The sequence below is a fragment of the Hesperophylax consimilis genome, chromosome 14 (assembly GCF_061612785.1).
Source record: "Hesperophylax consimilis isolate HC1 chromosome 14, BYU_Hcon_1.0, whole genome shotgun sequence".
NCBI lineage: Eukaryota > Metazoa > Arthropoda > Insecta > Trichoptera > Limnephilidae > Hesperophylax > Hesperophylax consimilis.
In genome coordinates, this window is record NC_142849.1 from 1,010,242 (window position 1) to 1,071,189 (window position 60,948).

Consider the following 60,948-nt stretch of genomic DNA (forward strand, 5'->3'; position numbering starts at 1 on the left):
AAATATTGCTTGTTTGGTGATAGAGAACTTAGCCAGCCGAGGAATCGAACACACTACGCCTGGGTGGTATGTCAACTCAGCCACCGATCGGTCATAATACATAAATTAATCAGATGCAGTATTTGGTGTTCGTTTATAAAATTGTCAACAGAAATATTATTGGTCCTAAGTAATAAAAAGGAATTTCAATTTATAGTATATTGGTACGCATTTTTCGCCTGTTTGTAATAATTTGTATTTATTTTAAAATTAACATAAATTTATTGAAATCAGTCTTCTGAAACAAGTCAAGATGGTGTTGTGTCTAATAAAAAAAATGTATCCCAATAATTTGTTTTTAAGTGTGTAATAATAAAACGGAATTTTTTAAACAACTTCACGTAATGTAATTATTACTAGGCGTGATATCCGTTTCGCCTTCCGAAGGCATCATTAAACTACGGTAAAGACACTTACGGAAGATCTGTTTATGAAATTTCTTTATATGAGTTTATGAAGAAAATCTTTTGACAAATTGCTCTTATTTTAATTAGGGTGTTCAGCATAGTTTTATAATGCGTTCGCAAGACAAAACAGTTATTAACTCTTAGTAATAATTATACCATTTATTTTAAATTGGATATTAACAATAACATTAAATGTTTAAAAAAAAACATTCAAATATTGAGTTACGAAATATAATGTGTTGGAAAGATTTAGGGCGATACAACATGCAATACCTCATGAATTCAAAGCACCTCACCATCGTCATCACCAGCTTACTAATCCACAGCTCGCTGGTTAATCTGCGTGGCAGGTGTGAAGTGTGAAGTGTGAAGGCGTGAAGGTAGATTGTGTCGAGGGGTGCTCAGTGCGCGTGCGCCGGGCCCACTCTCCGCGCCCGTATAAAGCCCGTCGCGGCGACTGCCGACTCCAGAGTTCTTCCCATCTCTGTGGCACTCGTGATCCACCTCTAACACCAACTCTAGCAAGCAAGCACCAACTGCAAAGACTCCCTCGCAGATCCTCAACAACTTTACACTTTCGAAGCGTTCAGCGATACAACTAAACCAAGTAAGCCTTTTCACTTTTATTTGTAAAAAATCAAACTTTTATATTTATTTATTGCATCTCACTATACATAAAACACTTTTTTTTCTCATAAAAATCAACCTCACTAGGACTGAGCCTGTATCGAGGTTAACAATTTACATTAGAGTGAAGCAAACAAAAGAGTAATCACAAACATAAACATATATTAATTAGACCAACAACACTTCATATATAAAAAATCTTTTATCGACTTAAAAATATTGGCGGAGTGGAATCTTACATTTTGTTTTTATTTTTTTATTTTGAAAAATTACATAAGTTCTTATCGAGTTCAAAGGTTTTGCTTAATGTCATATTGCAAGTTTTTTGGTATAATATTAGTAATTTTTAACAAATTTTTGAAAGACATTCCGCTCTATTTTTCCGGGCAAGTCCAACGAGGCATGTTGCAAGGCGAAATAGGTTAGGTCTAAAAAATAAGTGCATCATATTTTTAAAGGTTTTTAAAAGCGTTCGTTTATATACTCAGAAAAAATCACACTCTAATGACTTAGGACGGGTTGTTTCGGAGAACTTGAACAATTCTTCAAATTTCAAAGTTATTTTCAAGTTCTGTGAAAGATATTTTTAAGTTCTGTTTTTATTTCAGTTCTGTCAAGCAACTAGCCTATAATGATATAATAACATAATTTGAATAGGACTTTCACAGAACCCGTAAATGAACGTTGACGTGATGAATTGTTCAAATTCTCCGAAAAAACCCGTTCTTAATGTTAATACATAACAGATTTAATTGTTTAAAATTTGTTTTGTTAAAAATTGTCGGAAATATAAAATGCCAATATTCTGAAGTAAAGCTGTTTATAATAAATTATTGTGTTATTATAAAAATGAAAATTCAATCCACAAAGTAAATCCCTTTTCGAATAGAAACTAATTATTACATTCCTCCGACATTGATTTTAATTTAAAAAAAATCAAAATTATAAATGAAATCCACCGTAGTTCAAATGAAAAATAAAATTATGCAATTTTTTTAAAACGATAATTATTTTTTTCTGCACGGTATATAAAATAATTTTACAAAAGTAAAAGTAAAGAAAAAAATTGTTGAGTCAATTTAATTAGTATTATTATAAAACGGTAGAAAATGTTATCGCACCCGTGAAAGGGACATAACAAGATGGAAGCATTGAGGATTATACTAAATTATATATTGATATATCAGTGAAATCCTTGTAATTTTTCACAAGCTGTGGTAAATAATAATTGGTAATTCCACTTTGCCACAGAGAAAGTTTGGTAGCATTTTTATTCTCAAAGCGTTAAAGTATTGATATAATATTACCACAATGGTCAAAAAGTGTTCGAAGCCTCCCAGATATTTATATTTTAAATTGACTCTGGAATTTTCACCTCTCTGTTCAATGTTTTTTTTTGGTAATTTATTCATAGTATTCATGATAAGCCTTTGACAAAATTCTTCGTAATAAAAAGCTAATTATCCTATCGAAAACCATATTAACCTTTGATTCTCCGTCGGCGCGTTAAATTCTTTGGATATTAAGGGTAGGAAAATATTTTGGTAAAAATAAATTCTTTCAGGGAAAACATGTTCAATGTTTTTTTTATTCACGAATAATCAAAACTCGAAATTGCTACCTTTGTTAATCGAATTATATACTATATTTGTATACAAATTATGTGACTATTTTTGAGAATTCCTAATTTCAATAAACCAGGAAACGATTAACATTTTTTATATTATTTTCAAAACCTAACAAATTAGTGTATTGTTTGAAGTTGGAAAATGTTGAATTTCATTTCGACTTATTTTTAATGTAATTGAAGTACCATTCTTAATACATACTATGAATTCTAAAGGTGAGCTTTATGTTACATCTTAAGTTGTAAGTATATGTATCCATCAATACGGGAGCTTATGATTAAATTGATAATAATGTTGGGTAAGGAGAATTACTTATCCCTTACGAGTTTGATGCAAATTATCAATATCCTTAAATAATATAGTGAACCTTTTAAAGTTTTAATATTCAATCTGTTATGTTTTAATTTTATCAATAAGCTTCGGCCTATTTATTTTATCGTACGAAATAATTACTTTGTGGTTCGACATTATATTTAAAATAAAATCAAACACTTTGTTTTTAAGTACGACGTTTTATTATTTTCCACATCGACCGGTTTCGCTAAGATCAAGCTTCATCGGAGTATAAATAATGACGTTATAAAAGTTGATTCTTTCTTGTAATGAAATAAAAAAATAATTCCAGGAAATTAGATTTATAATTGAATTTCCTCTTTTTTTTTTTTTTTAAAGAAAGACAAACATTTCCGGGTTACGAATAACCTGACAATATTTGAAAATCTTCTACTACCACCACAGTAAGCTGAAAATTCTCTTTCTCTTTCTCCTACTCTTTTTTTTACATTTTGTGATGGGAGAGATGATGTTTGTCAAAGATTTCTATATTTTTATTTTTCATTTGGTGTTATTTTGCTTAGATTATTTTCTTTCGTAATGTTATAACTTGCATCATAGAAATATAATGATTGTAGTTTTTTGAATAATTAAAAAAAAAAGAATTTCAGATGAGTATGTGAAATTTACGTAGAAATGTTTTTTATTATTGTGTGCGTGTGTGTTCTAATAATTTTACCTATCCTATAATGCCATATTGTATTATAGATTGGCAGAAGTCAAAATACCAAATTCTTAATAGTTAATTTATTAGCGATTTACTAATAATTATTATTTAAACCTTTCATGTCAATTTATAAACAGTTTGGTAAAATTAATCATTACGTACTAACTAGTGAAATTATCAAAATACGATCAACATACTTAAGTTTAATCGATTAACAGTAATAAACGCAATACATTTAGTTATGAGTGTTCCTCGTTTCATTACATTACAAACCCATTATTTTTTTAATTATTGAAGACAATATTAGCGATTTATAAACGAAAATCTGAAACAGAAAAATCAGAAAAGGATACGGTCACATCTAGGACACGAACCCAGGACCCTTGTCTTTCCGGGACACGCTCTACCAACTGAGCTAATGGGACCCTATCCCCCTCGGTCACTTTTAACTGTATCATACTTCGAATAAGAACTACCCACATACAAGGTCCTAGATGTCCTAGATTTTTTTATTTTTATTTTTATTTTTATTTTTTTTTTTTTTAACCAATATACATATAATACATAATTAAACAATATATATAATATATAATATTAGTGGTAACAATACCTCCCTAATTGAGAAATTCTCGTGTTTAGGGAGGGAGCACTATCAAATTGACAGTACTATACATACTTATCAGTTGTTACAATTTGGATGCATGATGTGTTAGATGTGTCCTAGACGGTCCTAGATGTGACCGTATCCTTTTCTGATTTTTCTGTTTCAGATTTTCGTTTATAAATCGCTAATATTGTCTTCAATAATTAAAAATATTACAATTTGAGGTTTCACTCAATAAAGTTATTCCGAAAAATAAACCATTATTTTTTATTAAATTTTATAATAAAACGTGGTAAGAAGTCTTGTCAATATAGATTATCTCAATTCTAAATTATGTAAAATAAATAACGCAAACATTCATCAACACATCACGGAGAAAGCGGAATAGAACATTATTAAAAACACGTAGATATATATTTTCCCAACTGCTCCCAACCGTCTGGAACCAGTGAATCTATGGCATTCCTATTTGGGTTATGTTCTAAGATTTAAGGGAGTGGGAGGGGAAGGAGATGCTGAGAAAGAAGGTGGGAAAATACTTGGCTATTCAGATATGATCCCCAAACAAAGCCAAAGCCATTTAAAGCGACGTTTCAATTCTTAATGGTGGTGTTAGACCAGGGCGATATTGGGAGTATCTTCCACTCTGAAACCCGCCGTAAATATGCAACGTATTATTTTAAAGGAATACAAATTAATAAAATATAATTACTTACGAAATATTCAATACCTTTGCCTCTTCAGGAATCTAAAAGGTTAAAACGGGGATTAGTCCGTTAGTAAAAAATTAAAGAGCATATTAAAATTTTGTGAAAAAATGAATTATTGAAAATCCCTCGTTAAACGCCCGAAAATCCACTTGAATTATTTATGGATTAACTCTAAATACCCCGATTTTATCTGTACTCATCTACACAATACACAAACACGAACCTACAATCTTATAGTAATATTGTGTTACATCTGTACCTACTCGCCTACACAATACACTAACAACTATACACAACCTACAGTATAATACATTATAGTATTATTGTGTTTTATCTGTACTCGTCTACACAATACACCAACACACAACCGAAATATAGTAAGTAGTATTCTCGTATTATTATGAGGCGATCCTATTTTAGTATGAAATCGTGCCTTAATTTTCAAGTTGGCGGAATTTAACCGAAACAGACAATTTAAATTTGACCAATCAGAGGGCCTACACCGTCCAGACGCTGGAGTATTAATAATATCAGATAATATTTCAATACTTCTTCTTCTGTCGACATAAATAAATCTGAAAAAGATTTTTAAAGTTTATTAAAGCTTTTAATCGTAGTGACCTCCAGCTTGCTAGTCGAGAGTCTTACCCCTCGCATGAAAATGTTAAATCTTATTTTTTATGACGTTACATCATCAACTCGTGATGTCAATTCCCTTAATAATAATGAAACTTTGATATATTTATCTCCAAATTAAATTTTTATTTAACTTTAAAAAATTAACCGGTAGCCAGACGGTTTGTTGCATATTATTTATTTGTTTAACAAGAAGATCCAATAAATGAGGTTGAAAGTGGGCAGTAATTACTTGTTTATATGTGAGAGAGAGACTAAACATTTAAATAATTATTCAGTAAGCCATGTTAATAATTAAATTTCCGGACCTTAAATTTAATTTGTATTCGCAAAACAATCAAAGTTGTTGAAGAAAGCCCATAACTTTTGGACAAACAAAATGGCGGACTATCTCTAATTATTAAATCTACACTTGGTACTAAGGTCGTATTTTGCATTATACCAAAAAAATAAAATGGTTTCTTTAGGTTATTTTTGGTCTATCAGGACAGAAGTGAAACAGGAAACCATCAGTTATTCTAATTATTTCGCTCCTTTTATTATAATTATATAATCATTATTAAATGAAAACATTGAGATAATTTGTCTTCAATCGAAACCTACAAAAGGTCCTGACGTTAGATTTAACAGATTAGGTTTCAGGTTTTTGTAATATTTTTTAATCCTAAATCCATTCATGAGGTCCTCAGGTAAATAATTTTCCTCAGAGTGCTGTGTGGAGGGACTTTTTGAGGAAGAAGCTAACTTGTTGGGTTGTAGGAGAAAGGAAAAACTCCGAAAATAGATTCCACAGCTGACCTGTTGAACTCAAGAACCAGTCGTAGAAGCGATCCGTTCTCATGTGACAAATGTCAACCGTTTAAATAAGTTGGACGCGCGATGGGATACTCTGAATTGGCAGAAATAATACGTCTGCAGTTCTTAATCACACATTGAGTTTAGAATCCGAACGAGGGTAGTGCCAACGCAATGAATTGAATATACCCACGACGCCGTTATTTATTTATTTCTTCATGTTTTCCATAAAATGGTTATATACCTACATATTACGGAAAACATTTCAAACTTGAGGTATATCTCAGTATGAAAAGGTCATGGGCGCACTTTTACCATTTTGTGTACGCGACAAAAGACAGATGCAGAATCAAAGCAGTTGAGTCGCTCTGTTATTGGCGGGTTCAGGGGGTCTAGTACAGTGAAATCGATAACTTTACAATATCAATTACGATTTTATATCAATTTCCCGAGCACGGTCACATTGTTTCATTGTAATTTAACTTGCTGCTTTTAAGTAATGTTAGACATACTTTTTGAAACTTTAGAGCTTCTATTCTGGAAGGTGTTAAAATGGAATAAATAGATGTAAGGATTCGGCTCAGACAGCGTGATGTGCTTTCTGATGTCCGCCTAGATAGAAAGGTGAAATGTGCCTTGAGTTCTACATCCAGTGGCGATTTGAATAGATTTGTAATAATTTATTCATAAAACCTGTGGCCCTTAGCGGACAAAACATGAAACGGTATCTTCTTTGCATTGAAGGATCACGGCGAGTCTAAAACTTGCCGTTATTAATCAGTGGTTAGTTAACTCACTAGATTAACGGCAGATCCTTGCGTTAAAATCCCGTGTAGTATAGACAAGGGATGCAAAGTTCCAATTTCTAATAAATAATTAATGTTATTATAAATAACTTATTAAATCTACTTAACTCAATTTTATTTAACTTTACGGTAAAGAGTATTGAGGGTGTTAAGGGACGTGGGTACCTGACTTAGAGCTCATTCTTAGTCAACTTTTCACTATGCTAGTCTCACCACAGGGCCAGCGCATAGTGCTCATGTCAAACATAGGCTATGTTTATTAATCAGATCTGATAATTCAGGTACTTTTTTGTTAATTTTGCCTTCACCTTCCCTTGTCGCACTTGCTTCACTTATATTGTTGTATGAAAACAACATTTCGCAGAATTTGACAGCATTCTTCTCTTTTAAAACTTTAATGCAGCGGTCGGGGAACTTTTTTAACCATTACCCCAAAATATTTTTGCGTAAGTCGATATTACCCCTTCCCGCCATTTTGAAAAGAAGACAATCGATGTATATTTAAATAAACATTATTTATTGAATTAATTTACACGGAAAAAAAGTTACATGAAAATTGTAAGTATGTAATAGACAAACAAAATAAAATTCTCAAATTGGATCAAACAAAAATTCAAATTTTCAGGTTTCCCTTTCAGTTTTTGGAGAAATGATGTTGCTTCATGTTTGATACAATTACTTCAAAATTTGGACTTTTTGATGTAAGAGCAATTTGAATACAGTCTTCGGCGTTTAATCGATTTCTGTTCTTCGTTTTTATGTTCATTAGAGTGGAAAAGCCTTGTTCATAAAGATAGGTTGTTGCAAATGGCAGCAACTTTTTTACCCCCTCCTCATGTGCAATTTTGAAAGCCTTCGTAGCTTTTGACATCCAAAAAGACGACAGATTGGCTTTGCTCTCAAATTGAATACGTGCTTCAGTATTAGATCGAAGTTCAAGTATTGTTTCTGCCAAACCCGGAGGTTCTTCTGGTATGTTAGCAATTTCACATTTAAAAGCATCTACAACCCAATTGAAAGTATGTATATCAAGATCTGGAAGTAGTCAGAGAACCGCTTTCTGTTTGGCAAGATGTTTTATAACTGTATCCTTGATGTCATCAAAAGTAATATTTTCACAGTCTTCCAAAATAACAAACTAGAAAAATTTCCTTATTACCCCAAAAAAACATTTTTCCCCATTTGGGGTAATTTACCCCGGTTCCCCGATCGCTGCTTTAATGCGTTGCTACTAACCTGATTCCATGAAAACTTTCCGCTAAAATGAAACAGAAATTTATACTTTCCCGATAGAATGTAGAAAAAATCGCCCTGTGGAGAAAAGAAAAAAAGACATTTCTAAAACTATTTTTTATAATCTCTCATCTATATCTAACTTTCTGTCCATCAGGTAGGACCTACGCTATATATTTACTGTACGGAGCAGGAACAGAATGGCTGATCCTGAAGTGTTTAGAAGATATCCATGTTGTTCTCTTTCCTTAGGAGGAATACAAAAATCCTGTAAAACATTGCATTGCTAAGCTATATCAATCTTCACGCAAAAATTAATAAAAGAGGAGCGACTTTTCGGCCAAAACGTAAAGTTGAATTTGAGGCCGAAATTATCAACAAAACTGAAAAAATTTAACACAAGACAAATGTGAATATTAAAATAAACAGTAAATATTCAAACGATAACTAAATATTTTTGCCCAAAAATGCCATTCATTATAAACCCAATAAAAGGTTTGGCAAGATGTTCTAGTTCTATTTACGATAAAATTCCAAAGTCGACTCTAAAATCGCGAAAAATATAATAATTGAACGGTCTATCCTTTATAATTTGAAACTAAAATTTAAAGTTCTATAATTTATAAATAAAATGTCTAATATCTGTGTTCTTAAAATTATTAAGGTTATTTGAGTATTTTTGCCTCAAATCCAAAATAAAGTTTTGTAAGTACCGTTTTTATTGTACACTGGTGCCAAAGAGGTAGGTTATAGGCTAGTTGCCTGACATAACTGAAATAATAACAGAACTTGAAAAAATCTTTCACACAACTTGAAAATAAACTTTGAAATTTTAATAATTTTTCAATTTCTCTTATTATTTCAGTTCTGTCAAGCAACTAGCCTATAATTATAAAATAACAGAACTTCAATAGGATTTTCAAAAAACCCAAAAATGAACGTTGAAATTTTATGAATTGTTCAAATTCTGCGAAACAACCCATCCTTTGTATGTTTCGTGAATACATAATATTATTTTAGTTCTGTTTTCACATCATTACGTAAGTATAAAAACATTTTTTTCCCAGCATGAAAATTGAATTAAGTCAGTTTCCTAAGGAAACAAGTTATTGACGCTCAATTCAGTTAAATAATGTTGAACTTTTCAAGTTTTCTATTTGTTACAAATTTGTCCAATACCTACGTGAGACACATTGATCATTTTTGACGTTCGGTTTCAATACCATCAACAGGAAAATAGTACTAGCAGAACGCTTCTACATTTTTCATTTGTGTAATGCTCCATAATTCGATATAAATTAATGAAATATTTATCAGCGATCTTCAAATACAGACATTTAATACATAAATCATGTTGGTGTGATTACGTCAAATACTATACAAAAGCACGTTGCCACATAAAAAAAAAAATAAGTCCTTCAAAATACGACAAAAAAAATCGCTAAGGAGGAGAAGAATTGTTACACAACAAGAATGCGTTAATGTAAAAACGCCGCGTAATGTACTGATAGGTTTCGTGTAATCATCTTGTGGGCATTATCATCACCGCGTTTTGAAATATATTTATTTTAAGTGATTACCGCGAAGTGATTACCGTGTCCCAACTGCTCGCAACCGTTTAGATAAATTGATGCTATAGCATCCCATTAGGAGAATGTTGTGAGGCTAAAGGTTGTGGGCACGGGAAAGAGATAGGAGATAAAGGTGGGGAAGTAATAATAATAATAATAATAACATGGAATTTATATAGCGCAGTTTAGTGTCATTTCACTTCAAGTGCGCTTAACTACTCGTTTAACAAACTTTAAAAAAAATGGTAATTCAGTATTAAAATGGTTCTTAAAATTATTCCTACAGTGTGCCTTACCCAATACAGATCTAATATTATAACACTAAATACACTGTTTATACAAAGTGATGACAAAACTTAGAATAACAATAACAGTAGGACAGGACAAAACACGAATATTAAAACTAAAACATAACATAAAACAGGAGGCAGTTTGTGCTCAGAAATGAGAATTTTCTGAGCAGACAGAAGTACCTGGCTATTCAGATCTGGTCACTAAACACTGTTAAAGCCTTTCAAGAAACGTTGCGAATCTAGAATGTGCATGCGAATGTTACATGTTGGTGATTTTCCTCTACTTGCTACTATAGTTTGGACGGTGTTATAGCAAGTAGTAATTAAATTTGTATAAGATAAAGATAAGATTGTAATAAAATTAATCATACGTTTATATAAAAATAAATCTACTATAAAGAGAATACATCTAAAAATTCCGAATGGTGATATTTCACCTGGTTATCCAGCACGGTCGATCGATAAAGGTAATAAGTGTTAGATAGTGTCAGTAAATGTTTGTACGTTCGCGAGCACCACTGCAGATCGCTAACTTACAAACAACAGTTCGCGTCGAATAAATTAAGAACACTTAATCGTTGTGAACTGTTTTTTGTTCGTTGAAGATCTGCAGTCATGCTTGGGAACGATAACAAGTTACCGATATAAGCGATAAAACGATTTAACGATTGACCGTGCTCGATATCCAGTACGATACTCTGGAAACTGTTGTAAATGTGCTTTAAAAATATTGAATAAAAATTAATAAATATGAATAAAATGAATAATTAATGGTGTCGTAAACCATTTGACTACGCCAATCAAATAAAGCAATCATCATTGTCATGCATGATGGCCCGACAGGAGACGGGAGACGGTCAAATACCTTCCATAAACGGCTGCTTGAATACATTTTTGTATTTAAAATTGTTCACTTCTTTTCCGCATTTTTTATTTATTTATTTGTCTTTGGTTTTCTGTTTTTATGTTATATCTTGTTATTTTTTCTAATTTGTTTTTTTTTTATAATTTGTCTAATTTCTTTTTCTTATATTTCAAAATATATAATGTATTGAATTGCGCTATCCCTGCATACATTCAGGAATAAACTATAATTATTATTTAATCAAAAATGATCGACATGTTTCAAAACCAATGGTTTCTTCCTCAGTATAAACGTATAATGAAAATTAACAAATTTATGAAAAAATATAGAGTATAGCATATAAGTATCATATAGAAAAATAAGTACCAAGTAGACAAAAATATTCAAATGAGCAGTAATAAATTAGTTGTCATTACAACAAACCGTCATTTAAAAAAATATATGGTGGAATATTTAATTTTTAAAAAATGAATTAATAAATTGTGAAATAAAACAAAATTTTCAAATAAAATTTACTTACTATCTCCGGATTCGTAGCCAAAGATCGTAAATATTCAATCACAGAATCTTTACAAACGTTCTATGCCATCTCGTGTCCTTTGCCTAAAGATATTGTAGGTGGTCAACTTGGCAACACCACATAGCAGCTTTTTTCGTGACGCAATAGCTTCTATAATCGGCTGTTATTCTTTCGCTTAAAAATTGTCCAAAAATCTTACTCAGAATTTATTAATGAAAGAAATCAATCAAATAGTTATCTCAGAACTTAACAATATATATCATCTATTGCGGGTTGTTACAGCACATCGTATAAAACACAATACAGATATAGCATTACGCATGATACTTGACATCGAGGGTAGAATAAATAAACTGAAAGTTAATATTATGGCTTCGAGCATGTTGGCACTTTTGTCGGTTATTTCTTACCAAATGATTTGATTTAGAAGAAAGTACAGAACACGCGGATCAATCGAAATCAGTGTGTCTTAATTTAATATTGCGTCGTCTTTTGAATTGCGCCTCAAAAGAACAATGCGACTTCTGTGTGGGTTCGTCTGACGTCACAAATCTTTCAATGCCAATGAATATTTTTCTTATCACATAAAATGCAATTAAATTTATGGATTTTTATTTTTCACCGTTTTCCATTTACAAGTTTGTGTAAAAAGTATGTGGTTGCTAACAAACACAACAACCTCAGCCTTGTAAATATGAAACAATCATTCAAATAATAGACGAAATTTTAGTTTGCATAATTAATTAATACGTAATAACTGCATATTCCGTTTTGGTTTGTTCTCCGGGATAATTTAAATTCACTATCGGCGTATGAAAAGTTTGTCCTTGACACAAAAATCTGCAAAAGTTTGGAAAAATCAATTAGAGATGAAGTGATTTATAACCTTTTTGTGACGTATTTTAGATTCGAACAATAAAAACAGAGTGACGTCAAAGAGGTGGTACATCTTTCAGTGCCGCCTTTTTTTGGGAGGATGGAAAAAATAAACGTCATTTTGTCTAGAAGTTGCAATTTGGGCCAAATAAATTGGCCATCGGATCAAACATGGGTCACATAGCCAAGTTATCATAAATAAAATGGATTTTTTGGGTGTATAAATAGTTCTGTGAACAATAAACTAAAAGGTATGTTTCTAATTTTCTCTTATGTAATAAATCAAAACCTAAATTTTCTATGAAATTTTAAAAATTGTAAGTAGGTACTTAATTAATAAACACGACGATTCTACAATCAATCACGTTTGAAAAATGAATAATAATTAGTGAACCCTTCAAACTGCAAAAACAGGTCAAAATCCATTGGGGGTTGAGTCGAACTATGGATAAACAATTTGAGAACTCAATTGAAATACCTAAATAGAGCGATTTGAGTTATCGATGAGACTAATACAGGTAATCTAGGCAAGGTAGGTACTATATTGAGGCCCTTAAGAATGTGAAGCTTTTGGTGGTATATATAACTGAAAGACGAATGAAAACTTCTTATTTTAACCAACAAAAATTCACTGAAAATAGATTTTGGAGAGAACTTATTAATAAAAAGGTAAACATGTCAAATTCCGCTACATGGGAAGGTTCTTTAAAAAAGTCAGGGGTTTAAGTTGGGTTTTTAATGTTTAGTTTGGGTTGTTTTAATAATTTGTGCTTATTTCCTTCCTAACCTTCAAACTTAAAAATGCCTGAGAAAAAATAGTACTTTAATGAATCTCCCACCACATAAACAGTTATTTATTGTAGTAATTACGTTGAAACCAAGTGCTGTTTATAATGTTTTGCAATTTAAGCGTGCAGCGGAATTCGACAAGATTTATAAAAAATGTCGACGGCTCTTTCTGTGTAAGTTCTTCAGCATTTTTATGAATACAAAAGATATCAAGAGTAGTATTGTTACGTCATGATTGAGTTTTATTGGTTTTCGGGAACATTAGGTTAATTAGGGGTTTGATCTATTACAGTTGTTATCAGCATTGTTTAGAAGTCCCTATAGTCCTCTTTGATTGATAATTGTTTAGGTCGAGTTCATTCAGAAGTTTTGTATTTGAGGGCAATCGGAAAGTCATTCCGTTAGTTTGGGGTACAGTTCATGAAAAAAGTAGTGATATTCCAGTAGAAATGATGGAAATGTCTACTGTACTCACCGTGGTTCTGTGTTCGATTTCCAAATCCAGGCCGCTCGCTATCGCCGTCGGGAGTACATAAATTAGTCGAAATTATTAATCTTGAGTCATGTCGAAGATTCACACTTACCTACGCCACAAGTCAAAAGTCATTCTACTCGAACCGCTCGTTGCTTTCGATTGGAATGACTTCATCCTTCATTGTGAATCGAGGCCCTGGAAGAGATTCTACTCTTCAAACCACCATTCGAAAAATGCCCACTCGGTCCATTCGAAAAATGCTCAATAAAAAAAGGACGATGTTCTGATGCGTCTTTTTGCTTCAACTAATGGATCAGTTGTGACGGTTATCTTTTTATTTTCGGTGTCTTATTCTATTTTCGTTGAGAGTTGCTGTCATTGTTGTCGTTGTTTCAATGGATAAATATTACAATGAGGCGAACTTCATAAGTTAATTCATTTAATTTTTCGGTTTTGGTTAACTCTAATAATTAAATAAAATTAATTTGCGCATGGTGGGATTCGAACCCGGAACCTCCGGAATCACAGTCGTGAACATTTCCTTATGATTATTACGTAGAATACTGAGGGGGTATTTCAATCCAAATTTAATGTGGTTTTTGTCAAAATGACCGCAAACGAAATTAATTTACTTATGAGTTGAAACATCATGAGGACGGATTATAATATTTACATAAGAGTTGAAACACTAAGAGGACGGATTATAATATTTATCTTTTTACGTTTCAAAACTTTGTCTTGTCAAAAGTACCTACAGAATTGACTATAGGTTAAAACACATTGTTTATAGAGACGTTGGTTTAACAGAACCTTTAACCTGTTTGACTGAAGAAGAATTTGTTGTTTAAAAGACATTTCACGCGTTATAAGTGCGATGCCAATTATTTTGGATTTATCTGGATAGCGTTGGAAATGTTGACCAAGAAGATCTAAGCTGAAATACTAACAGTCATTTTAATCGGACGTAAATATTGTGAGAGATAAAAAATTGTGGAAAATCCGGCTGCCGAACCAAATCCACTGAATTATTTCACTTATAGATAGCTTTTGAAACTATCGTAGCGTATAAAACTAGAAAATTAAACTATCATAATATCTAAATTATGTATTATTACTCGGATTAAATTATAGAAAAAATAATCAAGAAACCTCGCTAAAGTTGAAGATTCTTGAGTTCACGGATTAAATATTCCATTGAAAACATTACCTATGCCACAACATGTAAAATTTCAGAACATGAAAACTTTTTAGAGAGGTAAGAACTAAAATCATTTCATTTATGCGGCAGCATAATATGTGAATTTATGAAGGGCTTCACTGTATTGAAAAAGGAAAGTTAAATGTTTTAACGAAAAAGTATTGTTTGCAATATTAACAGGAATCTGAAATTTCAGAGCACATTTTGAAATAAAACTTTGATATAAATGTTGGAACGGTAGAGTTACATAGGCAAGATTTTCGATCAAGAATCCTGCAATAAACATAATTTCCAAAATTTTAGATATCATATTCAGTTTTTATTTCTTTAAGATATGATTAACGCAACAAACATCAGCAACAGTACAAAATCTATGTTCGAATGTACCTGCCCAGTTATAGAAAAATCACAAGCATAAAATATCTCGGAGTAGTAATTGATGAAAATCTTAGGTGGGACCTACGTCCTACATATCAAAGGCATCACAAACTCACAAGCCTTATAAATTTATTTAAAAATCTATGAAATGTCGTAAATATAAAGGACAAAAAATGTCTGTTACGCTTTATGTGATTCTCGAATTTCATATGGAATTATAGGATGGGGATGTGGATCTGCTGTATCTAAGTATATACGTAACCTGAATACAATTCAACAAGGAATCACCAAGACCACAGTGAAAGTACCCATGAGAAACATTACACAATTTGAAAATTTACTTTGAAATTTGATGAATTGTTAAAATTCTGTAAAACCATTAAATTTTCATTTATGGTCGATTACAATTCGTGAGCTTCGTGTACTTGATTTAAAAAATTTTCTCCGCATAAATATTTCTTGGCAAAATTTTTCTCTTCATTTATCCACAATATATTTCGTATTTAATATATTTTGTTTTTATTACTCATACCCAACTCATTAATAAGTATTGAGAACAATAATTTTCACCCAAGACAAAATTACCAAACCATTTTAAGGACAACCATAAAAGGTACATTAAGTACGCATAATATAATATGTAGTACCTTTCAACTTTTAAAAATTAAAAAATAAATATATTATTAAATAATTTTTTTTTAAGTTAACGGTTTTAGAAAGAGAGACTATCAAGCTATTCCTTTGCACTAAACAAAGTTTACCATATGCTAACATACGTTAAATGCAAAGAAAAGATAAAATACACGTTGAAATTGAATGTCAACTGGAAATATTTCAAAATAAACTTACAATCTGGTTGATTTTGAAACTAACATGGTGTTTTATTGTCTAAATACGATGGGTTATATTTTAGGCTGAAGTAAAATAAGTAAGCTAACGGAATCAAGAAACTAGGGAATGCAGATTGCCACAATGGGACGGAAAATGTTTAGAAAAATACACATAGGGCCGGCCCTGAACCAAACGGCGCCTGGCGCTAGAAAAATTTTGGCGCCACTTGTCAAAACCAGTAGATGCCTAGGTAGGTGGTCACTCTAATCAATAATATTCAAATGATTTGTATTTTTGTGTATCGCCGTTTTCATGAAAAATAATCTCGAGGTCGATGTGTTAGGACGTTTAGGAGTTAGATCTCATCAGCGCTTTGGCAATTCGGTGCCTGGAGCGGACTGCTCCAATTGCGCCCGCATAGGGCCGGCCCTGAATACACATACGAAATCCGATAATAGTTTTGAAAGTATTATGAATGTTCTAAATCGGATAGAACATTCAAGTATTTATAACTTTTGGAGACATTAATAAACCGGCGACTTTTTACTGTGTAAGCGATCAATATAATAAGTCCTTATTACGGGCCGCTGTCGTTCTTAGGGATTATCTCCTGTCCAATATCTATCAAGCGGCCATAAATCTACTCAATTATGGTCAACACTCGGGAAACTTCACTTCAAGGCGTATTACGGATACAGCTTCCTAACAGATTCTTATTTTTCTCCCCATTAAGAAATAATGGCCGGCGTATTCACATTGTTCATATCGTATTTTTCAAGACATAAATCAGAGGGGTTTTGCCAATTCATATTATTTGTTCAGAATGGTGTTAAAGAGCTTTGAGATTTAAATTGGAAGCTGACATTTTTATATAGACATAACGGTTAAAATCTTCTGTAATTTCATCATAGCATTCATCAGAAACCACACCGACATTGGTATCGTCAAATTATCAGGATGGTAGTTCTGGGTTTACAGTTATCAACCAAAAATACACATTTGGTAGTCTGTAAAGACAAATCAAAGCAATTGCAGGTGCATGAACATGTGTTAGATATTAGGAATGGTCTAAAACTTTATCAGGAAACGGGCCTGAAATCCTTTCAGTCCTTTTTAAACGGATTGCTAATAATAAAAGAGATTTTTAATAAATTAGTAATACTCATTTTTCTCCGAGCACACTGGCTCCACCGCTTACCCCTCCCCCCTGGTATAAGTAACAGATGGTTACTCCTTCACGGCTCTCACGAAGACACTACTTTTTTTGTTAAACGACTCTACATTTATTATAAAAATAATCTAGACCCCCTTGTCCCTGCACAGTTACACTCATTTAAAATTGTGTTAAAACTCGGTTGAAGACAGGAGTAATAGCAACTTTTATAATAAATCTTTTGGATTGATTTTTATATTGCCTGTTCGGCACTCCTTATTTAATGCCCACCGAGCGACTAAGAAACACATCATTATAGTGCTAGCACGTTTTCTGGCACCTTTTAAAATGAACGAAGTGAAATATGTACTCGAACCCATTCTTCAAATGATGTGTATTGAATTTTTATTTCTTTCCCCTCGTTTTTAAAATCGATCCTTTCTGCCCATGTTCGATACAAGTAGGGTTAAGATGAAAAGTGTAAAATTAATTATTGATTTTCAAACAAGATATAAAGCACTACAAGTGTTTGAAAATGCCTGATCATCAGCAATCCCCTTGAGGGGTTCCTATCAATGAACCACAAAGAGAAATCATCTTTAGGGTAATTATCTTGATGATTTTTAATATTTTTAGACAGAGTTCAAGAATGCATTTAGTAAGAATTTCAAAGGGGCGGGTATTTTAAGAATTAAATTTGATTTGAATAGAGTGGTTTGGCCTAAAAATATTATAAACATTTGTAAAAAATTATTTAAAAAATCATCCGTTTTTCGGAAAAACTTATTTTCGACACCATGTCAAAGTTTTTCTGATTGAAAGATTAAAAATATATATATATTTTTTTTTTTTTTAGTTTTTTTTATTAGTAAAAAAAGATACACGAATTACATAATATAATTACACATATATATAGTAGGTTATTAATTACATAATATAAGTATTCGATGTACCCCCATAAATAAGCAGGGCTTGTGTGTATGGGGGTGTTGTTATATTTGTTTATATTTGGTACGATTCAGTTCAACTGTTCGGAATACTTTTTAAGGTGGCTTTTGAATTCGTTTATATTTGCATTCATGTTTCTAATTTTTTCTGGTAATGAGTTAAAAAATTTAACTCCGAGATATTCATGGTTGAACTGTCCTATTGCTTTTTTACATTTAGGAGTAGGAAGTATTGACGTTTGTCTAAGATTTCTGTTATTTTTAAAGGGTGCAATTTTATTTTGAATATAGTTTTTATAAATTTGTAATGTTGCATGGTAGAAGTATAATGCACTTAATTTTCTGACCTTAAATTGTTTGAATAAAAGTTCGGACGAATATGAATAGGGTTTTTTTAATATGGTTTTTATTATTAGTTTTTGTGATATGTAAATTGTTTGAGTTTGATTTTTATATGTACCGCCCCAGCCTATAATGCCGTATTGTATAATTGATTGACAGAAAGCGAAGTATGTGGTTCTAAGTAATTTTTCGTTTAAAATATCTCTTAAACATCTAAATATATATGTTAGTTTCCTTATTCTGTTGTTCAGAATATTTATATGTGGGGACCATTTTAAACGCTGGTCTATTGTTATGCCTAGGTACTTAATATCGGTCTTGCTTTCTATGTTTGTGCATAACATATTGCATTTGTGGTTTTCTGTATTTTTCACAGAGTGGATAATTATGTTTATTTCTTTAGGTGTTTCTTGTTTTTTAATGAAAAATGGTAAATAATAAGTTTTTTTAGAGTTTAAAGTCAACAGGTTTTCATCAAACCATAATTTTAGTTCATTGATATCTGTATTTGCCATGTTATTTAGTTCTGACCAGGTGTTTGCTTTTAGTAGTAGGACTGTATCGTCAGCGTAAGAGACAATGTCTCCATATTTGGAAATATTGAATATATCATTGACATATATAATAAATAACAATGGTCCCAAAACCGTGCCTTGGGGTATTGAAAAGTCGCTATATTTTGAATCGCTGACTTGATTGAGTAATTTTACTTGTTGAGGTCTTTTATATAAATAACTAGTTATCCATGCTAAGACTTTTCCACTAATCCCTACTGATTTTAATTTACTTACTAATTTTTTATGTGATATGCTGTCGAAAGCTTTTTTGAGGTCTATAAATATTCCAAGACATTTTTTATCGGAATCTAGGGCCGTATATAAATAGTTGGTTATTTTTGCTATCGCGTCGTGAGTACTTGTATTTTTTTTTAATCCGAATTGGTTATAATTAATTATTTTATTTTCTTCTAAGAATGTCCAAATTTGTTTTTTTACAATTTTTTCATATATTTTTGATATATTCGAGAGAAGTGAAATCGGGCGATAATTTTGTGGATCTTTACGACAGTCTGTTTTATAAATGGGGGTTATAATTGCTCTTTTATAGTTATTGGGAAATTCGCCATTTGCTAGACTTAGGTTTATTATATGTGTTATGGGGTGAATTAAGTATTTTTTCATCGATTTTATTGTTTTAGTATCTATGTTATCAAAGCCGGGGGCAGAATCTCCTTTTAGTTTCGAAATAGTTCTGTCAATGTCGATTTCTGTGACTGGGTGAAATTTATTAATTTGACATTGTGTTATTTGTTGTGGATTAGATATATTGGTCTTATTTATGGATTTTGCTAGGTTTTTTCCCACGTTATTAAAATAGTTATTTAAAATATTACAACATTTTTTTGTGTCATTTTGTACGTTATATATTATTTCCCCATCTGAGATTTCTGATATGTGCTTATATTTTTTCTTTTTATTTATTATTTCATTTATTGTTGACCATATTTTTTTATTATTGTCTTTAGCTTCTGTTATAATTTTTGAGTAGTAGTCGTTTTTCGTTTTCCTTATTAGTGTAGTTAGTATATTTTTATACTTTTTATAGTATAATACAATTTTATTGTTAACTAGTGGCCTTTGTGTTATTTTATAAAGTTTATTTTTTTTCCTAGTGGCTTTTATTAATCCTAGAGTAATCCAAGGTTTAATTTTTCTTGTTTTTGAGTTGGGGACGATTTGTTTTTTTTTTGTTGATTCTAAAACGTGATTATTTAAAGTGTTTTCAAACATATATTGCAAATAATACGTTTTCTTGACTTGTTTCCGACATTTGGAAGTTTCAAACCTAATTGATCACAAGCTCATGATGGCAATGTCTTGGCCATTATTAAAATGCCTTTAAAAGAATTAAATAATCTGATGGAAAAAATAATTTGGAATATTCTTAGATAAAAATATCGTAAAATACTCGAAACATTTCAGTTTTCTAGGCTGAAACCTTATTTGTTTTGAAAAAAAATGTTCCGAATTCAATATCTTCCTTCGAAAAGTGAAAGAAATGTTAATAATTAGACATATTATTTGTTCTTTGTATTTAAAAAAAAAACAATACCAATCAATTTCTTTAATATCATGGTGGATTGTACACACTCATTTACGAATTAAATCCTATATATTATTTTATTTAATATTTTATATGTACTGACGGTACGTTTTCATACGAAGCTATTAAAAAACTTGTAAAAAAACGCTTTTCATGAAATTTAAAATACTGTAGTACGAGTACTATACAAAAAAACTATCGTGTTTTAAGCAAAATGTTTTATTATAACCGGTTCTGCTTATCAATGTACTAAAATCATTAACTTTTTTAATTTAAAATATTACAACAGAATTCCTTCAGTAATTGAAATTATCAAAAATAAATGCATTGCGATTATGGAATTATTACATGCAGAGCAAAAATAGCTCTACGGATATAAATAAGTAATTCTTGATTAATTAATTTTCACATGAATTCGTATTGCACAAATGTTTATGCTGCATCAAAATAGAAATGTACTTGACGGGTACATTTTTATTTTCAATAATTACGTTGCATAAATCTAATATGACGAACTTCGTAGCGCCCTGTTCTATCAGTTGCGGTAGGATTATACGGGTATTGCGGGTTCGTATCCCGGACTGTGCAGTGTGCAAATTACAGTCAATTGACTTTTATTGAACCTTCCTAAATACCACAGTAAATACTTGTATGTTGTAACCGCACAAGAGTTCAACTGATCCTAACGGTCGGGAGCCAGTGAGACTATGGCATCCCCAATTGGGGTATGTTATGAGGCTGAAGGTAGTGGGGCGAGGAAGAATATGGGGAAGAGGAAGGTGGGGAAGTACCTGGCCATTTAAATCTGATCAGCAAATACGACCAAAGCCATTTCAAGCAACGTTTCAATTCTGAATGGTGGTCTCCCACCAGGGCGATACTGAGAGTATCTTACATTCTGGAATCTACGAATCAGTTCTACGAATCATTCACAATAACAATAAATAGTAATAATATTGGGATGATTTGTACAGCGTCGTTTTTGAAGAAGAATTTTTTCGAAGGTTCTATCTAATAATATTAGCTATAGATATTTAATAACTTGGTCGATGGTCAAAAATTTAATAAAAACAAAAAAACTTATGGCCTATAGATTGCGTCCACCAGTAGGTACATCAATAATACAAAACTATAAGTGTGCAATATTTACCTGCAAAGCATTATGTATTATGTCATTAGTCAGGATAAATAAAAATGATAATTTTTGTCATATTTTGATATTCGTTTGTAGTCCATATAATACTCCATAGCCAAAATTGTAATCACTGGAATATGACAAATGGTAGGTTCCAAAGAAAAGCACAATTGAAGTAAGAATGCGAATAGGTGAACCAGCTATTGCCATTCCGATTTAGCCCAAAGATCACGCAAACATCACGACCCAACACTTCAACACTAAAGCGTTTTACCATGTCGCCGTACAAAGACCACCCTTAAAGCTCTTAAACTCTACGAATCGAACAACAGGTGGTGAAGAAATCAGCACAAATAAAATATGAAACCACATTATTTTTTTGATTTTCAACCCCCCCACATTTAATAAATAAAAGTGGCGTTTGCAATGAAGAAAGCCTTTAAAATAATATTACGACTTACAAAGATTCCACAGGAGTGGATACTCTCAGTATCGCCCTGGTGTAAGACCACCATTAAGGAATTGAAACGTTGCTTGAAGTGGCTTTCAGACCTTTTGACCAGACCTGAGTAGCCAAGTACTTCCCCATTTTCCACTCCCCCATCTCCTTCCCCTCGCAGCTACGTTTAGCCTAACACATGTACCAGTTGAGGAAGTCATAGAATCATTGATTTCAGATGGTTGGGAGCATTTGGGAGTCTAGTGCGGTATTCAAATAAAAAAATAAACATTAATTTCAACCCGCTCCAGATATTTTGCCTTGTTTAATGTTAGGAGTAATGCCAAAAATTCAAAATCTTTTCTCATAAACCGTAACCAAACCAAAAATACTATCTATTCGCCACTCTAATACAACGATTTTATTAGTAAATCAGGATCCAATATATGTACATACAAAATTCAAATTGGGTAGGTATGTACATTGGAGAGATGTTAATTACATTATTATAACTTCTCGTCAATATTAATAATAACAAAAAACAATCGAATCCCTTTGTAGCTAATCAGAAAAAATCATTCGGTATTTGGTGCTTATAATTTATAACTGATGCCTAAAAACAAAAAAAAAACATCTTTTCTTAAACGTCAGTGGCTTCATTCTCATTTTGATAATGCCTTCCGAAGGCTAAACTGTTGCCAACGGTAGAAAAAAAATACAACTTGCGAAAGTCGTTCTTGATTTTTATAGTAATACTTAAGTTTATAGTACACCTTCACCTAAAAATCACAAACGAGAAAACAAATAATTCGATGGCGAGAAAGGTTTCCCAGCAATAACATTGACTTATCAAAAGTTGATGTTTTTGCTTTTATTTCTAAAACCAAAATCGTTTTCTGTGCGTAAAAACGTGCGTGTGTTTTTTTGAAGATGTTTCTCCTCTTTGGTTAACCACGATCCCTTTCTCTTCGCTGAATTAAAAAATGTTTATGCAGAGAAAATAAGGACGCTTTGATAATTGATAATAATGAGAAGTATTTCAGTTTCAGGAAAAGGAAAATAATGCATTTTAGTAGCTATTTGTAAAAAGCGGATAACTTCATGTCTTTTTTTTCACGCCGTGTTTTCATATAGTAATAAAATAGTTATTTTAATCAATTTAAAAAAAATCTTTTTTTAATTTAACCCAAACTTAGAACATATTTTATGATCGGTAAGTATTTTGGGTTAAATAAGAAAAAAATATAAACTAACCTTAAAACTTACACATCTGTAAAAGTGGCCGCTAAGTGATTTGACAATTGATTTCAATTTTAATGAAATAACTATTAACATATTATTTTCCATTTCTGGAAACTAAAATACTTACTTGTCATTAAAATCTTACTACTACGAAGTGTTTTCTTTGAAGTGCGTACTAAGCGTTTATATATATTTACCTTTATGCCCTTTCTTGTCATAACTGTATTTTTTGTTCTTACTGAAAATACAAGAAACGGAGTTCGTTTCGAAGGTTCTTCTCGGTCACGGAACACTGATTCAAAGGTCGCTAAATGCATTTGCGAAACTAAGTAACAACAATAATGTTAAACTTGTGTACGTAATTATAAGTGTAACTTTACGACAGCGTTGAATGGACAACGGTTGGTAGTTAAACCGGATGTCGGACTTCCGTATCCGGCGTGTGATGCAGTTTCCAGTGCATATGCCACCCCAACATTGGTAGATTCATCTTCGCGTTTAAATATTATACTCATATGGGAAAACTTAAGGCACGTGTCATTCTATTATATTTAGATAATATATAAAAGCTTGCCCAATCCTTAATTAGTTGAAATTTTATTATCATTTTTCTGTATTTCTTCAATTTAAAATTCAAATACAAAAAAAATTTAAAATTATTATTTTTTTAATACAAAATAAATATTTTTCGTAATACACGAGAACGCCACGGTTTAGTTTTAATACTGAACGTTCAACTAAGAACTATCCAACAAGCCAACTAGCTAACTCAAAACTCCAACAGAGATACTAGGGCTTATGAAAAGTTTTCAATTTCAACGACAAATTAATGTACGCATATAAACATAGGTTTAGAAAAAATAGACTATTAAACGAAACAATTTTATATTATGAAATTTGTAGTGTTTTTCATTCTTCTTACACATGAAGGCAATACAAAACAGGCAGTTGGATTGATTTTTAGTATATAAAAAAATTAAATTAACGATTTTATTTTTCGTGGAACTACGCATTATTAATAGAATCAAAATTTTGTTGCTTGATTTAACATTATGATAAGCTCCGCTAATGAATATCCTGTAAAATTATTGTACAGACTTGTGCAGATTATTAGACTCAAATGATTTTATTTTAGTTTTCAAACTTTATTGATATCTACTGTTAGGTGAAAATTTCTTTGTTCTTAAGAAATAATTTAATTCTTGCTAGCATGCGTTTTTTTAATGTATTGGTTGTGATGTCAACTTGAATGAGTTCTTCGATGAGTGGCATTGAAGTTCAATGATGAGTGGTTATCTTTTGTTATTTAATTTTTTCACAATCGAAAATAGTTTTTTTTATATATCGGGACTATTTCCAGGCCACAGGAGCGTTGTAATTCGCCCTATCTTGAAGATATTTTTGTGCACAACTTTGGCACTGTGGCAGGGATAATGGTCGAGGGGTAAGGCTCTCGACAAGCAAGCTGGTGGTCGCGGGTTAAAATCTGGGCGTGCGCAAGCAAATTTTATGTGATTAATTTGTGTTTGTCACAAATTGCTCATTTAAAAATAATACATATTATATTTGCGTCACGTTTCAGAATGTAAGATACCCTCAGTATCGCCGTGGTGGAAGACAACCATTCAGAATTGAAACTTTGCTTGAAATGGCCTTTGTCGTATTTGGTGATCAGATCTGAATGGCAAGGTACTTTCCCACCTTTCTCTTCCCCATATTCTTCCTCTTCCCACTACCTTTAGCCTCATAACATACCCCGATTGGGGATGCCATAGTCTCACTGGCTCCCGACCGTTAGGAGCAGTTGAGACTCTTGTGCGGTTTTGCATAAAAAAGGAGCTTTGCCGTGCATGAATGTTCCATCACCATTTGGATATCATTGTTGGCATATAAAAAAACCAGTACAAAGTTTAAGACCTCAGCACGGGTAAAGTACCCAGTGAGGCGTACATTAGCAAATCATATTAGATTTATGAATAATAAAAAATAAAAAAAAAGAACATAACAATTTGTTCTTGCGTCTAATAATCTGCACACCTCTGTACCTAAAATTGATGAGTGGGAAGGATTTCACACCATTATAAAGTAAAGCATTCAGTTTCAGCAGAAACCTTAAAACCTGAAAATAACTGATAATATTGATTGGTAAATAGGATGTAAGAAAATAATTGTATGGTATTTTTGAACCCATTATTACATTACACAAGTTTGTTTGTTGTTTTCGATAGAACATGTTACCTACATAATAATAATAATTCAAATTATGTGTGTTCAACACATATTAATCCTACAAACGATACCCTAAATATACATTAAAGGTATGTATGGTACGTTTGAAAATATTATGTTGATGTTTTGTTAGGAAATATAATCAATACAATTGAAAACACGTTTATTAGTAATAAAGTAAAAGTTTTACGAATAAAGGTCAAATACATACTCCTTAAAAATCTCTAATCCTTGGGAAAATCGTAGCATAGTATAAATTATGCAAAAAATGTAAGTAAATTGAAACTAAAATAATTTTAGTGTTTGTGTTCACGCACGAATCTTTGTGTTTTTGTTTCTGGAACATGATTATTTTTATAAAATTTTACTTATTAATATTTGCCAATGTTTCTTCTTGGTGCATGCCACACGATAATAAATAATAGACTGTCAGATTCTTCGGAGAAGGTTAACTTCATGATTAATGTGAGGTTTGCCTAAAATCAATCGTTATGATTTCCCCAGAGTATCCATTAATACAAGCATTATTGTATTAGTGCATGATACTAAAGGTAGCTATATAAAAGTCTTATGTAAAATGTTGCGGTAAAATATTTCTTAATACAAGATATCATACTAATAATTAAACAGCGGGCATTTTTATTCGACTTGTAAAAATGTATGAATTGTGAATAATAATATTTTTTTGAGAATTTCAATTATTTAAAAAGAATAATATAATTAAAACAACACTTTTCTAATTGATAATTAATATAATACCTGATTGCATCATGGAAACAAACGAACAGAGTGCACCGAGCAACTTTGTTTACATTTGCGTGCATCAAAATTCATTATAGTATAAGGACGTCGCGATACCAGGGTGACTTTTTATGAATTTTTATGTAATTTGATATAGTTGTCAATTGTCGCTATAACTGTCATAACATAACTGTCGTTATAAAATATATGTGTTAAAAATTAGTAAATGACATTAGTTATTACTTTGGAATAATTCAGTATTTTCTATGTTTATCTCTGTTTTTTCTCTACCTTTTATTTACATACGATATTTACATTTCACTGTCGTGTTTGTCCAAGGAAAACAAAATAGATACTTGTTTATTGGTTTATAAATAAAATGCTTATATTATGAATGATACCTTTTACTGACATATTTATCCTTTGCCCCCAGCTTAGCGCCATGTCTCCCCGCAACCTCCTTCTGGCCCTGGGGCTGGTGCTCCTGGTGACGTCCTTGGCGCTGGTCTCTGCGGACTCCGACGACGCTAACATGGCTGACGCCCTAAAGATCCTGCAGCAACTGGACCGCTACTATTCCCAGGTCGCCAGACCGAGGTCAGTCGTCCATCCCTACCCACTACACCATCTGTTCAATTGGCCTGTTCATTCTAAGTATTACGGTGGATTAGGTATCACTTATTTTTCAGCTCCATAAAATAACGTTCATTATTCATTTAGGATGACCTTTTTCTACCCCATTTCGAAAAGGGTTTGGGGAACTTTCCCCTTCGATAAGAAAATTTACAATAATTTACGGAAATAATTGACTCGCTTTTTCATATTAAATAAAAGTCTTCATGGTCCTAACTTAACGTTATAAAATCTTATTTACTTTATTATATTAATGGACATGCTAATGGTTGTCTGTGTAATAATACTACATCTTATTTAAAAAATGATGCTTCTCAATCTCATAAATAAATCAAGGATTTCAAATCACACGTGCCTTTACGTGTAATTCTTAGAAACATATCGCATTATTAGTGTTCATAAAATAAAATACAAACGGCTTTGGCTTTGTTTGCGTTATTATATAAAAACATTATTAAAGAATTACTTTTCAATATGGATAATAAGTTGATATTTTAAAGAATACCAAATTCATTGTAATATGAACGAAAAAAATGTCTGATGTTTTGATTACTTTAGTGTTTGTGAGTGAGGAGTTTAAATAACTGTAAAGAATCAGATATTATTAATTTAAGTTGATTTAAACATTTATTATCACCACATATTTTTGGATTTTACATTGGTTTGAGGCATATTTGGAACTTTATAAGTTAATTTGTAGAGCACAGAGCACATTTGCTTGTTGACGCCTGTTTAATGATAATATATATTTAGTTTGGCTGAGGTTATATACAGTAGTTACACATAAGTTAATGGTATGCATTGAATGTGAACGCGATGCTTTCTGACTTAGATAAAACTGTGGCATGCAATGATAGTTTTTACTTGTTAGTAGGTAGGTAAATTTGTATGTTTTGTATGTACAAAAACGGTTTACATTTTAAATATTTCTAATACTACACCAATTTCATCGTCGCAAAAACATATTGACTATATTTGAAATAAGTTTATTTAGTTCTCGCCTTACCCTTTTGTAATGTTAATTATTATATTTAAACTCCCCAAAATTCAATATCAGATATGGTTTGTAAATTTTCCACAGTTTTGGAAGTGCTTCGACAAGTTCGTTTTCCAATAGTTTGAATGGATGCCACCGCCAAGGGTCCCGAAATATGCACTACGTCTCGTTAATTATTTATTCAGCTCCTGCATTGTAGGTATTTAATATGGTTGAATTATAGTAAAACTATTTATGTATATGGTTCGTTTTCTGGAAAACACACGCTGCAGATTTATATGATTAATATATTGCTATTATAACATCACTTTAGCTGGATTTGGCAGTTTTGTGAGGCGGGTTAAGGTAGGATCTGTGTAGGAAGAGATATATTAATACTGATCTTGAAGAGACTCAGATATTATATGAAGAAGGAAAAACAGATACCCTGTACGAGTCAAAGAAACGACCCGTTCTCACGAAGCCTACACTAACCGTCCCACTCGTGTCCGTAGAGTGTTTCGCACCAGTCCACCCGATATAAAAAAACTCATAAATTTAAACGTAATTTTCAATATCAACCACACAGCTTTCAAACATCCATTTATCGAAAAGGGGACTTATTCTACCAAAATAAATCATAAAATTTTAATAGCCTTATTGAAAATTGTTAAGAAAATTACTTATTTATGGTTCGAGATGTATTATATTTGCAAATAGCCATACGGCCGTTAAATATATAAATTTAAATAACATTCAAGCTGTGAAAATTATTTTTTAGTTAGTTTTAACTAGAGAATATTATTTTAATGAATTTTTTTCGGAAAGGACGATTAAAGGAAGAAAAGGAAAAGAAATTTACAATGTAATTGAAAAAAATGCGGTGTGACAGTATAAACATTGATTAACTTTCAAATCAAAATCTCAACTCCAAAAGCTTGCACATAATTATTTGTTTAAAATTATAATAATTTGGGGTCTATATATTACGGAGTCACTTCATTTGAAAAGTGGGTGTGGAGAGGACTATGATATTTTTTAAGAGGCGTTTAGTAAAGTACCTATCATTTTAAGACAGCAATACGTAGTTATTAGGTAATACCGGAAAAAAAGCATAAGGTCACATTTGTGGCAGGATTAATTTTGCCACCATGATAACTCAAAAGATTGAATTTCAAACATGTAATAATATATTTCTTACTCGTATGCGATAACTTGTTGTATGAAATATCCAATAGGTTTTTTCTCTTCATAATATGTGCGTTCCGGAATCCGCACGTATGAAATCGCGCGCCGTTCCTATTTTTTTTACTACGGAGTCTTAGTGGGCTGTTTATTTGTACAGGCAAAGATTATGAAATGGTGGCGTATTTTTCGAACTGTTGTTATATCATAATTCAGGTATAATTAAATCATATTTCATAATTCTTTTTTGCCGTATTATTTCTTTGGAAGTTCACTGCACTACCTCTAATTAGATAAAACCACCACTCACAGCAATATATCAAATTACGTATAACACCCCACAAGTTTTTGTTTAGGGTTTGGGCGAACTAGTTTGTCAGATTTTACGTACTGCATCACAAAGCTTCCGCAAGTTATCTCCTTTATTTGCACTCAAGTTTTCCTGTCAAAACTTCCCTTGAACATAGCTAAAAACTTTAAATATATTTTAGTTACTTCATAAGCTTACACACATACTAAACTCCAGGAATTTTATAAAAAAACTACGTACACATTGTACATTTTTCCAGTACCTATAAATAATACCAGTTAAGGACAATATTTTTCTAATGGTTTTTTGCAGACCACTAAATACCATTTCCGTCACTAAATCCCAGTTAGAGGACTAAAGAATTCCTCTAAACATGTCTCTGGAACAGTACTTGACTCCGTGCACCTTTTATAAAACCGGAAAAGTTAACCACACCTGCTGTTATCTCTGGCACAGCATCTGTTGTACCTAATTAAGAGATTTAAGGTTACTCGTTATTCCCATGACTACCGCCGCAAGTTATAGTTAGGGAAGGGGTTCAAAATACGCGGTATAATTTGAATCATGACATTTTGCTGTGCTCAAATAAATTACAATAATAACTCATCTCTCCATATCTCGTTTTGATGCTTTCATTAAGATGACGTGACATTGGGGTTAGTATCACAAGTTACAAGAACCCGCGCGAAAACTCACTATATTATGGATACCAACTAAACCACATAAAATACTTTTTTTTCACAAACCAATAAAGCTTACATAAAACAAAACCACGTGTAAGTACATTTAAAACGGAAAAGACAATTTTGTTTCCCTTTTCTGAACACATGAAAAATAATAATAAAAGCTAACATGATACTTTTATTGAGGTATGCTATTATAGCCTTCTTGTTACTAAATTCCGTACAGTCGAACACATCTACTATTTCGGAGAAAGTATTGCCAACTGCATGCAATCTAGGAACGAGCGATTATCTCCCTGATATTGTTGTCGCAATTAAAAATAAGTTTTACTAAAGCATTTCCAGTTAGTATTTAGGATAAGTAAATCAGGGCTGTCTATAATATCATTAAAAAAATTAGTAATTTTAATTACTCCATCAAGTGGTTTTAATTTATTGTTTCTGTAGGTAGATCGAGTTTATAGTAGTTCATATATCTTAAAAATTTATATTGAATTTTTCATTGGAATCAGAGATGATTTTAAAGTGAGTGGACCAGACGGAAGAATTATATTCGAATTATTATTGTTAGATTTCAATACATATACTTTTTCTTCTATTTTGTCCTCCAAGAGCATTCCAAACAACTTATACCATCCACTTGCATGTTATACATTCTCTTGATACTCCTTTCTCCTTACATCTGCCCTGCATACCTTAATTTCCCCCATTCCAAATAAAGTTTATCAAACGATCACCAAACATTCAATCTTTTAGGATCTATTTCGGATATATTTTTACCACACAAACCTCTTTACTGTACTAACTACGAATATTATTAAAAAAAAATAATATCAGAACCACGGCAGGTATGTTGACGATTTGTAGAGCTTTATAGAAAGTTTATCCAATTATATTTAATGACCTTACACCTTTAATTGAATTGTGGGTGTAAATTTTGAACACTTGTCGTAAATCAGCACCTTTCTAAGGACGCACAACGTGAAGGTATTATGTGCGTGAAGACATCTCCCATTATCTTACTACTGTGGGTACAAAGATAGCTGTCAGTTCCATTTAGAATTTATGAAGGAAGGGTTGAGTATTATTCACCAGACCAAAAATACTAGCAACCCTTCTCAGATGGTATCTTCTGTATCTGCGTTCTTGGAGTCATCTTGTGGATAACTGTTGACCTACGATGTAAGCTTGTTGTTACTGGCCTGAATAAGACCCTTATTCTAGTGACCGACCGTGTTTCGGTTTAAATTTCGATCAGTTTCGGCCGCGATTTCAGTTTCGGCCAAAATCGGCCGAAATTTTTACTCGGCCGAAATCTGCGTTCGTGATGTGTCGGCTTACATTTTGAGTCAACTTTATTATTTTCACTAAACATTATTTATTTTCGTTAAAGTTTATCGTTTTTTATTAACCTTTCAATTTTTAAAATATTTTTACCTGAAATGGTGAAATTTCATGGTATTTCGAGGTATCTAAAATGTGCCAAATATTGCTTATTTTTGCAGTGGTCTTAAAAAGAAATAAATTTTAGATACTGGATATAATTTTCTTTTACGTGTTTGTATTTGAAATAAACAGTGATATTTCTAAAAAAACAAAAATTAATATCAAACACGTAAAATGTTGACAAAAAAATTTACCAGGACATTTTGACTCGAATCGTCCATAATTTTGAAAGAATAGAATATTTAGAAAACAAATTCTTTTTGTGTAGGGAATTAGTAAGAAAACTTCACTTTTTATGCCGTTTATACAATAAAAAAATTAAAATAATTTTTAAATTTTAACTGTCAATGGAAATATCCCGCAAATTTGTAATCATAAATTTTGACAAAATGTTTGGATTTTATCCGGTTTTCATGTTTAAAAATATTTTTTATCTTACGACGTAGAAATCACATTTTTTTTTAAATACTTTAGTAATGTATGGATGCCCCGGTCAGATCTGTCCTCTAATGGAACACGATGTTTGTGGCTAAAATGTCCTTCCGAGGCTTGAAGAGTTAACCCATCATGCTAATTTGTTCGCTTTTGAGAACAGCTCATTCTCACACCTCAGAAGGTCTCTTATAAATCGTTGTTCTCTCTGATATGATCTAAACGGTATTAGAAAGAGAAAACACCACGCTTTATGTTCAAAACAAGAAGTTAACCACAGAAGAATTAAATTCCACCTCCATGAAACCAAATAGTCAGACCGTAATTTGAAATAAAATTGAAACTTATTTTATTTCAATATATATAAGCTAAAAAAATGTGACAACAACGTTCATAGTGCACTTGTCCAATAATTGCATTTTCCAAATATATTTATTCGTTAAAAGAAATTTTAGTTTAAGCGTAGGTATTTGGTTTTCGGATACGTTTAGAAATGTTTTCTTTAGTTGGAAGTTATTGCAAAGCGGAAATACTCCAATCTTCTGACAGAATATGTCAGAGGCCTGAGGGGAAATACTAATCAGTTATAGTATTAAATGACTATTGGTACTGATATTAATTAGTTCGGAGGTTGTTATGTATTTTTGTAATTCATTGTATAGCGTCCATTGAAGAACTGTTACATAACAACGAACAAAAAGGACCAAAAGTAAACAAATTCAATCATTAAATTTATTATAGTGATTTGTTTTTGGGGTATAATGACGTGTTGGGCTACCTCCTTCTTTATCCATCGTTTTGAACAGCATTACAGTGTCCATTATCGGGGCAGATGTGTAATCTAAATCACTATAATACTTTTGAACAAAGAAACAAAAATGTAAACAAATCACTATAATACTTTTGAACAAAGAAACAAAAATGTAAACAAATCACTAAAAATACTTTTGAACAAAGAAACAAAAATGTAAACAAATCACTAAAATACTTTTGAACAAAGAAACAAAAATGTAAACAAATCACCAAAATACTTTTGAACAAAGAAACAAAAATGTAAACAAATCACCATAATACTTTTGACCGTGAAAATCATATTAAATCTATTTCTTCAATTTCATTGAGCTTTCCATTTAACACTAATTTTTATGAATACTTCCAAATTTAATAATAAAAACGCCTACCATAAAATCTTCACCTTGCCAAATAAATCAACCTTAAAACAATAGAGCAAAAACACAAAATAAACTTCTTGAAGGCACCAAAAGCTCTCTTTTCAACATCTTCATAAAAGAAACCCCTTATCACATAACCCAAAAACAAACTAATATGGTGATTTAACGTTTACAGTACCTGGTCATTTTAATACAACTTACCGGCAATCTCTTCACAATCGCTAATAAGGAACTACAGTCCATCTTGAAATTAATAATGACATTCTAACTTGAATACTAGAATGTTTGTTCATATTTTTATAGTTAGTTTAAACAGTTAAAATAACTTTCATAGTTTTAATTTTTCACAAGACGTCACAAGAAACTTACCTTTGTATCAGCGGGGTCAACTCAGTACTTAACTGAGAGGAACCCATAATAATAGTCGTTCTATTTCCTTTCGTATTCCGGTGATATAAATGATTTATGCAGTGTTAGAAAGAGAAAATAAAAGGCTTTATATATTTCAAAAATTCAACCACCGTAAAATTTTACACGTTTGCGAAAGATTTGTCAAAGCTTTTGATTTTTTTAGTAATTATTTTTATGTGAAACGATAAATAAGAGAAGTGACAGTAACCTTTATAATAATTCTACGTAATAAAATATGTTTTTTAAAAGTTTCATAAAACAATACAAGAAAAAACAATCGACAAGCCACAAAAAAACGTAATAAAATTCTATATTTTTAAATCAGAATTTTTATATTTTTATTAGCACATGTTCGGTTGTAAGATGAAAGGTGAAAGAGTCTTTCATCCCGACCCACTCATTTAATTTCAAACCCATTTAAAAAAAGCATTGATCGAAAGCGATTTTCAATATTTTATCCCACGAATAGTTGCTTTTGTGCACCGACTAACCCGAGAGAACCTTTGACTCTGCAGCCTTTGTAAGGGGAACCCGGAAGGAAGCCAATATCCTGGACTGGGGTAGCCCAGAAAGATAACATTCATTCACTGGGCAGAGCAGATGCGATTGTATTTCTTCTGATTTTTCAGTTTCAAATTTTTGTTTAAAAATCGCTAATATTGTCTTCTGTAATTAATATTACAATTTGAGGTTTTACTCATTAAGTTATTCTAAAAAGTTTTTCTTGTTCCACTGAGTTCAAATGGAGGAAATATTTAGAACTTATATTGGTTATTACAGACACATTGCTGGGTGGTCCACAGACTTTACGATAGAGTGAATCATGTGTTTATAATACATCTTAACTATAAATCAGAAATGCTGTTTGCATTTGTGCATATTTTTCAGTCAGTTAGAAGGATATTGAAACTCTAGCGGTCGGGTTAGTGACTACTAACTTCAGGGGTTGATTCTACATGATTTTAGAAGTAGAAAAGAGATATAACTTTTATATACATACATTTTAGATACAACTTTTTAAGGCAGTTTTTAGGTAAACAATTGTTTGTACGGGAAAATAAATTTTCTTTTATGGAAAAAAAAATGGAAAAAAAAGTTATCTTTATTACTTCTACAATCATGTAGAATCACCTCTCGAAGTTAGCGCGCTTCACCCCCGGACGTATATAAAAGAATGAATATGACGGCATGACACCGACACGTAAAATTATAAAGCTAGAATTTTCGTATTCACAGAAGCATCGTTAACTCTGTAAAATATGATTTTATCAGCTACTCGAGGGATCTGAAAAGCGGAGCTTATTGCTGAAAGATGCACATAATTATACTTCCCGGCAAACTTTTAGGAAAGGTCAGCATCGTATATTCGTATAGTTGGAGATAAGTGCACAGCGCCTCGGTTACAGCTAGAACAATGTTTCTCCCTCTTCGGGTATAACAAGAGTACGAAAAATTTGCATAAATAATTAAAAACAGTATGTGTTTATAAATTTCATTTCCGGAACTGAATAATGTAGTTCCACGCCAAGTGACTGAGAATACCATTTAACCACTCCCTGTTTGGAAGCGGGATGCCGGGAACATCCCGTCCGCAGACTCCTCCAGGGAACACGGGCATAATATTACACTCTTTGTGTAATTTAAGAAATCCGCGAAGCGTCACTTCAATTATTAAAGTCATGATTCAAGTCATTACCTAATCTTGTACCAGCTGGAAGCCATATATGTTTTCCTTCAAACATCATCAAGGAATATAATTTACAACGTGTCAAATGCTTAAATATTCATTACATCCTCGTAACACTAATTTATATTCTTCGCCAACTTGTCCTACACGACTGCGAGTAATATATTCATTATACCCACGTTTAAAAACGTGCTACACCTTTAGCAACGGAAAAATTCTCCACGTGTCACCCCAAAGAAAATACATGATTTTAATTATTGTCCCTGATAAATTAAATACATAATTATTATTAGTCCTTTTCTGAGATATTTTGTTCAGTTGAAAGAATTACAAAGGCGCCCACGTTAAATATGTGCCGTAAGTCTGACATAATCATCTCGAGGTGATTTATTCCTTGCGCAGACATTAAATAACCAATGAATGATCCTTTGATATCAACCACGATGATTTACGTGAATTATTTGAGTAATAAAGGTTAGTAATATGACGTCATTACGCCGAGTTACGAGTTATCATCTTCAAATGGGTTCGTAATAACTTTTTTTAACATATTGTGTTTGGTGGTGAATGGGGACTGCGTTTAAAACCGAAAGCACGCGGCACTTGTCTTCATAATAAAATATATAATAATGTCTAATGTAGGAAATGTTTGTTGGATGGACGTTGTATTAAAGAAGCTATAGTGGAGTTATATTCCGTCTGCCGGCTGCTGTTTTATTGCAGAATTTACGAGAAGTAATAGAGTCGGATACTCTCCCGCCTGTTCTGCCATGTACAATGGTTGTCAGGAATAACATTAATCTTGCGGGATTCGGTAATATAAATGTCTAAGTATGTTTTGATTCAATGTGAAAGGTGCTTAAACATAATAATGTAGGCCTTGCAAACTCTCAAAGAATTTCACAAATTGGACTACTTAGATGGATGCTTGGTAAGAAACCTACCCCTCGGCGAAACAAAATGAAAATAGCGATATTTTCTTGGGGCTGAGATATATATAGAGAAAGAATGAATAATTTCTTTGGAAATGGGGATGAAACGAAGAAGTCACAAGTTAAATTCTGGTATCTGTTTCTGTTCGTGGTCTTTATCACAGGAGGTTTAAAAATTCGACGCAAGATATGAAAGTTATAAATATACCTATTTAATCATTTTTATTTTCAAGTATAGGTATAGTAGGTATACGTTAGATGAATAACTGCGACGAATTAATAAATGCGACTGATTTCTAGTTCACAGCCTAACCAAACTAGCGAAAGCGCAACACAATATTGCATGACTAGCGACATAAGATAAACAATACGGTGTTTGCCGAAACTTACAGTTACGCAGTTACAGAAAACAATGTTTAATTATACGAGTACATACGGTTTGTTATTGTATTTGCTTTTGGTTGAAGCTGTTACAAATAACTATCTGTATTTCTTTCATGCAAAAAAACTTTCAAAATGTTTTTTTCGGAGAAGAATTATGATGTTTTATGTGTATTTAAGCAATTAGAGCAAAAATAAATTGTGTACCTTTGTAGACTTTTGAAAACTTCTCACATTTTTTGGGGCGTTTTACGAAAGTCGTAAATTCCATTCGTTTATGTTTTAGAAAAACTTACCCCTTTTGTGCCCTAATTCTGTTTAACTTTAAGAGAGTTACTTCAATATATTTTTAGCTAATAGGTAATTTAACGAAAAGCTGATCTCGTACAGAATTTACAACTATTTAAAATTTTCTATGGTGAAAAAAATGAACCGCTTCTCGAATAAATATTTTAATGACTACAATTGTTATCTTTCATTGACACACCCGCAAGCCTAGTGGCAGTTCTCCCTTAAGGTGCGTTTGTGCAGTGAACCCCTATTATAAAGATGATAAAACAAGACAAACTTGTATCCCAATAATAATAGCACATTAAAAACAGTCCATTAAAATACCGCCTTTAAAACCAAAGCGACCGAAAAATACGATCGAAGATCAAAAAGCGCACGGAAGCTGGACTTTGGAACTAGATATTAATGTTATTTTACTTTATAATAGTTTTTAGTAAACGTAGCACGATTCCATTTTCTAGTTCCTGCATTTCTAAAATACTCTAGTAAAATCTACTTTTAAAACAATCTCAATGTGGTATGCTTTTGTTTTTGTACTAATAGCTAGCTTCATTCATTCTAGCTTCTAAGTATTCTCATTTACAAACCAAGTGTTTAGCCAAGTGCTGGCTGTGATACTGTGGCTGGTGGAACTAACTAATCAATTCTTTACAGGTGTTAAATTACAAGTCAGATTAGTGAAATAATTTCCTTCACGTACCATTTAAAGTAAGTTTGACGTTAGTTACACCTGTTCTTTACACGTTACGGTGTTTAAAAGCTTTAGATGTTTTCTCGCCTGATAAATCATGTCGTAAATCTTCATAATAGGTATTGTGTATCTCGTAATAATAGTGAAACCTTTGCAAAAGTTAATCACTATGGAAAATATTTTATTTCAGGGTTATGGTTCTTAATATATATATAATTAATAAATTCGCTTTATTAAATTCACAGTAGTTTAATTTAAAAGTTATCCGATACTCCCCACCTTACTATAAAGCTCCACTATGTACTGTACATTTATGCAAACTAATCTGGGACATTCATTTTCCGTTCTTGGTGGAAAGTCAAATGCGTAGTTAATAGCTATGAATTATACCTAATTATTTCTACAATCAGGGCAACTTAATAATTTTGCAACTAATTTTTTGTCTTTGAAAAGTATTATTAGGTAACTGTATTTGCATCGTAATTAATAAAATATCGTAATACACAAAATCAAAAATAACCAACTTTGAAACGAATCAACAAACGAATTGTAAGAATTAATTAGCTTTGACATTATTACTTTTCTTACCAGCAACTTATTGTATTAAATGCATTAAAAATAGGCTTATGTATTTATGTATTGTTTTTCCAATACAATTAAATTTAATTTGATGAAATTGTGTTATATCACAATTTATTAATTTAAAAATAATACATAGTATTCTTCATTCGTAGTAGAACATTCGAGAGTGGAAGATACTCTCAGTGTCGCCCTTTTTCAGGCCACCATTCATAATCGAAAAGTTGCTTGAAATGGGTTTAGCCTTGTACCTCAATCGGGGATGCCAAAATCTTATTGGCTGCAGACGGTTGGGAGCAGTTGGGATGAGCAGTTGTCTTTGCAAACTTTAGATGAAATATAAGCTAACATCGAACAAAAATTTACGAACCGTTTCAGCAAATATTTCTTCATTTTTATAAAGAGTTTAAAAACTAATAACGCGTTGTTCTTTCGTATAGGTAGCTTTTCATATGTTTTACTAATTTCAAAGTTGACATATAACACATGATTTTTTTTGGCCTGAACTGAACAATAAAAAAACGCTAAATCAATTCAAGTTTCAACTTACGTGTGATTCATCATAATTATCTATTAGCAAGTAAACAACGACAGTTGTAGATTTTTTTGAAGAATGTTTAGGATAGTTGCTTGAAAGAACTGAAATAATAACAGAATTTTAAAAAAAATCTTTCACAGAAATTAAAAATTAACTGAAACATCTCGTTTTTATTCTTTTTTGAAGCTGCCTCGTCGGAAGGACGACGATAATTTGAGTTGCAACATCATTTAAATACGCACGTTTATTTATAGCCGACATTAATCAATGTATTATTAAATGACGACATTATTACATCCTGTGTGGGCCGTTAAGCTTGTTTATCGAAAACTTTTGGAGCTTCATAAACTCCTTTGTTTTTACAGTAAAGAATTTGTTGCACACCAATAATAATAATAATAAAGCAGATATTGCGATTAATTTTCGAGTTATTGTGATTGCTTTGTTAGTCAACGTTTCATATATATCTGTACACAAGGCACCAATATACAGGGCAGATGTTTACATTAACTTTTTCTATTTTCAATTGTCACGAAGTGCCGAATCATTTAAATGTACTCTCTTTAAATTTGCTGTTAAAGCTCATACAAATAGAAAGGCGTCATTTGCGCCATGCAATTTTTTATCTCATGTGGATATTTAAAATTTTACCTTATTGTGGTGAAGTTTGTGTTTATGCAAGTAGAAGTGATACTGGTGTGTAATAATGGTATTGCGCGCATTAAACCTCGAAGGAACTTTTACATTACTTAAATTATTATTTCTAGGTGCCGACTGCCGGGAACTCTGGGTGTTTAAGGACGAGTTGTTTCATAGAATTTGAATAATTCATCAAATTTCAAAGTTGAAATTTAAATTCTGTGAAAGTCCTACGCAAATTTCGTTATTATTTAAGTATTGTGAAACAATCGGCCCATGGTGAAATAATAACATAACTTGGATAGAACTTTCATAGAACTTGAATTTTAACTTTTAAATTTGATGAATTGTAAAAATTGTATGAAACAACCCGTCTTATAGGTCGATCGTAGAATTCTATGAACTGTAAGTCAGACTGACGAAGACTAAAAACGACCGAGTAGCTGCAAAACCATACGTCTCTGACCTCTAAAAACCAGTACTGCTTTGTTTGGAATTTTTAGATCAACGCAACTAAATTCTATTAGCAGCTTAATTTCCATCAATATCAATTAATGGCTATTGAGTTTTGAAGCATCAATTTCTCTGTCATAAATAATAATAGTACAAGACACCATATTATTGTTTATTTCACAATACGAGGATAAAGAGTGTTGACTTCATTTAAAGATGCAATCAATTGTTTGAATTGTTAAATCTTATTAATTACTTTAATATTAAAGTAAATCAAATCCAAAAATGATTTAATATTTTCCTTTCAAAACCTTGTACGTGTTAGTACCGTTTATCTCTCGGAAATGCACCCTTTGTTTATTTAGACAAATTCTCCCAATCTCCGTTTAGCAAGGAATGCAATTAGGAAGCACAGGGCTGTACACCGTGCACGAAACTGAACCCTCGTGGAGTGAGAGTTACTTGCAATATTGTAATATGTGCCATTATCTGGTCCAATAAGTAAATTTCATACTTACGGCACTTTAATCTATTTCAATTAGAGTACAGGGATATAATATTACCTGATAACATTGACCAACCCCGTTATATTAAAGAAAATCTTTGTTAAATATTAGATCTGTTTGCTGAAAAAACCACGTAAATCTACACATGCACATATGCAGGTAATTTAATATAATTCATGAATTCTGTTCAATTTATTGTTAACTCATAAAGTTCTGGCAGTTTTTCAATTAACGCGAAATTAGTTGGTCTGCTTTTCAAATTGGACATAAAACGTTGTATTTAAAGCAGATTCCTCAGAGGTAGATTAAACCAAGTCCTTTAATGTTCATTTTTGCGATGTAACTATTGGTGCTTCCTGTAAGTTGTATAAAAAGGTTCTAGCGGCCTTCAATCCCACAGTTAAAATTAAGCAAAAGCTTGTAGAAAATGCCCTTTTTCGGACTTGACAATTCGTTTTCTTTTGCAATCTGAAACATTTAAGCAAGACCTTCAAAATTATATAATATGTACCTATCAACCCATCAACTTATTAAATCAAATCACACGCAGTGAATAATATGTTTCTTGAAAGTATTGACTTAAAACCAAAGTTTAAGTTGTGTAGTGTACATGCATTAAGAGAATTCTAAAATAAAGTATTGCTTGTTTTTTGTGGAAAACTTAAAAATTGCGAACTGTTTGCTTTGATGGAGTGTTGTAAAGCTCGCTAGGCCGCTTGTAAGTTATGAAGTTAACGAAGCTAGTATTATTCAAGTGGGTGCTCATGGAGACTTCAGACTATCCAAAAGAAAACAATTTTTTCAAGAACAAATTTAAGAGAGTCGTATTTTAAGAGTGTCAGGTGCTTCGGTAGTAAAAAGTATTATATATTAGCTCTACGTTTCAAGAACCATTTGTCACAAGAAAACATTATTTAGTACATAACATTTAATACAATTGTTTAAATTAACAAATATGATAAATGAGCTATTTTGATAGCTTTGATTAGCTTTGAAAGGAAAAATATTCGTAGCTTTGATTTAACTGAAAGATTTTTTTTTGTCAATGAAAAATTATATTTTTTCTCCATCATTGATTTTTCACGTTCATGTATGTACTTCATAAGAAGACCTTTCAATTACTGTTTTGATTGAATCAACTCCTACGTACCTACGTAATTACATGATACTAAATGGGAAACGGAAATGCAAGTCACAAGCTTTTATTTGTTTATCACGGCATTTTGTCGTGGATTTCTACGTCATTAATTTATCCAGGATGTTTTTAATATTTTGGCGACAGTAATGTACTAAACCATAAAACATTAAAAAGAGGAAAACTAAAAAAAATGCAGAAATTAAATTGGTATATTTACCTAAGGACGGGCTGTTTCACAGAATTTGAACAATTAATCAAAATTCAAAGTCGATATTCAAGTTTTTTGAAGGCTCTATCGAAGTTATGTTATTATTTTAGTTTTGTGAAGCAACTGGCCAATAATGCTATAATAATAGAACACGAATAAAACCTTCACAGAACTTCAACAAATTGACTTAGAAATTTGATAAATTGTTCAAATTTTGTGAAACAACCCGTCCTTAGTGTACATTGCACCAAGTGATAATCTGTTTATTACATAAATATGAAGGTTCACCTAATCTAATGCATGTGCAGGTTCGTTTAGTATGGAAATACATCGTTATTGTGTATTGGTGTATTTTTACACGAAGGTGTTAAGCTCTCGAATCCATAAAATAGTAAGTGCATTAGGAGAATACAGGTTGATCTCTTTAAAAATATGTTGAAATGAAATGTATATTTCCGGATATCAATACGAAAAAGCGTTTTCCCAATTTATTTAACTGATGTAATTCATTTATCAGCAAACTTATCTGCTTTCAAGTGATCCCGCATTAATCTCACATAATCAAGCCGTAAGCCGCAAAATTTGGAATCGTTTCGCTAATCCGCTCGTTGAGAGATTGTCCATTTATCGTAGATTGTACCCGAGCCGTTTATCCTGTTACCGGTTACCATATTCACTTATTGACAAGTGTGGCCCTCCTAAACCAATCAATCAGTGAAAATGGCAATTTGCAGAGTGCTCGTACAATTAGTGAACCAAGTAGATACCGTCGGATTTGCAATTGCGATCTTTCCTCGTGATAAGATAAGATTTTAATTAAATTGATCAACATTGGAACTGTTAACAAATACTTAATGCAATTCATTTTACGAACTGATATCTGTGTTGGAGAATTTAATCCACGATGGGGATTTGCTACAAAAAAATGATTTCAGAAGTCCAAGTCGTCCAAAATAGAGCCCTGCGAAATATTTTCAGTTTACCTTGGGACACACATGTCAAAGACATCTACAGAAACACCCAAATACTTCCTTTTAATACCATTCCCACTTTTGAAATAACGAAAACTATATTACAAGTAATCCAACACTCGGCACATTCCAACACTACACTCTATTACAATTACGACGTACACCAACACAACACAAGAAATCACAACAAACTACATATACCAAAAATCAAATCAACAAAATATGGACTAAGATCCCTAGAATACATAGCTCACACAAAATATAATCAACTACCCAACGAGATCAAATGTGCAAGTCAATGTAAAAAGACCCAAACTAACGTGCTCAAACTTCATCTTATTAATGACTATCTGAAATAATAATGTTGTGTATGTCCCATCATATGTCCATTTAATACATACAGCTATATGTTTCATGTAATGCGTATCATTCCCGCAATGAGTTTATTAACTCCTGGGAGTACAATGCTTTATATAATATACTATATTCTGTATTGTATACTTTTAATAAATAAAAAAAAATAACATAGTCATAATATAATAAAATGAGTATTACTTATTTATTAAGAATCTCTTCAAATTATTGGTGATCCTTTTAAAAACGGGACTTTATCGAATGAATCAACAGGTTTCGTGATAAACTTTCGAATAAATTATCACAATGTTTGTTCGAATGTTTTTTCCGTCATGTCGGTAACATATTCGCAGTTTACTAAAAGTTTAACAGGAAAACTGTTAATTCATTTGTTAAAGGCCGATTACCAATAACTTGAAGAGATTCTGAATAAATTATCAATTCTAGGTATATAACTAAAGTTCAAAAATGTTATGACGGCATCCTAGGGGAGGCCAGCGGTAGTCGAGGGGCACGAATTCAAAGTCGCGGGTTCAAATCCAGGCGAGCGCAAATAAGTATTTAATTTTTTCTCCGATATTAGGCATGATATTAATTAGATAAAATAATAAAATTTGTACCCCTCGCAATACATATAAAGAAAAATATAGGCACTCAAAATCAAGGTAAGGTTTAGGCGAGAGAAAGATAGTTTTTTAATAACGCGTGTTCCTCTATTCGAAGGTAGCACTGACTTCCATCTGAGGCCTAAACAAAGGTGCCTCCAACAGGTTATTTCCTCCCAGAGTGAGTTAGGGGTCCCTTCCTCGACGTATGAGCCCAATTTAAATCAAAATTCGATTTACATTAAATAACAATCACACAATCACTAACCCAAGCGTATCTCTTTAATTCGGCATTTATAAATATTATCAATGATGATGTTATGCGGCTGATGGCGCAGTCTGCAAATATGTCGATATTCGAGTAGACAATGGTATTTCATTTCAAAGTTTTGTTGAGTAATAGCTGTAACTACCCTCAAATACAGCAGTTTGATGAATGAGTAGAGTGTATTAGAGTCACGGGAACACTACAGTTACTCAAAAAGATAGGCAAGAACCTTTGAATTCATCAAACTGTACACATTTGAAATGATAAATTTATTTAAGAAAACAGTGTGAGGTTTATATCTATCACTCTTCGTGAACTGATGATGGAATGATTTCGGTAATGTATAACCTGATGAATGTAGTCTGTATGTTTCGTGTAAGAAAGGCACCACATCTAACAGCTTTTTCATAAATAATATTGTGATAGTTAGTGGAGTCCCCTTAGAATTGAAATTCAAAGAGAACTCTCCTCGCTGGACTCCTCTGCATTCTATTAACCTTTATTTTTGAACTAAGTCTTTATCCTTTCAGTCAAAAAGCTATTTATCAAACAGCGTTTTAATATCACACATTCTAAATGAAATTATTAACATCACATCTTTTCATGGTGACTTCACGCATATTATTAATGTTACGTATGGGGTAATGATATAATTTAATGATTCACTAATTTTTGACTTGACTGTAATGACTTGAGACAAAATTGTTATTACTAATTAATAACCTTTTCTCCTTCGAGTTACGAAAATGAACAATTTTATTAAACTTTAAAGTCTCTACCAAATGCATATTTTAATTTTACATCTCTAATTATTTTACTTTAATTTTTAAAATTTTCAATTAACACGTAATATATGGCCTATATACAGGTGCGATAATCAAGTGACAATCATTGACAAAATGGAATATTTTACTTTTTAAATGAATTCTTAAAACATTTCATATCAACAGCGTTCTTATAAAAAAAAATTAATCATTGAAAGCAATAATAGCGACTCTCAAACAAAAATTTGAAACAGGAGCATCTAGGAATTGAACCTAGGACCTCAGCCTTGCCGGGGCTTTTATCTACCACTGAGCTAATTCGACCCTATCTACTTCGGTCATCTTCAACTGAATCATACATAGACTAATAACCACCAAAATTATCTTAATTTTCTAAATGTATATTTTTATTGGCAGTGTCACGGGAGGATGACATGAAATGTTTAAAGGAAAAACTCCTTAAACACCATGCCTGTCCAGAGTATTTTATGGTAGTGAGTATTGACGGCATTGACTTGATTTACCATACCAACCTAAAGAAATTTTTAAGATAGTAAGAAAGCAAACCGTTTTCAATATCAATTTGAGACCAAGCTGAAAAAATAGTTTGTCCATTCGTATGCAGTCGATCCTAGCCAACTCAATGAATCCTCATGCATATACCTACAAATTGTAAAATCATTCATATAATTAAAATAAGTAGGTACCTATATAAACCTGTTGCGTAAAATGTTAAAACTTCAGGCTGTTGACAATCCCAAGATATATTTAGAATACCGCAGACTTTTTCAATAACTGAAATTCGCTAAAGAATTTAATTTATGACCTACTTTGATTTGTTTTTACCGAGTTTCTGTCCAAACAATCCGTTCGACTTGCGTAATTTCAACATTTTGATTAAGTATGAATTGTAGTCTGTCTTTTGATATTGCGATTTTGATATAAAAGGCACACAGCAATGATATATTATTATTTCCGAACCCGAAAAGTATTGAAATAAGTCAATAATTTGCACGATTGTACTCAAACTTTACTTTTCAAACCGTATATTTGCGAAACAAATATACATATTAATACTGCTGATACATCGGACATGTTAGTTCACGTGTCATATGTTAGTACACTAGAAGTGTGTGGCGTATCACAGAGTTAACGTGCCGCGGCAGAGCGGCCCCATATCGCAGGTTCTAATTAAATACTTGTAAAGCTATCAGAGCGGAGACGTAGCCGATTAAGGTTGAATTCCAACCAAACATGTCAACAACGTATGTGTCAATATTTTGGTTGGAGTTAAAAGCCAAACATCAAAATGAAAAACCTTACGACCCCCTCACATCAAAGTTTTACATTGCTGAAGTGAAAAATAAATAAACAAAATATAAACTTGTCACGAATACCGATAAGTAAGTTTGAACCACAAGGCAGGCCGTGGATTCGATATATTTTTTGTTGTTGTTGAACTGTTCTTACAAGCACAAACAATCTTTACTTTCTTGAGTTATATATTCTCACACTTGAACGACTTAAAAATGAGTTTAATAATGGTTTAAAAACATGGATGACATTTCTTTCCCAAGTTTTACTTCTGCTTCTCTTCTATGGTGGCTTCAAAAACTAAATCCAGAAATTGTACATTATTACTTGAAAACAATTTGCAGGTAAATACCGACTAGTTCACTGTGTAACGGACCGGTTCCTCTTTTATTACACTTAGTGTGATTCTTCTTGTAGACAATTCAGTGGATAATCCGTGTATTATAATGATGACTTTGATACACTATTTACACGTTTATTGTTGCGTTACTGTACAAGTTGCTTAGAAGGAAACTGCTGGTAAAAAGATAGGAAACAACAGAAGATATTTTTTTCATTAACTCTACATAGGAGGCAGAAACGAATAACGTAAGTAATTAAATTATACGTCAATAATTGCAAATTGTATAATGATATTTAATTCTATTAAAAATTCTAATTTAAAAATTTTAATCCTAATAGTGGTTTGAAAAAGTTATTTATTATTATTTACTTAAAATGGTACCACAAAGTGATTATAAAGATTTGAAGAATTTAACATACCTATAAACTATCGACCTAGTCTTAAACAATTTGACTTTATCTATATTTGTGACCTCACCTTACAATCCCTAACATAAATTTACCCGTGCTATCTAGAATTAGTATTTTAAGGACACGGCCCTGTGATATATATTATAATTTTCTGAAACCACGTAGAATATGAAAATGATTTTATATTATCCTTATATTCAACAGTTTTCAATAGGCACAGCTTTCAATGTGTGTTTTGTAAAGCAGATTAAAGATATATTATTTACAAATACCTCCTTCTAAAAACACACCGGAAAATTTTACAAAAAATTCTTACGTTAACAATACCTTTACGGGGAAGATTGGATTACCGGGATGAGATTTTATTTTATTTGGTTTTACGCCCAGCCAAGCTTTTACATTGATTTTAAGAACAGAATAAACCTAAAATTTTAAAGCATGATATAACAATAAACTGAAAATGAAACAATATTAGTAAAACATGTAACAGTAACATAAAATAATATAGAAACTAGAACAATGCTACACATAATACAAACCAAAAAAAATACATTACCACCGCTACCATAATTTGTGGGAATCAACAAAGTGCTGGTATAGGTAAGGCTAAATTCTATAAATGGAGTCAATACATATATCTGTACAAATGTACCCACGTAAACTGTCTGTACCAATAGTACCCACGAACTTTTTGCCCAGATCATGCATCCTATTGGTTAGTGAGTATGTCTGATGGTTGCGTATGTATTGCAGAGGAATGTTAGACTTTCTCTTGTGTTCCTAGTCGGCACATGGAATTTAATAGTGGAAACGATGGCAGGACTGTTAATTAAGTAATTAATGGGTTACACAACCGGGTATAACATAATTATCTGACAGTGTTATTAGATGCAATTGATTCATCGAACTGATATAATTAATGTATTAAATTGGAATTTCGATCTTAAAATTTGAGTACCTAAGAAATTGTGCTGAACTCTTTTTATGTTGATAGAGCAAACTTATGCAAAGGGGACCAAATAGGTGAATCGTATTCTACTTGACTTCTGACTAATGAAATATAGAGAATTACAAAGAAAATCACTCCTATATTCAAAAATGTTCTGATTGATGAACAGCATGGATTTAGATCGGCGAAATCTACAACAACTAATTTATTGTCCTTTACAAATACCATTGTTAAAGCCTTGGAAGACAACACTCAGGTTGACGTACTCTATACTGATTTCTCCAAAGCCTTTGATAAAGTAAATCACTCGATTCTCATGGCCAAACTTTATGCTATAGGCATTAGAAACCCGTTGTTATCATTCTTTCGCTCTTACTTGAGTGATAGAAAACAAAGGGTTAAAATAAACAACTTTGAATCCTTTAACATTGACGTAACGTCCGGCGTTCCCCAAGGAGCTCATTTGGCCCCGCTTCTCTTCAACCTTTTTATTAACGATATCACCAAAGTTTTTTTTCATACACGCTTCTGGCTTTTTGCGGATGATAATAAGATTCTTCAGATAATTAAATCCTACCTTGACTGCTTACATTTTCAACGTGATATTGACTCGTTTAATAATTGGTGCAAAATAAACTGCATGGAACTTAATGTTGATAAATGTAAAATTTTGTCCTTTTATAGAACCAAAAAACCTATTCAGTTTGATTATAAATTAAACAATGTTTGTTTATCTACTGTAACATCTATCAAGGATCTTGGGGTCACTCTAGACTGCAAACTTTCTTTCCGTGAGCACATTAACAACATTGTTAACAAATCACTTAAACTACTTGGCTTCGTTCATAGAATAACCTCTGACTTTAAACATATAAGTACCCTTAAAACTCTTTACTGCTCGTTAGTTCGCCCTCACCTTGAATACGCTAGTGTTATTTGGTCTCCTTTCTATGCTGTCCACATTTGTCACATAGAATCCGTACAACATCGCTTCCTACGAGGAATCGCTTGGAGGTTGGGTCTTGAAAGAGGAGAGTACTCATATGATAAAGTTGAACAAACTTTAAACATTTCTTCTTTGGAGAAACGTAGAAGGGACACTGATCTGATTTGCATATTTAAGATTATCAATGGTATTACAGACTCACCTGCTTTGTTGCAACTTATCCAATTCAACATCCCTTCCCGTAGACTCCGAAATAATGAATTGCTGTTCGTCAATCAACATTCTACCAATTATGGATACCATTCTCCTTTGTCCAGAATGTCGAGACTTGTCAACTCACTGTCAAGTCAAAGCATTGAATTTTGTGGTATATGCCTAAATGACTTTCGACAGTCAATACGCAATGTCTAATTTCTAATGCCCTTTGAACCATCTTCATGCTTTGACTTATTATTATCTCCCATTCTTACTTTTATTTTATTATTGTCATTGTTATTGTCTTCGCTCCTCATTTATATATGCTCTCCTTTCACTGTCATCTCTGTTTATAAAACTTATTCGTGTAATTAATATGTTGTTAATGGACTATTTGTCCGTAAATAAATAAATAAAATAAAATAAAAAATAAAATAAAATAGAGGGTTCTCAGATAATCTAAGCATTTAAAATCAGTTAAAGTTCTGCAAAGGAAGACGAGCGTCTTTAAAGCCTTATTAGTTACATATGTGTGCAATGAATGTCAAGTTTTCATCGAATATTACCCCCAAGTCACGAATTTGTGACACTGGTATTAATTTAATATTATTTAATATATATTCATGAAAGATATTATAATGAGTTTTGGAAAAACGAATAACTTGACATTTCTGAATGTTAAAAACTAAAGCATTTTGTTCACACCAATTTACCAATTGTCCGTTAAATTTAGCAATCGTATTATTTTTTATATATTTTTAAGTCGTCAGCAAATAGCAAAACTTCTACATCATTGAATTGGTCAACAATGTCATTGATGAATAATATGAAAAATATTATTAATTATTATGGTCGAGGTCCAATTCAATAATTTACCTTGGATGCACAACAATCGGAGTTTTTATATAAGTATGTGAGGAACCCTACTTTTGGCCTCAAATATGTAAGATTGTTCAAAATTAATCTTTACGCTAAGCATCCTATTGTTAAGATAACTAACAATCCAACTCAATAAATTTAGCTTTGATGACCAACATTTATATATAAGTATGCGATGTCGAATCTTTTCAAAAGCTTTACTAAAATCAGTGTATATACTGTCCACTTGTTGTTTGAGACCAGATGATTCAGATATGTAATTTTCATAAATCATTGAATTACTTAAGGTAGAGCGACCTGTGATGAAGCCATGTTGATTAAACAACAACATAAATTGAGAAAAATTGTAATGGAAGATGTTCACGTCCGTATTTTTTTGATTTTATACATAAATTAAAACCATCCAACTCCTAAAGAAAAATCTTTGCAACATTAAAACATTTATTATATGTCAGCTTTCGTTTTCCAATAGCTTTTAACTACCTACTCCCAAATAAATCCCAAATTATATGAAAAGCAATTTCTAACAAAAAAAATATATACATGGGCATTTGGGAAATCAAATTGAAAAGCTTATTAAAAATGCACTGGTGGAACAGAAGTGCTTTAAAGCTTTTTCGTGGTAACAGTATTATTTCCGCCTGAGTGCTAGTTACATATATGTTATTTATTAAGTCCAATTTATGTAGGTACAGGGCGTTCATCAAAAAACAAGAGATTTCTTAGAAACCTGACGGGGTAAGCGTGACGTCATACGTACCTCGGTTTCGTCCGTTAATAGTAAGGTCAATTCCTCTCGGGTCGGAATGAAATCAACAATTCGCAATTTAAACACATAATAAGATTTAAACATGAAAAAATTTTGAATTCGATTTTATACCACAGTGGTAACACGTGTGTGAGTTCACGCAGCGCAAAAAACATTTGCCCAAAATTGTCCGCATAATACAAGGGGCCGACCGACCCGTGAGGCAGCGGTATGAGATCTGTCAGAACCTACCGACCAATCACAGGGCGTTTAAATCTCTCGTTTTTAATCGTTCTTTAATTATGATTTGTTAAATCGACATGTAATATTATATATAATTAAACTTTTATAGGTATTGAGAGTCAGCGTTTGTTGACGTACATGAATATATATTTTATAAGCCACTATATTTTTCAGTCAAGTTCCAATAATAATAATTGCAAGTCCTAGTGCACTGCATAGTGGTATAGTGTTGAATACTGTGAGTGTATGTGTAATGTTGGAATGGTAGAGTAGCATGTACTCTGTAGTGCGTAAATAATAAAAACAAAGGAGATGGGCCGTGAACCATTATCATTATGAAAATGCGCGCAGGCTGCGTATCGTCAATATCAATACTACATATAATCAATTTCGAAGGCAGTTATGGGTATCATTCGCCATGGGAATCATTCATTGGATAACCAACGCCTCTGCCATAGGTCACCCCAAGCGGTTCGCTACATTTGGTGAATTAACAGGGATGCTCGTGTTCGTGAGGTGATGACGCGTCCGCCCACCTACTGCGTGGCGGGCCAGATTGTTGAGGGCGACACGTTTACCTCTCCAGCTGGACTCTCCCGACCCATCGCCTTGGACTGCAAGGGGGGGGGGATGGATTGAAATGCCTGTCACTTCTGAACACACTGACCCCTAGATTCTTACCGACCCTTCAAACCTTTATCCTTCCCAGAATCTCTTCTCTTTAATTCCCTTAAAAGACCCTTCACGCTGCATCCCTACGACTGGAAATAGTGCCACGCGTATTGTCGAATGATGACGAGCTGCACTGATGGTCCTCGTAGGCAGCGCGTGGCACTACAGCTCTTCAACACGTACACGTAGCACTATTTCCAGCTTACAGTTTCCGTGTGGAGCTTACGTAAAAAAGAAAGCCTCCGTGGAATATCTCCTTTGTTTGTATTATGTATGGTGTAGTGTATAGCGAATAGCATGGTGTAGTGTGTTGACGGGGCTGATGGGCTGATGGTGGGTGATGTGTGCTAGGCCTGCGCGCAGCGAGGTAGCGGTGGGGGCGGGGGGCGCGGAAGGGGGCGACGGGGGCCCACAGCCCCAGGCCCTGACGCAGGCGCAAGCTCCCAACCTGGCGCGCGCCGTCAGACTCCTGCAACTCCACTCCCTCGACAAGTTTTACTCCCTTCACACGAGGCCAAGGTAGAACCCAACCAACTTATTAAGTCCCCATATCATTTCTTCATCAAACGTAATCAACCTCTATTGATACTCTTACTAAGCCTTATATTTTAAAACTTATTTTTTCAAGCAATACTATCTCATTTTGGTTTTTTTGGGGTGAATCCGTGTTGCCCTTCCTTTTTCTTCTTGTGCCACAATTTTTTAACAGTCTTGCAGCTTTCACGATCAGGATAGGTGCCACATAATACCACAGGTACCATAAGAAGAACCAGAAGAACTCTAGAAATGTGGTGTTGGCGTGTTTCATAATCAAAAAATTGCTTAAAATCCAATTACAGAAATTCGTTTCTTCATCCTAATGATTTTTTTATTCCGATGAAACAAAATGGTGATATACGATGTCAAGCAATGTAAGAGTGACAGAGCGCGTGCTAAATAGGCTTGAACCAAAAGGGTACAAAGTCATGAAAGGCATTTCCAGTGTGTGTTATCTGAGTAGTGACATATGACCTGATGATGAATACTGCAAGACTAATAACTTTTAACTAACTTTAGATAACTTGCACAAAAAGAGGAGGAAGTGGAATACAAACATTTAATGGCTGTGAGAATCTTACCCCTACTCTTAATTAACTCAAATGGATTTACTCCCTTAACTTCAATTCTGTGCTTACTTTTTGGTCAGTATTTTGGTTCATTCCTTGTTATTCTTTGTTTAGTCATTATATCTATGTTTTTCAAATATGCCTTTCGATGAAAATTTATAACTGGAATTCGTCATAAATATTATAATATTATAAGCCACTAACCCCCTCTCCCCTCCCCAAACATGTGCCCAGAGTCAACGCAACTTCAATGATATCTCTAATTTGCCTGTAACGCAAACATATCTATCTAACATTTATTTATGCATGTTTCCTTACCGTACAAAAATATGTCTAATTCTTGCTGCAAGTTTTCTGCCTCTGTCTTGAATTTTCTGATGTAGTTTGTTTCTTGAGCATGTTAAAATTTTATATGTTTTGTTTGATTCATCACTTATAAAATTGTGTTTATATGTTCATTCATTACCATAAATAATCATTAAAATATAATTCATAGACAATGAAAACACTGTTCGCTTTTATCACCTCGTAAATAAATATTACATGAAATAGAAATTTTAATGGTGCCAACCGTGCCTACAAATTATTATGTGGAATCATAACTATCCAAAATATCATAACAACCTAAGATTTATTAAGGTATACAATTTTAACTGGTTTTATTTTGGGTATCTTTTTTTGTATTTAAATCTACAAATCACTATAAAAATAGAGTCAGACGGTAATCTTTTTGAATGACTCTATGTGGATGATTTTATTTCTCCCCATAAATTTTATTTCATGCAATATTATTTTTATCTATATAATTCTACTTAATGTGAGAGAAATATTTTCTTTCCAAACACATCAGTTTATGGTAATGGTCAGAAAAGAGAGAAACTCACGTTTGGATTTGAAGTTTTCTCAAAGATCCCATTTGATTTACTTACACAAAACGCAAGATTTATCTAGTTTCTCTCTTTCACGAAAAATAGTTTCACTCCTTTCTGACTTAGCTGCATTTACTCCCCAACTACCAGGTATTTTAAAAGTATGATCAATGTCCTCGAATATAATTGCCATTGAAATCGGCTCACTTCCGACCGCTTACCGTTAGTCCTTTAGTAGATTTCATAGTCTCTGTCGGTGGAACGAAAAACCAAATTTTCATGAAGTTTTGGTTTTAACCGAAATTTTGTTGAAATATGCACATATCAAAATATATGGGTAAGTATGAAAGGTGACGGACCCTAAACTAGCAGGATTCCGATAAATGGCATTGCTCCAATCACTGACAGGACTCCAATAACTGGCAGGACATCATTAAAAACTAATATATATATTACAATATATTATTATGTTTTAAAATAAAATAACATATTGCTGTAATTAATTTACTATACTTACAACTGTCTTAATAAGTAAAATGGAGCTAGTGGCGCCATCCACCCACGAGCTACGATAATCCAAGCAGTAAATATAATATTGCAGCAGATTTTTTAAGTGAACGAATGTGGAAGTGAATTTGGCCATGCCAGTTATTGGTGTCATAAGTAACATATTTTCTTCAATAGAAAAGTTATCATTCATTTTAGTCAAGAATAATTAGTTTTTTTTATTTTTCCTTCATGTGTCAAGTATTTTACCATATTTTTCATTTTGACGTAAATTTAAAAAAAATGGAATGTTAATTTTGTTCCTTGTTTCAGGTTCGGTAAGAGGGCCAGCATGCACGCCGCCTGGGAGAGAGACAACCCTGTAAGGATATTTATTTTGTTAAGTGTCGACTATTCGAAGAATAAATTTATATTTTACCCATCAACAAACATCTCGCACCACACATTTTTTGCGGAACACGGAATTCCAAACTATCTATCTACAATGTAAATCGGATAATTTCTTCAATGGTACCAATTTCTTTTAATCACTAACATAAATCATTTGATATCATTTGAAAAATAATGATTCTCATATTTTATACAAAAATCCTGACAGCTAAATTGAAAAAGTATAATAATAAGTACCTCCTATCTACTTAGAAATAAATATAATAATAAGTACCTCCTGTCTACTTCGAAATAGATTATTTTTATGAATGAACTTAGATATGCAACTGACTTAAAATTTCTTTCAAAAATGTTCTTTTGAAAATAATTAGAATGTTCCTCTTTCTCAAGGCTTTGAAGAAATAATTAACTGAAGTAGGTACCTACTAAAAAAGTAGCTTAACTCTTTTCGGGTCTTTTGTCGAGTCAGATTCGATATTGATTTCGTTTCCACAAGACCAATGTCTACATTTTACAACTATGTAAATAGCTCGAATTTTTAATTAACTGACCCGTTATATTTTTGGTTTGAATTACACATTGACCTTGTTGATTGGTTTTTTTTAAAATCAAGTACCTGTCTATTATCAAAATATATCTTCGGATTCGGATAATAACAGATCTTGATCTGTCTGCGAGATTCAAACTTCTCAAATACAAATTGAAGTTATTGAAGGCAATATTAGCGATCCTTAAACAAAAAAATCAAATATAGGACTTGAACACAGGACCCTCGCGAACAACGAACAACTGAGCTAATGGGACTCATCTCCTTTGGTCAAATTTAACTGTATAATACTTCGAATTAGACCTACCAACATTATCTTCATTTTCTCACCGCACATTTGTATTGGCTGTTATATATAAATCAGAAAATTTGTTTGCAAGTGGCTGAAAATCATGGATAGCCAAACAAATCTGTCTCGGCACACACTCTTAGCCTCATTCATGGTCTTATAGATACTCATGTATGTCTCACCCACATTTGTGCCTCAGTAAAAACTGGCTTCGGCGTCACGTTTGTAGGCGCAACTAACGCAACCCAGAGTATTTCAGTTGGAAATAAAAATAAAATCTCTTATTTTTATTCCAAATATTTCTGGCTTTTACGCTTCGGGTGTTTTAGGCCATCCTTGCAAATAATCGAGAGAAGAGAGGTGAATTTAGATATTAATTTTGTTTAAATTGTCAAATTTCTTTAGTATATGGAGGTTGGATCGAATTCACACATAGAAGAGATGAGATGTTGAATGGAGGAGAGGAGATTGTAGAATTTAGTAAGGCTTGATAAAAGAGAGGATATTTGTTTAGAGAGGGACAAATAACAAATATAGAGTTTTGAAATATTCATTCAACTTTTCGAAATTCAGATAAGATTCCAAGTAGTTTTAATAATTCTAGAACGTGAATCAAATATTTTTCTTGGTAATGATTGTATATTTGTAAATACAATTAAAAAATAAGCACCAATAACATATTTTAACCATTTTGTTTCTCTCGTGTAAAATTGTCCTTTTTAAATGTCCTCCCATCATAGAATTATTTACTATACCTACTCGTACATATATTGTCGAAACTTAGCTAAGCTGGAAATAAATTTTTCAACAACCCCGCATCTCCCAGCCCCTTTTCTGTCACGAGGTATGGAGATTGATATCTCTATTTAACTATTTTTTTTTTAAATTGTTTCCAAGTATCGGACGAAGACAGGTAGTGTTAAGCTATAAACTACGTTTATAATGTTGCACATTTTTTAAAATGTCTTCATTATTCTAGGTGGACCCCGACCGCCCCGAGAACTGGCTGACCTTCCCCCGCCGGAGATGAGCGCCCCCTCCCCCGCTCCACCCTCCCCACCCACACTGAACGGAAGTGACGATGGAAACGCCACCTACCGGATCAACTGAGCAGCTCTTCAAAGATCACGCCTATTCATTACTAATTATCGTTTCTATAATACATTCAGAATTTTTAATTTCCACACCATTTTATTCGACAAAGCCAAAAAATCTATACTTTACAGAATTAGTGTAATATTCTATTTTACAAATCTGAAAAAACCGATCTCGACTTCAATGATCAACAAAAAACATACTTACAAGAAATTTAAATTTATTGCTGATTTACCTACAACTACACACTATTATGCTACGTATGAAAAAGACAAATTTCCGCGAGCCGAAAAGAATCAAAGCAACCGCGGACGGCACGCCACTTGCGATTGCTTTGTTCCTTTCCCGTAATTCGTGGCTCAGCTGGCGGAAATTTTGTCCAGTTTATACGCAGCCTTAGAGCTTCTTTTACATCTTGGAATCCCTCAAGGCACCATTTTCATACCCATGTTAATTATGTTACAGCTTGTTCCAATATTTGTGGTCTGAATAATAAAATCAACATAAAATTTAGGCGTGTAATTTAAGTAATAATAATATATATTTACCAAAAGTTAAAAGAAACTGCAATTATTGCAATATAGAGATAATGCTGTTCGACTTTGTTATCTTAATTCTTTCCAGTTGAAGCTAGTCAAATACAATGTCTCGACTTTCGCTATATTTCACATCTATTAAGCTTTGGCTTCGCTGTAAAGCGATTTCAATATATTTTATTTTACTGCACGGCATTTTAGTGCACTACATCGCAATTTCTTCGTTATTTAGAATAGGTACTACAATAAATGATAAGTTACTCTTTATTTGTAAAAATATATCTTTCCCACTAATAAGCATGTATATACAATATACTTGTCATGTACATTTCAAAATATTTTTTAAATATTAAAACTCCGACAAAATAGTGATCTGTCTTTGAATTTGTTTTGTATCATTAACCATTTGTTATTAAAAATTTAAATGTTTGAATTCTTTAATTTTTTAGGTAGTAGAAATTGGATAGATAGTATTAAATAAAATGTTACCTTATATAAAAAAAACCAAAAAAAAAATTTTCAAAATATTATTTTAAATATGTTTAAACATTGAGAGTTTATTGATATGAAGATTTATCGATGTATCTAAAGGTTATTATAAAATAGTATCGTTTAAATAAAGTATATCAATTATATCCACGTACTAATTACTGCAAATACATTATGTTTATTTTCTATTTTACCTTTTACTTAAACAAATTCAAGAATGTTCCTCGTTTTCAAGTTTAGCTCGAAAGTTTTATGGTTACCGAACTAAACTTAAGGGTCTAGCAACAATTTGTTTTTCTTCAAGAATCCTGGGTATTGAAAAAAGGCTAAAAACTTCTAATTTAAATTTTACATAAAAAACAACTAGATAGAGGGCGGAGACAGTTTTAGAAAGTTTTAAATAATAAAAAAAAAAGTATTTATTCCGGTATGTGGGGAGGTTAGTGCAGTCCTACAATACAAAAAAATATATGATCAAAAACAAAAAAAAATAAAACAGAAAACAAAGGAGAAACAAAAGAAACAGAATAAATTGAAAATAAAATAGAATAAAATGATAAAATTAATAGAATAGTAGAAAGTTGAAGCCTTTAGGGAGCCGTGATTATATTAGGCGCTAGTATTTTTCTACAGTGTGCGTCAATGCTAATAAAACTGAATAAAACTAAAAAACTGTTAAAAATCTTATGTAAGAAAACTTACTGCGGTACACTAACTTGTTCTCCTGAATATTTTTTTTTCATCCACGCAAGAGAAGGTAATGGTAATTCTGAATCTGATCATAAATTATTGGTTCAACGATAACTCAACACAATGACGATTTTGTTAAGGCCAACACGTGGACATACTTGATAAAGTGATATTTTGATGTTTGTGTTTAACGAAACCAGTAGTATTTCGCACTGCAATTACAGTGCTTTTTGACCTGCGTGGATACAATTCTTCAACACTGCAAACGCAGAATAGGGAATTCTCTTCACACCAAAAAATCACTTATTATTAATTATTCACATGTAGAAACACTTCAGACACAAGAATACATATTTTTTATAATTTTCAAAAATCATTTATTAAAGTTATAATGACTTTAAAAACAGGCAGGAACGAAATATTTCAATGCAGCTAAAAACGCCCGGTGATTGATCAAGCGTTCAAGGGCGAACGATGACGTCACTGTTGACCGGCCTGAGTAGATCCTGCAAACCGATGGCGGCGGCGGCGGCAAAGGTGTGACGTACTACTACTTACGTACCACTTGTGACGTAGCGGTCAAAATGGCGCATGACCGTTTTCAGAGCCGAAATAGCACGCAATTTTTAAAACAACTACAAAAATTGAAAATGTATTTAAAAAAAAAGAAAAAAAAGAGACACATAATAAAATAATTATCTTTATTGAAATAAATTATTTACAAAATGCACCAGAATTCCCTATTGTATTGCATTTGTAGTGTTAAAGAAGCTTATGCTCGGGCGCCTAGGAGTTAAAAGCAATGAAAAAACTAACCAATGAAACTAAACTACGTAACCTATTTTACTTACTTTTTGTTTCATCACTTTTCATGACTTTATATCTTAAAAATTGTCTTGAATTGTCACAGCGTTGAGTTGTCCGGTTACCCAAATTATAATAGTAGTCAGGTATTATTGTACGTACATATATTCTATTATACTTATATACCTACCTATAATATTTAATAAAACAAAACAAATATAACCAAAAGATTTTCTAATAATATTTCTGGGTCTCTGTTAATTTATTTTCTCTCTAGTTTTAAAATAAATCTACCATAAGCACGAGAGCTTAAAAGGTAAAGTTATCGCAATAAAAAAATGTACTTATTTACAAGGAGAACAATCATAATGTATTTGTCTCGGTATACCAGGGACAAACTTATATGCACAGTCGAGCTGCGCTCCTATTCTGGTTATGCCAGCGAAAAGAAAAATCTCCTTGGAGCCGCAAATCAGTTTGTGGTTTAATTGTGGACTGTGATCAATATCTGACATAACTATTGGGGAAGCTGTAGTTAAGTTAGCTTTGGGAAAGGATTCGGACCTACCTTCTTTTAGGTCTTTTAGATAAATATTATGGGCTTCGGGGATAGTGCTGGTTATTACTGCACAAGCTTCCGTAACAGACTAGAATTATACGCACTGAAGGGACATGTTCAATGTTCACTTCCACGATTTTCTTAACAGATTGGTCATCTATAAAAATATGTTTCGAATATCACTGATGTACTCTACACTGTCGGACAGGGACAGGTAATTGTATGGAGGATTGCAGGAACATGTGTAAAAAGGAGATGCATATAGTTGCGTCAATACTATTTTGAGACTAAAATTCTATTTTTTGTGAATACGATACAAAATTTCTAACTGCATCTTCAATTTGAAGTTGATTGTGAGGCCGAAGGGAGTGCGAATGGGAAAGAATTGGGAAGAGTTATCATTTAATAGCATGTTTCTGATGTCGACGAGACATTATTGATTTCATTGTTCGTTTAAACCAACATGTAAGAAAGATAAAAAAAATAACGTCCTAGCTACTAAGAAACAATAATTTAACAAGAAATACGTAAGAAGCGATATTTTCCTCCCTGTAAAGCATTCTTTAAAAATAAATCGGTATTATTCTTTGAATATACAGAGGAAAATGAATTATTAACAATAAATACGTAATGTGATAATTTTAATGGCTTCAGTTAGCATTTGGCCTTTTCAGAAAAACTGCCTTCAAGAAGCAATAAACATGGTTTTATTTAGAAATGAACTTTCTTTTTCTTAATTTTTAAAAAGATTGGTGAATATTTCGGGGACGGGGTTAAGATAAACTAGTAATATTTTAATTCTTCCTGCTTTCATGATAATTGAAAGAAGTTTAAAATGTTGTTTGTGAAATAATTGATATAGGACTTATTAGCTAGCAGGGAAATGAACTCACCACACTTGAGGGAACCAGACGCTTTTGACTACTTGACCAACAACCGGTCAACTACTAACGATCTGCTTTTAGGGTTTAGCTTTTGCGTTTCCTTAATTCAACAGAATCAAACGAATAAACTAGATAGGTAGAAGAAAAAATGTAATAAAGGTTCTGAGTTCACAACCTTATGTATCAAATTTAGACCAACACTGACATCTTTTGTCAGAATGTGAAAGCGATCTTTAAGAAAATTCATTTCAATGAAAATAATTTATCTTATTTACTGTCATCTATTGGATTTTTGCGAAAGTTTTTCATTTACCTGACGGTATCGCAAATGATATGAAATCCAACTTTATAAACAAGACAAGTTTGCCCGCAACTAATGATTGCCCACCCTCACTTTGATTTTCCTTTTCTCACTAACATAGATAAATATTTCATCGAAATCTTAACAGATGTCTATATTAGTTCAATTTAAATTGCCAAACTGCCATGTTAGTAGAAACGGCCGCGCGGTTGTGTAATCAGATTTTTCGAAGTAAGTCGAAGTTGTTTTTTTTAAATTTTGTAGGTATTTCTAATAGTATCTTCATGTTTTACCTGTTATTATTGATATAACAAAAAA

The 60,948-nt window shown here is 32.2% G+C and overlaps 1 protein-coding gene across 1 annotated transcript; it reads left to right on the top strand.

Moving 5' to 3' along the window:
• The first annotated feature begins 925 nt into the window (after positions 1 to 925).
• NPF (neuropeptide F) lies at positions 926 to 57,333 on the top strand. Its single transcript, XM_089639173.1, has 4 exons — positions 926 to 1,053; positions 27,046 to 27,209; positions 54,359 to 54,407; positions 56,252 to 57,333. The coding sequence occupies exons 2-4, from the start codon at positions 27,055 to 27,057 to the stop codon at positions 56,300 to 56,302; spliced, it is 255 nt and encodes an 84-aa protein (XP_089495299.1). The 5' UTR covers positions 926 to 1,053; positions 27,046 to 27,054; the 3' UTR covers positions 56,303 to 57,333.
• Positions 57,334 to 60,948: the final 3,615 nt, after the last annotated feature.

What these genes read in the sequence shown, in the direction of transcription:
- NPF (XM_089639173.1), top strand. Translation starts at nt 27,055, where the DNA reads ATGTCTCCCCGCAACCTCCTTCTGGCCCTGGGGCTGGTGCTCCTGGTG. An exon ending in TCCCAGGTCGCCAGACCGAG is followed by an intron (nt 27,210 to 54,358) that starts GTCAGTCGTCCA and finishes TCCTTGTTTCAG; the next exon opens with GTTCGGTAAGAGGGCCAGCA. An exon ending in CCTGGGAGAGAGACAACCCT is followed by an intron (nt 54,408 to 56,251) that starts GTAAGGATATTT and finishes TCATTATTCTAG; the next exon opens with GTGGACCCCGACCGCCCCGA.